Genomic DNA, 72,089 nt, shown 5'->3' on the forward strand with positions numbered 1-72,089 from the left:
AAAGAATTAACTTGCCCAACATAGTAGTGCTGAGGTTGAAAAATCCTTGCTTAGTAGATGAGAAGCAACTCGAGTCATAGTAAGCACTCAGTAAATATTAGATACCACTACCACCAGCACCTAAGTGCACTAGGATCTCTTATGTCTCCACACCTCTGCCCAGAATGCCCGTTCCCCCTTTACATGGGGGACGAATAGCTACCTATCCTCCAGAGCCTACCAGTAAATGACTTCTTTGGGAAAGCCTTCTCTGACTGCTGCCACCCTTGTTCTGCAACACACTCAACCAGGCAGTGGAAAGAATGTTGAAGTCACATGCACAGGCCTCGCCTAAAATTTAGGATTGTTTCTTATATCTGAGTGACTTTGGGTAAATGACTTCTGTCTGTGCTTCAGTGTCCTTATCTATGACATCAGGGCGGCCTTGAGGTTGAAATGGGCCAGCACTGGGTAAGTGTTGGGACTCCCTTTGTGGAATATGTTAGTCAATAAAATCTGAATGCTTGGTGTTGGTTTAGGTTGGAGGAAATTTTTTGGAAATATGTTTGTTAAGACTTGCTGTGGAGAGAATAGGAACTTGCAAATTTTTCTTTATCACTAGAAGTGTTAAAAAGAAAAAAGATATTATGTGCTATTTACATGAGACCCATATTTAATGAAGAAGGACTCAGAGAAGTATGAAAGTAAACATATGGGAAAACATACGAGGAAAATAACCGGAAGGAATCTGAGTGTACCTATGTAAAGCACCAGATAAAATATATTTCGAGTCAAAAAGCACTGTGAATAATAAAAGTGTCATCACAAATGAAAAAGATAACCAGGATGATAAAACAATTTTAAACTTGAAGATACCTAACAACATAGCTTCAAAAGAAATAAAGCCAAGTTAACAGGATGACAAGAAGAAATAGGCACATTCCAGAAGCACTGTGACATTTTAACATATCTCAGTAATTGACCAAGCTGACAAAAACTATACAGCTATGGAAAATTTAAACAAGACCACTAACAAGTTGAACTAATGGACATAAATGTAACCCTGCAACCAATGATTTGGCAATACATGTGTTTTCTAGACACACATGGGTTGTATGTAGATAGATGTTCTAAGCATGACTGTCCGATAAGGTACCCATTTGGCCATATGTGGCCACTGGACACTTGAACTATGGCTAGTCTGAATTGAGCTGTGTGATAAATGTAAAATATATACCAGATTAGAAGACTTTATGTGAAAAAGATAATGTATAATATCTTACTAATTGTGTGTGTGTGTGTGTGTGTGTGTGTGTGTGTGTAGAGAGAGAGAGAGAGGGAGGGAAGGAGGGAGGGAGAGAGAGTGTGTGTGCGTGTATGTGTGTGTGTAGGAGTCTCACTCTGTTTCCCAGGCTGGAGTACAGTGGCATGATCACGGCTCACTGCATCCTCAACCTCATGAACTCAGGCGATCCTTCCACCTCAGCTCCTGAGTAGTTGAGACTACAGGCGTGCACCACCATGCTCAGCTAAGTTTTTGATTCCTTGTAGAGACAAGGTCTCTTTATGTTACCTAGGCTGGTCTTAAACTCTTGGGCTCGAGCAATTCTCCTGCCTTGGCCTTCCCAAAGTGCTGGGATTATAGGCATGACCACCATGTCCAGCCCTCAATAATACATTTTTATGTTGATTACATGTTTAAATGGTAATTTTGATATCTTGGGTTAATTGTAATATTAAAGTCATATCTTATTTTTATTTTTAAATGTAAAATTTACTAGAAAATTTAAAATCACACCTATGACTTGCATTTCTGTTGTTCAGCACCACTCCAGACCACAAGTAAGTCTCGACAGTTAGCAGTCACTTGGACTCACTCCTAAGGACGAGAGACTTTGACAAAGAAGTGTAATAAGCATACTTCTGATCCAGTAATTTATCAGCCCCTGTTTTATGACTTAGAAAATTATAAAAGCAATTGTTCACAAACGTTGAAACTAGCTCAAACACGAGGGGTTGGGGTGTGTGTGTGTTTGTGTGTGTGTGTGTGTGTGTGTGTGTGTGTGTGTATTATAGTCATCCTAAGACACTTTTGCTTGGGAAACTGCAAAATAATTTTGAAAAACTTTGTACTACCATCTCACTTATTTCAGTTGACATCTGAAATTTTTCAGCATTAAGTAAGGTTTTTGTTGTTGTTACTTGGAAGTAGAAAGCATTATACATTTTATAAGGTGTCTTGAGATGAGGATTGCCTATTAATAAATATTTCATGACATGACTCAATTAAACAGGTTTAATGACCTTAGGGAGTGATGCATACAGATTCTAACAGATCATTAATTTTTACCTATTTTATCTAGTGTAATTTATTTAAAATGTGTCCCTGAAAGCACTGCAATTAATTTTTTTATTTTAAAATTAGGTTCACTAATCATAATGCTTCAGTTGTTTTGAACACAGAGCATCTCAACATAAGCCAAGCTTTACCTTCACTGGAATGTATAAAATAAGAATACACAAAGTCATGCAGAAGTCCTCAGATGCTTGTGTACATACCCCACTTTGAAGCCATCTTCTTTGTTACATAAACCAATTTTACATCCTGAAAGACATTTCTTACCTCCTAGAAGGTCAAGAAGTTTAGGGAGTGACACAGATCAGCTGTCTCAGAGGAAAAGACCAATCTGATTTAGAGCTTGTATTTCTGAACCAACATCCAAAGAAAGATATATTTTCCTGAAGAAAAAAAAAGACTATTCCATTCCTAAGAAAGAAACTCACATTTCTAATGTTACATTTTCTTTGGAAAGTGTGTTTGGTCTGCACACTTTTCCTATTTTCTGCTATATGCTTTCTGGATAGTGTGGGTTTTGAAGAGTCTATATTGTGTTACTTAGGTCAGCCAAAGGCCCTCTCTACCTTAACCTCTTCTTTTTCATTGAACAGAGGAGCCTGATAAGCCTGGGTTGGATCAGAGCGAGCTCTGGGCATTCTCATCCTCTAACCAATGTCTCCCTCAATCTGACTCAGAAAACAGAGCTGGGGCCAGGGCATATGCTAAGGACCTGTTGAGGAGGAAGGACCTACTTCCAAAGGGGAACCAGGGAGTTCGGACCCATTGAGGAAGATCTCCCAGCTCACAGTAGGTTCTTGAGGGATGTATGAGAACACCATGGTGGCCAGAGAGAGCTTGTTTTCCACAAATGAAATTACGTAAGTATTAAACATATCACATCACTTGGAAAATGTGGATTACACTCTACTAATTAGAATCATGCGACATGCATGAGAGTTGCTGCTAGTTTAAAGTATTTTTGTCTTGAATCTTATGTAACTTTGGGGGAAATTTTTAAAAAGCCATTAATTTCATCATACTTGCTTCACCTTTCCACAATAGTGAAATGGAATCTTTAGTCACATGGTAATGCTTGCCAAATTCTGTTTTAAAGAATTGTTTAGAATTAAATTTTCATCATCAAGAACTCCAAATACAGTAGCACTATGTGTTAAGTCATGATCCCTATCATTGCAATAGGAACTACAAAACAAGGAATAAGAAAATAATATTTATTAAAACCAACAGAACTCCAAAGTTCTAAAATGTCTCTCTTGGCCGGGCATGATGGCTCATGCCTGAATCTCAGCACTTTGGGAGGATGGCCTGAGCCTAGGAGTTGGGCAACATAGTGAGACCTCATCACTACAAACAGTCAAAGAATTAGCAAGGTGTGGTACATGCACCTGTAGTCCCAGCTACTCAGGAGGCTGAGGTGGAAGGATCACCTGAGCCCAGGAGGTTGAGGCTGTGGTGAGGCTGACTCCAAAAGATGAAAATAAAATGCCTCTCTCAAGTTTCCTGTGCAGTTGGAGTTGTTTTTACTCAGTTCTATACTTTCAATAGCAGCAGCCCTCCCTGTGCCAGAACCAGAAGGAGGAAGTCTGGCAATGTGAGTCTGGGCATCCTCACGGTGGATGACATGAAATCAACACACTTGCTGTGAAGGTGGCTCCACAGAAATGCCAGATGCTTCTGATGCCTGCGGGTAGCATCATGCTCTGAAACCACACACACCACTTAAGATACGCCACTCCTTTAAGCTCATCGGTGCCCAGGCGGAGGAAAGGGAGATAGAGTCATTAGTGAGGTCTTGTTGGCTCCTCCTGTTGCAGAACAGCTAAACACCAACCAATGTGGTGTGGCTTAGGCACGGCCACTTGTACAGCATCCATGGCTGGGAAATAAAAATTATCATGAGCCCCGCTACTTTCATCCCAGCAAACATGAGCATAAGTTGATGTTGGGCCAACTCTACCAGGCTATTCCAAAGAATGGTTTTGGTCCTTCCAAAATAGCATTAAATCTAGCTGAAGTTTGTGAGGTGTGAGTCATTTGGGTGGGCTTGGCCAAGGAAGCAGCCCACCTGGTATGACTGATGGGCCCATCTTGACTGATGGTCATCTTTGTGTGAGTGGGGTGTACTTCCATCTTATCGTGAAGTCAACATAGTTTCTTCTTCTTGTTTTGCTTAAAGGAGGAGAGTCTGGATCTGGGAGTGTCACTCAAAGTCTGGATGGCATTCCATAAAACAACATCCCTTAGTAAGCTGTCTTTCCAGTTGAAAAGCTGGGAAAAATTCGACCAGCAGACTGACACTGGATTCTTGTTTTCTCAGTGCTCCAAAACGGAAGAATTTCCTATCCCTGCCCCACAATAAAGATTTTGATCCCTGGGCCTGTTTCTTCAATGAGACAGTTTTCTGATTCATCTAAAAATGTACTTGCTGACTTAGTGTGTAGCCTGTGTATAACTTCTCAGTGCCTTTTGGTGAGCTCATTGAAGCATCTATTCATTTCCTTCAGCTTTGGCTTCAGAATGACACATGGGACCAGTGTGGGGAACACACATACTACAAATCTATTCCTGGGGCCTATTTGCTTCCAGCTCAAAGGCATCCCCTGGGGTGAACCTGGAGAGCAAAGAATCCATCCAGTTCCCTGCCATCATTCCTCAAGATTGCCAGTTTCCATTGTAAATGCAGCACCCTTCTCTCCTAGCATAAATTCAAACAAGGTATCAGCTAGGAGACCTCAAAGCACAGGCAAATATCCCAGGATTCTTTCTTTACCCTACAGCCAAAGGGAGGCGCTCGGGTTCATGAACCAGTCCTTGTCTTCCATGAGTCTATAAAAGAGCAGAAATTCTGAACTCTCCCTGACCCTTTTTATGGAGAAAAGTTGATACCGCTTCAAGCAGGAGTTTGGAGAGGAAGATGATGGGATGGGGGTGGGGGAGAGGAGAGAGGAAGAGGGAGAGGAGAGAGTGGGTAAAGGAGGGGAGGGGGGAGAGGAGAAGGGAGTAGAGGCAAGGGGTAGGGAGAAAAAGAAGGGAAGGGAGTGTAGGAAGGAGAGAGAAAGAAGAGTGAGGGAGGGGAAGAGAGGGAGAGGGAGATGAAAGAAGGGAACAGGGAAGGAGGGCAAGAACGAAGGAATGAGAGGAGCTGAATGAGAGGAACGACAGGATAAAGGAGGGGGAGAAGGAGATGAAGGGAGAGCGAAGGAGGAGAGAGAAGAGAGAAGAGGGAGAGGAAAGAAGAGCAGAGGGAAGGAGAGAGTGGGGAGAAAGTCGGGATGGGGGATGGAGAGAAGCGGGGAGAGAAAAAGGAAGATGAATGGAGGGATGGAGGGAGGAGGGAGAGAAAGGGAGGGGGAGGAAGAGGAAGGGATATGGAGAGGGAAACAAAGACAGAGACGTCCTTCCCTCCTAGGTCATCCTCCACTGGTGAAGAACATACCACACCGCCTAGAGTCGAGTATCTCAGCCTCAGTTCTGCTAATATTTTTTGGTGGGTAAGGTGGGACTTTCTTGTGTACTGTAGGATGTTGAGCAGCAGCCCTGGCTTCTACCCACCCACAGGCAGCAGCACCTCACTCCCAAGTCATGACAATCGGAGATGTTTCTAGCCATTGCCAAATGCCCCCTGGAGGTCAAAATCTCCCCCACTGAGAACCACTGCTCTGGAACAATCTTTAAATATGTGCGAGTCAGATCATATCCACCTCCAGCTCTGGTCGCCACTCTGACCTTGTTTCTTACCACTCTTTCCAGCACACTTCCCTTCCCACCGCAGGGCCTTTGCACTTGCCGTTTCCTCTGCCAGAAGCACTTCCGGTGGTTGCCTCCTTCTCATCTTCCAGGTCTCAGATTAAACGTCACCTCCTCAGCCACCCTTGCAGAAATAACCTCCTTCTAATCTCTGTGCTATTCACCTTTTTAGATTTTTCTCTCTCTGAAATGATCTTCCTCACCAGAATGTAGGTTTCATGGAGGCAGAGGTTCTGTAGATTTTTTTTTTAGATTGGAAAACATAGTTTATGTAGAAAGTAAATTAGAGAGAGAGAGGAGGTTCACCTCCCCGAGATAGGGTGGAGGGCCAAAGCCAGGAAACATGGCAGCCATAGCTCAAAGAGCCACATGGACATACCAGAGTCTAACAAAGCAATGGTTGGTTTTGTTGATTTTGTTTGTGATTGTATCTTTGATTCCTACAATAATGCTCAGCACAAAATGGGTACTGAGTAGACACAGAGGAAGACATACATAAGTGCTGAGCCTTTGTGCTGAGGGTGCTGAGGACCCAGACGCGAGTCATGCTTGAGCCCTTCCCTCACAGGGCTCCCAGTCTGCAGAAGGAGAGAGACCTGGACAGGGATCATTCCCGTTCTGCTGACCAGGACTGTGACGAACAAGACACCAGGAAAGGCTGAACAAGGTGAGGATGGAGAGAGAGTGAAAGGCTTGGAGAACACTCCCTCGACCAAGAGCACTTGCGATGGCTCTGAAATAGCCGTAGATAGAAGCACATCTGCACACACGCCTTCATTCATTCATCTAGTTTCTGGGGCCTCCTGTGGTGGACTCAGGGTCCACCCTGAACCCTGCCCTCAGTAAGCTCCCAGTCATGAATAAGGAGGCTGGCATGCACAGTCACAATCCAGGATAATTAGATTGCGGTGGATGCAGACACTGAGGCCGTGGAAGCCACTAGAGGCTACTTGGCATTTGGGGTAGGCAGAAGGGGTTTAGGGCTCTTTCTGTATAGGGCGCTGGGGACTAGAGAGAACCTGGTTCAGTCCTGGAATAATGTGGGACCCAGGTGACGCCCTGACCTATGCACACTACATGTCTCAGCAAAACAGCCCTATAAGGCAGATCCAGCCATAAACCCCACTCTATAGACAAGGACATTGAGGCTTAGGAATTTTGAGTTTCTTGGGCAAGGAAGCAGCCCACCTGGTATCTGGTGTGGCCAGAAGGTTTGGAAGGGGCCAGGCTGGAAGAGATGAGGCTGGGCACAAGGTGGTCGCGTTCTTCACACAAGTGGTGTGAAATTGAGTGGTCTTGGGCCAGTCTCTCTTGGGTCTCTCCTCTGTGAAGTCTGCAAAGCCATCAGGGAAGGCTGCGTGCAGGAGCCTGGGACTGAATCATGTGAGGCTGTGGGTAAAAGTAAGGGCTTGCAGAATGGGAAGAATGACTTTCTGTTTCCTTTCCCAGAGTGGAACAGCAGAGGGGCCTCCTGTTATTGCTCTTGGGGGTGCAACTGCTGCTTGTGGGGACATTCCTCTATCAAAACCACCACTACCGTGATTTGGCCTCCTTCTTGAGCTTCCTGATACAAGACAGGCCAGCGGTAAGAAAAGAGCTGCCCTTTCTGGCCCAGGTCTCTTCTCTGGGAATCCCTCACCAGGACGTCTACTCCAACCTCAGCCACATCCACCCTGCAGACATCAGTGAGGAGGATCTGCCCAACTGTCCTATCATCTCACCCTACATCAGTAAGCCTTGGGCTGGGCCTTCTACACACCAATCCCACCTTGGGCCCTGGAGGAGTGGGACAGTCCTTGGAGGCAGAAGGTAGTGAGTGGGCTTTGTGCCTGCAGATGAGGGAAAGAGTTCTAGTTATCAATATCTACATCACAATAAATCATTCCAAAATTTAGTGTCTTTAAACATTCATTAACCCTCAAAGTTTATGTGGGTCAGGAATTTAGGGAAGGGCTCAGTTAGGTGGTTGTAGTCCAGGTTCTTCATGCAGTTACAGTGAGGTGTGGGTATAGCTGGAAAGAAGGAAGTTGGAATACTGGGAGCTGGGTGGGCTTCTTGCTGTATGTCAGCTCAGAGTCTCTCCATATGGATAGTTGAACATCCTCACAGTATGGTGGCCTCAGAGTGAATAGACTGCTTACATGGTAGCTGAAGGCTTCAGGAAGCAAGAATTCACATCAATACAGCAGAATCTATGTGGTTTTTATTTTATTTTTTGAGTCAGGGTTTCACTCTGGCACCCAGGCTGGAGTGCAGTGGCATCACTGTTCACCACAACCTCAGCCTCCTGAGCTCAGGTAATCCTCCCGCCTCAGCCTCCCAAGTAGCTGGGACTACAGGTGCCCAGCTAACTTTTTGATTTTTTGCAAAGATGAGGTCTCACTGTGTTGCCTAGGCTGGTCTCAAATTCCTGGGCTCAAGTGATCCTCCCACCTTGGCATCCCAGATTGCTGGGGTTACAGGCATGAGCCACCATGTCCAACTCCATTATTACTTTTTATGATCTAGCTACAAAAGCCACATGATAACACTTCTGCCATATTCCATTCATGAAAGTAATCAGAAAAGCCCACCCAAATTTGCAGAGTTGGGGACACAGACTCACCTCTCTATAGGATAAGTGTCAACTTTCATTGTAGGAAGAGTGTGCTGAATGAGATACTGTTGTGGCTGTCTTTGGAGAAAAATATGAGCTGGTGCATATAGGGAAAAGGCATAGTTAGGGGTCCTTAGTGGGGGAAGGAAATGAGAGAAACTACCCTTATGGGAAGGAGGGTGGTCTGAGATGTAGTGAGAGCAGGCATCCTGAGAACCATCTAGGGAGACATCTGGGAGGGAGGTTTGGGATGGAGCTCAGGAGGCAGATTAAGAACCATTGGAAGGAAAACAACAGAAAGCGATGAACTGAGAGAAGAATGAGAAACATGGGGACCAGGATGCAGTTCAGAGCACCATTTGTAATCTCTGGGAAGATGAGGTAAGAAGGAGAGAAGGAGGTATTGAGACGTGGAGGGAACACCAGAAGGGTAGGGCATTCTTGGGTCAACATGGGCAACCCACAGCCCCCTGCACTGGCATATTGGTTTCCATAGCAGTACCACAATCTAGGTGGATTAAAACAACAAAAACGGATTCTCTCACAATTCTGAGGGCCAGAAATCCAAGATCATGGTATTGGCAAGGGTTGGTTCCCTCTAGAAGCTCTGAGGCAGGAACCACCCTGTGCCTTCCTCCTAGCTTTTGGTGGTTGCTGGCAGTCCTTGGCATTTGGGGCTCTAATCTCTGCCTTCATAGTTTTTCCTTTCTAGGTTTTCACATGGGCTTCTTATATAAGAACTCTAGTCACTGGATTTAGGGCCCACCCTAATCCAGTATGACTGCATCTTAACAAATTATGTCTACAAATACCCTATTTTCAATAAGGTCACCTTCTTTTGTTTTTGTTTTAGTTGGAGTCTCACTCTGTCACCCAGGTTGGAATGCAGTGGCACACTCACAGCAACCACAGCCTTTACCTGTTGGGCTCAGGCGATCCTTCTGCTTTAGACTTCCAAGTAGCTGGAACTACAGGCATGGGCCACCATGCCTGGCCAGTTTTTTGATGAACTGTAGAGACAAGATCTCACCAAGTTGCACAGGCTGGTCTCGAACCTATGGGTTCTCAGGCAATCCTCTTGCCTCAACCTCCCAAAGTGCTGGGATTGCAGGCGTGAGTCCGGCTAAGGTCACCTTCTGAGGTAGACATGAATTTTGGGTAGACACTACATCTGAGTTGTGGAATATGTCCCTGACCATTTGGGGCTTCTGCCCTTCTCAGATGGCCCCTTGAAGGTGAGGATCCCAGACAACCTGACAATGGAGAAGGTGGTGAAGAACCCACTGGTGGAGATGGGAGGCCAATACTGGCCACCTGACTGCTGGACATGGCACCACACAGCGGTAGTGGTGCCTACTATGGGCAAGACCAGCACCTGAAGCACCTGCTCTTCCACCTGCATCCCTTCCTGCAGCGCCAACAGCTGCACTATGCCATCTATGTGGTGAACCAGGTGAACCAAATGAAGATGGTCGTGGTAGTCATGATGATGCTGGTGAGAACGGTGATGATGGTAGTTACAGTAATGACGGCAGTGATGTGATGAAGGTAACAGAGATGACTGACATGATGACAATGATAATAATGTTAGTGATGATGATGATGAAGGTGAGGTGATTCTGTTGATGGTGTTGATGGCAGGAATAGGAGGGGCAGGGGCAAAACGGCAGAAGGGTCTGAGTGTGGGCTTTGAGAGTCAGCACTGATGGTGAGGGGGGCACTGAGCATCTGTGTCCACCCCAGGTTAACAACACTGCCTTCAACCAGGGCAAACTACACAATGTGGGGTTCTGAGAGGCCATGCAGGAGGAAGACTGGGACTGGGACTGTGTCTTCTTCCACGATGTGAACCTACTCCCAGGGGATGACTGCAACCTCTATACCTGCGACATCTTCCCTGCCCATGTGTCTGTGACTATCACCAAGTACAACTATTTGAACAACTTGAGAGTGGTCTGGACCGGAGGGTATCTGGGGCTGAGTTTGCGAGCCATGAAGAACTTGAATGAGGGGACTCGAGCCAAGAGCTATAGGTATGGTTAGATGTGCCAACTCTGGGATCAGCTTGAATGGCTGGCTGAGACAAGGGTTCAGTTCCAGTGAATCTGGAGCTCTTTGAGACCAGGGCTGGCCAGGTTTACTAAGAGGTAAATTAAAGCATTGGCTTTATGACCAGTTATGTGGTTGTTTGAATCCCAGCACTGCCAGTTATTAGCTGTGTAGTCTGAGTGTGGAATCATTCATTCATTCATTCAACACACTGTAACTAAGTATACAGTTGGGGAATGTATGCACTATGCCATAGTTTTCTCATTCATTATAGAAATGATAATAAGCACCTCCACCACTGGGTTGTGGGAAGGATCCATTGAGTTAATCACTATAAAGCAGTTAGGCCAATGCCTCACACATAGTAGGTGCTCAATGAGTGACAACAATGATGGTGATTATGATGGTGAGGATGAGGATGGGGACAGTGATTATTCTGATAATGATGATGACGTTGCTGCTGATGATGGTGGTGGGGATGGTGGTGTTACTGAAGACAATCGTGGTGGCGGTGATATTGTTGGTAATAATGGTGATGACAGTAGTCATGGTGATGATGGTAGTCATGATGATGAAGACAATAGTGATGACGGAAGTGATGGCGATGATAATGTTGGTAATGACAATGACAGATGTGAGGTGGTTATGTTGATGGTGTTGAAGAGCATGAAGGTAGTGACGGTGATGGTGGTGATGATGCTGGTAATAATTATGTGGTGATGAGAAGAGGATAATGATCATGGAAAAAGAGGAGAGGCAACCCCCACAGTGGGTTCTGGGCCTGAGACCCAGTCTTTGTCTCATAGAAGTGGAAACAGAGACACAGATGATTCCTTATGGCCCTTAACTTCTGTCTCCATTGGGTGGTTCCTTGGATGTGATGATTCCTCAGGGACCTTGATATGGCCAGAGGAGGGAAAGCTGAGATGCTGAAGTTATGGGTGCTGACTGGGATGGGAATGGGGAATCCAAGAAAAGTTTCCCAGGGCAGTAACCTTTGCACTGCATCCTCCTGGACAAGTATGGGTTTTCCAACTCCACAGTAAGAAGGAGAAGGTATTTGAGGTGGGGAAAAGACACTTGAGAAGGAGAGGACTGGCCTGGTAGGGGTAGGAGACACTGCTGACAGTGAGGGCAGCACTGAGCATCTGTGTCCACCCCAGGTTAATAACACTGCCTTCAATCGGGGCAAGTTATGCAATGTGGGGTTCTGGGAGGCCATGCAGGAGGAGGACTGGGACTGTGTCTTCTTCCACGATGTGAACCTACACCCAGAGGATGACCGCAACCTTTACACCTGCGACATCTTCCCTGCCCATGTGTCCATGGCCATCAATAAATTTAACTACAAGTATGTGGAGGGGAGGGACTCTCCTGTGGAGCACTGTTGGCCAGGCCTTGCCTTTCCCATGTCTATCTGTGCAGTGGGGTCAAGGTCAAGAGTCCAGGTCTTGGATACGGGTTGAGGAATGGAGTCGGTAATGGGACCCTTCCTCTTGGATGTGGGTGTCAAGTTGGAGTGAGGGTAGTTGTCATGGGGGAGAGGGTCAGAAGATGTATTCAATAAAGTGGTGAGCAGAGAGAGATGTTACGGAGGTCAGGGGGGTATGCACAAGGGGACGGCCTAACTAGAGGTGACCAAGGGGCTATTCTTTTTTTTTTTTTTTGAGTTGGAGTCTCACTCTGTCACCCAGGCTAGAGTGCAGTGGCACACTCACGGCCACCCCAGCGTCAACCTGCTGGGCTCCGGCGATCCTTCCATCTCAGTCTTCCAAGTAGCTGGAACTATAGGCGTACGCTACCACACCTAGCTATTTTTTTCTTTTTGGTTTATTGTAGAGATGAGGTCTCACCATGTTGCCCAAGCTGGTCTCGAATCCACGGGCTCAGGCAATCCTCTCACCTCGGCCTCCAAAAAGCTGGGATTACAGGCTTGAGCCACTGTGCCCATCTAAAGGAGCTGTTCTAGGGGTCTGGGGGAAAGGGACCATCAATGGGGTCACAAGATGGGCCTGCCAGATGACTCAGGAGATGAGACATCCTAAGGGTCAGGTGAGGGGCCATCCCAAGGGTCAGGTAAGGAGTTATCTCAAGGGTCAAGGGAGGGACTATCACAAAGATCAGGGATAAGTTATCCCAGAGGTAAGTGGAAAAGGCCCAACCCAGAAATGAACCTTGGAGATCCTGGCCAGAAATAGGCCATGGTCTCTGTTGCCTGAAACTCCATGTGCTTCCAACTCTCTTTGCCTCCCAAGGCTGCCCTATCCAGGATTCCTTGGAGGTGTGTTTTCCTTGTGCCCCATTCACTACCTGAGGATGAATGGATTCTCTAACATGTACAGTGGCTGGGATGATGAAGGTGACAACATTGCTGCCAGGTGGGTGCCCTGTTCTGTGAAGCCAAGCAGAAAGGACTTCAGGTCCCAACATGGTGAGGGGGATACATATTACCCTGGACTGAGGGGGACACAGGCCGTGCAGTACTGAAAAGGATATGGGCCAGGTTGGACTAAGGAGGGCATAGGTTGTCCTGGACTGAGGGGAGCTACCCTGGACTGGAAGGCTGGTATGGGGACCCTCTCAGAGACAGGGATCTGGCCTCCCCGCTCTTTCCCATGTCTCTGGAAGGGCAAAACTGAGCGGGATGCTCCTCTCACGGCCCCACCTGCTCTTTGGCCGCTACCACATGCTGGAGGAAGGGGAGGACTCCAGCCACAAGTACAGCCCCCAGAGGTGAGCCAGTGATGGAGGCAGGGTGGCTGCTCCTGGGTCCTCCCTGAGGCCTAGGCTTACACAGTTGCCTTCCCCACTCCCCAGGCCTGGCCTGGCCTGGATCCACCGAAGGTGGTGGCACGATGGCATCAACTTGCTGAGCTACAGGCTGCTCTCCAAGGAGCGGCGAGCCCTCTACACCAACCTCACTGTGGACTCAACTTCCAAGCCCCAGGAGACCCAGTGACAAGCTGAGGGGTCTGGAGGCTGGAACAGAGTCCCTGAGACCAGGGTTACAGGATAGTCCCCCAGCCACCCCACCTAGTTTCTTATTAAAGGAGTGTTTATTTTACTCAGTTCTCCTCTCTGACATTCCTTATTTCATTTATCCATCCATCCATTTCCTTCCTTCTTTCCTCTTCCCCCAACCCTACCCTCCTCCTCCTCCTCCTCCTTCTGTTTCTTCTTCTGTCTCTCTGTGTTGGTCTGCCTCTCATTTAACTAAGTTCAGAAAGTATTTCTTAACAGACATTCATTAGTACAAGGGAAAAGTCCCTTCAAGTGAATGCACTTAAAATAGGGATCACAATTTTGTGGTAAATAGTGTTTGGGAAGGGGGTCTTGACTGGGACTTCACATTGAATAACAGAATTTGATTTCTCAGAATACCTTTATTTCAAACTTAGTGAAATTCCATGATTGTTGAGTCATGGGAACAAGCATTTGTGTACATCTCAAGATGGCCAGCTACCATTCTAATATTGGACTTCATATTAGTGCATGTCACCTGCAAAGGAGCCCACGGCATAAAAACTATTGCTACTACTACTGTGCAGCTGGAAAAAATTAAGTCAGAGAGGTTAAGTCACTTGCCATCAAACTAGAGCTGGAATGTGGAGCATTCAGTTAGGCTGGCTCCAGAGCTCATGAGCCTTACTGCTGCTGTGCCCAAGCCTTGTGCTAATTCTTACAACAAAAGATAGATCAAGTACTGACTTTCAGGAGGGAGGGATGGGCATTAGGGGCAGTATGTTTTCTAGTCAAATCATGACGGTACAACATCCTTCACCATGGCTTTCACTGCCCAATAATAAAGGTCGTGGGGAGATAGAAGTACAGTGATTAAGATGTTGGCATCAGACAGCCTGGTTCAAATCCAGGCTTCTCTCAGTGCTAGGTTTTTGGTCTTTGGGCAGATTTATATCAAATTCTCTAAACCTCAGTTTCTACATCTCTAAAACGGGATCATGGGGTTAGATTACCTCCTATAAAGGTTGTGAGGAAAACATGAGTTAATTCAAACTGCCCAGAACATTAGCTTCTCCCTCTGGAAATTCAATTTAGACTCTTGACCCCTCATCTTCCTGTGAGGTCCTTGCACTAACAGTTATTTATCTTAGTTCTCTGAGCTGACAGGTTTTTCCAGAGATCTAAGAACATGCCCTCATGTGACTGAAAACTTCAGATGGCTCCCTGGGACCCCTCAACTCCAAAGCTAATCACTCCATCAATCTTCAAATTCTTCAGTCTATGATCCAACAGGCATTGAGTACTGACTGACTTGTCCCAAGAAATGGTACTGAGAGGAAAGAAAAACTAATGAAATGAGCATTCTGGGAGTTAGGGGAACGAAGGGAACAAGAATTATGAACAACAGACCCAGTAGGAGGTCTGAAGTCAGAGGTGTGAAGTGGTCAGGAAAGGAACAGCTTTCTCCAAGGGGGAAGTTCACCAGAGGATGGAAGTGTGAGGAGGGGAGGGGAGGGAGGACCATGTGAAGAGTGAACACGGAACTGGAGATAATGTCCCAAGAGTGGTCCCTCTATGTGATGATTAGGGATAGGGAAAGCCTACATCAGAAAAGGCACATTCTGAGAGGTCCTGGAAACATCTAACCAGTGTGTCTACACTATGGGCATGAGGTATTTTGGGGTTTTTTTGTTTACTTGTTTTTACCATCCTATGGTCACCCCTACTTCTTCCCCAAAACTGGATAAGGTGCCACCCCCAGGACTTAGATGAACACTACTTTCCCCCACACCATACAAAACCCCTCACCACCATAGAGAGGCCTCTGAAGCCTTCCTACCTCACTCGGATCAGGGCAAAAGCCAGGCCTTGTGCCTGACTTCCCCAGGTGAGTCCTGGTTTTCCTCTTTTCTCTGGAGGTAAGATAGATAAGCCCCCACTCCAGATAGGGAGAGACCAATGAGACAGACAAAACATGTTTGCTCTCCAGAGCCCAGTACTTCTCCTGCATGCAAAGTCTCCTCATTCCAGACATATTCTCAGGCCTATGCCAGCTCCTGACCAGCCTGTTGGCCCTCATCATCTTTGAAGGGGTCCAGAAACAGGCTCTGGGTGCCTACCTCCAATACCCTTGCACATCTGGAAAGACCCCCAATGGACTAAAGTCTCCCACCTCAGCTCCATGCCCAGCTGACAGAAACCCAGGCAGGTTCATGGAGACAGGGTCCCACTAATATTCACCAAGCACATGGTCTCCCTACACAGTTCCAAGGGCTTCACACACAATCACCTGCTTACCTCTCACACTAAACTCATGGGGTAGGGTACTATTGTAATCTTCCTTTTGTAGATGAGAAAACCAGAACAGATGAGTCCAATAACTTGCTCAGCAGATGAAGAAAAGACCTAGGAATCTAATCCAGGAAACTGGCTCATGAGCCTGTCTACGGAAAGATTAAGCCGTTCTGCTTCTCATAAGTGATATTAGCCCCTCCTCCACCCAACCTTTTTAAATAAAAAGTGGGGATGAGGGGAATAAGTAATAAAAAATGTGAGAATGGCTAAACAAGTTATAGGTCAGTCCCATGGAATACCATGCAGCCAATCAAAAGATACACTGTAGGCATGCACACACATGTATGACAGGATCTGAGTTTTATGTAAAAAAGGAAAGGGTCCTTAAATAGGTATACAATTATGAACACAGTAATGTGTGTGTGTATCACGTGTTGACGGTCACCTTCTGTAAAAATACCCAGGCAGTAAGTATTTCATCTTGGGGGCCATACAGTCTCTGCCACAACTACTCAAGTCTGCCAATGGAGTATAAAAGCAGCCCTTGACAACATATATCCAAATGAACATAGCTGTGTCCCAATAAAACTTTATTTTTTAAAAAAGGTAGTAGGCCAGATTTGGTCAATGGCCACAGTTTGCTGACTCCTGGTGTATACCATCAGGAACCTATATAAAAAACAGGAATGAGCCCAGACTAAATGGTTGGCATTGATTATCTATGCAGTCTCACGATAGATGGTGGAGGTGGAAAGGAAAGGGAGGGTACAGCTAAGCTAATCATAAAAGACCAGCGTACATTACAGAATCTTATTTATCCATTTTTTAAAAAATGTGCATTCATGTGTTTATTTAATAAGGAAATTAATAATTATTGATGGCAAAACCTCATGGTATAAATCTTCAATTGGGAATCAATTTGATAAACATAATTACATTAGATTATTTACAAAATATAACTGTACTCTACCTACACCTCCTGTAATATGATTTCTGCAGCAAACTTTACTGAGGGCACACACACATATATACATATATACACATATATGTATGCTGACCAGACCATATACATATGTGCCGGGAGCCACAATCACTAGTAAAAGGTAAAAGGGACCTGAAAACAGGAAAAACACCAGCTGGGAGCAAGGCCTCAATAAAACGCGGCCATGACGGAGGTAAAGCCCCATGGATCCTGTTGACGGACCTTCCCTAACTTTGAAGGATTGCATGCATAGGCTTGAGAATGTTCCCTCTTTAATTGAGATAATAGATGTGCAAATGGATAATGGCATTTGACAGCAAAAATTATACCTAGGCATAATGGAGGTAAGATTGCAGCAAAAAGGGTGCCCCTTAGGGTGTGTAAGGATGTTTTTCAGTAACAGCAGGAGGCCGAGAAAAATGAGTTGGCCACTTCCTCATAAACAACAGACCCCAGCTGAGAGCTGGTGGAAAACAACCGTTTGAGATAAAAAATAGGTTAAGATATTTTAGGATTAAATAAGTAGTTTAATGAAGATAGAATTTAGCATATTAATAATAAGATAGTAAGATAAGATAAACTAGTGAGATAAGAGATATTTAATAGTATAAGTGATAGTTAAGAAAATATAGAGACATAAGGATAGAAATAAGATTAATAGAAATAAATATATAGTAGTAAGTAAATTAAATAAGACTTAGGGTTAAGGTTTAGCTTTATAGGGTAAGGATATTATAGGCCTATAATAGTAAATGGTTATAAGAAAGTTAGGAAGAAAACCAGGATGTTCATAAATGTTTGACTTAAGAAAAACACCACCTGTGGTTGAAATTGTTAAAGGTCAACCTTATTGTGAGTGTAAAAAGGATGTATATGGGCGTTTGGTTAGCAACATAAGATACATCTGTGGGTACAGGGCTGAGTGGAAAACCTATATAAGCTTGTGAAAAATAAATAAAAATTGGCAGAGTCTTGAGCTCTCCCCAGGAAGAGGATTCCTGTCGTTTTTGTCTTTTCTTTTTTGCCGCTTCCCAATTCCCCTCTCAAGCCTTGACTCTCTCCTGGAGCTGGACTCTGGCAAGTGGCGCCTGAATAGGGACTTGAGCAGGCAAGCATAATTTTCATGTCGTTCATCGTTTCGGGAACAGATTTTGTCCTGAGGGTGACGCAGACCCCCTGTGAGTGAGTGCAGGAAGGGATAGGACAAATAGCCAGAACTTTTGAGATGTTATTGTGCCTCTTTAGGATGTTGAGAAGTAATCATGTCAGAACTTTTGAGATGTTATTGTGCCTCTTTAAGATATTGAGAAATAATCGTGTCTGAACTTTTGAGATGTTGTAGTGCCTCTTTAAAAAGAAGTTGAGAAGTTGCGTGTCTCTTTTTACGAGTATTTCAGAATTTGAGAAGTTGTTGTGCCTCTTTAAAAGTGTTGTGTCTCTTTAAGAGTATTTCAGAATTTGAGAAGTTGTTGTGCCTCTTTAAAATAAGTAATTTTGGGTCATTCAGGTTCTAAAGAAAGGAAAGCATATTTGAGAATAATAGGAAAAACGTTGCAACACAAAGGTATTAAGGTTAGTAAAGATATGCTTAATTCATTTTTAGATTTTGTGCAGAAAGTAAGTCCTTGGTTTCCTGATGAGGGAACCTTGGATTTGAAAACTTGGGATCGGGTTGGAAAAAATATTAAAAAATGGTATTCTACTAATGGAGGGACTCAGATGCCTGAGGATGCTTATTCTTTGTGGAATGTTTTGAGACAGGCGCTTGTGACTACTCCTTGCTATGGTACCTTTTCCCAACCTGAGTCAACTGTCACCCCGTTGCTTAGTAGAACATCCTCTTGTCCTCCATTTGCCCTTCTGAAGCGTGCTGTGATCCGGCTGGGACAAGCCCCGAGAGGTGAGGGCAGCCTTGGGCTGCGGTCTCCGCCTGCACCTCTTCCCACATTTCTCTTCCATGTCCTCCCGCTCCGTGGCTGTCTCAGGGATGCCTTCCTCGCCGCGGCAGCCTTGGTGGGTGCCCTGGCTGCTGTGGCCCATCCTGCTGGTTGGCACCGTGGCTGCTTCCCAGAATCAAGAACGGCTATGTGCATTTAAGGACCAATATCAGCAAGACCTTGGGATAGGTGAGAGTCGAATCTCTCATGAAAATGGGACAATATTATGCTCAAAAGGTAGCATCTGCTATGGCCTTTGGGAGAAATCAAAAGGGGACATAAATCTTGTAAAACAAGGATGTTGGTCTCACATTGGAGATCCCCAAGAGTGTCACTATGGAGAATGTGTAGTAACTACCACTCCTCCCTCAATTCAGAATGGGACATACTGTTTCTGCTGTTGTAGCACAGATTTATGTAATGTCAACTTTACTGAGAATTTTCCACCTCCTGACACGACACCACTCAGTCCACCTCATTCATTTAACCGAGATGAAACAATAATCATTGCTTTGGCTTCAGTCTCTGTATTAGCTGTTTTGATAGTTGCCTTATACTTTGGACACAGAATTTTGACAGGAGACCATAAACAAGGTCTTCACAGTATGAACATGATGGAGGCAGCAGCATCAGAACTTTCTCTTGATTTAGATAATCTGAAACTGTTGGAGCTGATTGGCCAGGGTCGATATGGAGCAGTATATAAAGGCTCCTTGGATGAGCGTCCAGTTGCTGTAAAAGTGTTTTCCTTTACAAACCGTCAGAATTTTATCAATGAGAAGAACATTTACAGAGTGCCTTTGATGGAACATGACAATATTGCTCACTTTATAGTTGGAGATGAGAGAGTCACTGCCGATGGACGCATGGAATATTTGCTGACGGAGTACTATCCCAATGGATCTGTATGCAAGTATTTGAGTCTCCATACAAGTGACTGGGTAAGCTCATGCCGTCTGGCTCATTCTGTGACTAGGGGACTGGCTTATCTTCACACAGAATTACGAGGAGATCATTATAAACCTGCAATTTCCCACCAAGATTTAAATAGCAGAAATGTCTTGGTGAAAAACAATGGAACCTGTGTTATTAGTGACTTTGGGCTGTCCATGAGGCTGACTGGAAATAGACTGGTGTGCCCAGGGGAAAAAGATAATGCAGCCATAAGTGAGGTTGGCACAATCAGATATATGGCACCAGAAGTGATTGAAGGAGCAGTGAACCTCAGGGACTATGAATCAGCTTTGAAACAAGTAGACATGTATGCACTTGGGCTAATCTATTGGGAGATATTTATGAGATGTACAGATCTCTTCCCAGGGGAATCTGTGCCAGAATACCAGATGGCCTTTCAGACAGAAGTTGGAAACCACCCCACTTTTGAGGATATGCAGGTTCTTGTGTCTAGGGAAAAACAGAGACCCAAGTTCCCAGAAGCCTGGAAGGAAAATAGCCCGGCAGTGAGATCACTCAAGGAGACAATTGAAGACTGTTGGGACCAGGATGCAGAGGCTCAGCTTACTGCACAGTGTGCTGAGGAGAGGATGGCTGAACTTATGATGATATGGGAAAGAAACAAGTCCATGAGTCCAACAATTAACTCCTGAGGCATTGGAAGCATTGAATAAGGTTCAGCAAAAGCTTGCTGCACAGCAGGTAAAATACACTAAGCCTTGGTCCTTACTCGTTTCATCTATTGAATATACTCCTACAGGATGGCTACATTTACCTGTTTTGGTAGTGTATCCAACATATTCTGCTCATCTCATAAGTAAAGGTCAAACCAGGAGTAAAGAACTTTTCGGAAGTGATGTGTCAGAAATTATTATACCATATACTAAAGTACAATTAGATACATTAATAGCTGAGGATGTCGACTGGGCTTTGGCATTATTAGGATTTGTTGGAGTTATTTCTTTCCATTGACCTGCGAATCCTCTATTGCAATTTCTAAGTCGAAAGGCAATTATTTTTCCGAGTTGCTGCTCAGCTCAACCGTTGCCGCCTCTGGCAGAGCTGGTCTTTACTGATGGGTCGTCTACAGGGCACACAGACTATGTGGTTAATAATCAACCTTATGCTTTAAGACTACAGATAAATCTGCCCAGAGTCGAAATGTGCGCAGTTATAGCCGTTTTCGAGAAATTTTCAGTGCCAACTTTTTAATTTGTACTCTGATTCCAAATACATAGTTGCTTTATTTCCTCATATAGAGACTGCACCTATGTCAAAAAATTCTTCCATTTTCTCGTTATTGCAAAAATTACAGGTATTAATTCAAGCTCAAAGTGTCCCATTTTTTATTGGACACATACGAGCGCATTCTATGTTACCTGGTCCTATACATGAGGGGAATGCATTGGCAGACTTCCATACTAAGGCGGTGTTAACAGCCATTGAGGAAGTGATAGAAAATCATAATTTACATCACCAAAATGCTACGGCTATGAGATTACAATTTTATATACCTTGAGAAACTGCCAGAGTGATCGTTCTAAATTGTAAAATATGCCCTTCTCCCCCTGCTCCACCAGAAGGAGTAAATCCATGGGGCTTGAGATCTAATGATTTATGGCAGATGGACATGACTCATTGGAAGACGTTTGGCAAAACTTCTTATGTACATGTTTGTGTAGACACATATTCCCATGTCATATGGGCTACGGCCAGGACTGGGGAAGTCTTTAAGCATGTTGAACAACATTTATTTGCATGTTTTGCTGTCTTGGGGATGCCTCGGGCATTAAAAACAGACAACGCTCCTGCCTATACCTCTAAGGCATTTTAGGATTTTTGTACAACATTTAGAATATCTCATTCCACAGGAATTCCTTATAACCCTCAAGGGCAAGCTATTGTGGAATGAGCCCATCAAACCTTAAAACATCAGCTTACTAAATTACAAGAAGGAGATTATAAATGTTTCTCAACACGTTTTAAGTCATGCTTTATTTGTAATTAATCATTTAAATGTTAATTACGAAGGAGAGTCAGCCTTTTCATGGCATGTTACCATAAACAAAAAACAAACCTTCCCATTGGTCAGGTGGAAGGACTTGCTCACTGGAGAGTGGTGAGGTCCTGATATTTTACTAACATCCGGATGAGGATTTGCTTGTGTCTTTCCCCAGAATGCTGGTTCGTCTGTGTGGGTATCTGATCGACTCATCCGTCACCACCATGAGCTACCCGTCCGTCCAGCCCATGCCGCCGAAGCGGACCAAACGAAAAGTGCCTCCCCCGCTTCCCTCTCCACCACACTGGAAAGTGACTGAATATTTTAGTCCCTCCAACAGTGAAGAGGGAACTTCTGTACCGGTTTGAAAAACGCCGTACCCGCTTTCTTCATGATCTCCTGATTCTCCAGTAGATCTTTCTCCAGCCAGCTCAACATCCACATTGGCTCCTGCTGAACCGCCAGTCGCTCCTCCTGCAGTTCTTACATGGTTCTCCAGGCTGTCCTTGAGATCTCACAGACACCGGCGCTCCAGACGAACTAGGACTTCTAGACCACCTACTTGGGGCCAGCTGAAGACCCTGGCAGAAGAGGCAGAGGAACTGGTCGCATCCCAAGGACATACCATCAACTCAAGAACTTTGTTTGTGGCCATGCTCGCAGTCATAACTGCTCAGGTATTGTCCCCAACCAGGTGTCATGCTGCCACTATGTTAAAAGATGATTCCCCAAGCTATTGGGCTTATGTACCTGATCCACCCTTTTTCCATCTGGTAACTTGGAACAAAACTACCATTAAGGTTTTTACTAATAACAGCAAGTTAATGGGAGGCGAAAGTTCTTCATTTATGTCCACCAGAATGGTCACTAATATAAAGTATACAGGCGTAACAGGGACTCCTCCTATTTACTTTTCCCCTAGTTTTTCCTGGTCTGGGTGTGTACTTTTAAAACGGAGATCTATATTAACAGACTCCCCCTCCAGGCGTCTTAACAATATATGGGGGCTCTCCTTTTTTCATCCTGCAGATAATTTTAGTAGTAATGGAAGATATACAGAGGGCCCATACATACCTAATAATTTTACTTCCTGCAAGGACCATACTTATGTCATGCATAATTGGAATAATGTAGGTATTAATTCAGGTTTTCCAAAGTGGAGATTATGTGTATTTGATAAAATGGTATTTTACGATTTATTCAAGCCATCTAATCAGATTCCCCTTCAAGCGTATTCTTTTGACAAGGTATATGATTGGTCAGTTTCTCATCTGGTGTCATCTGGAATTATTGACACTCCAGGTCTATCTTTTTGAGAATTTTTAAAAAGTGAAAATGGACAGTTTAAATATGCTTGGAACATTACTCATCCACCAATACCTCTCCCAGCACTATTAGATACATGGTCAGCTTATGGATGGGTTACTCCGATTTTTCAAAGCTCTTTGCCAAATAACTCTTATCAGACTTATCTATTTCATTTATTTGCTGCAACAGGACTTGTTACCTTACATAGACCCAGAACAAATGTTAATTTTGTGTTACAAGCTTGTGTAGATTCTCCTTATGTTTTATTAATTGCTGGACAACATTCTACTTATTCTGTTAAGTACATTCTTGGTCATTTCGAAATTACTTGTGAAAATTGTTCTTTATCTAATTGTATTATTAAAAACCCTGTAGAGATATTTTTGTTAAAACACCCATCGTATGTATTTGTACCTGATAAATTGTCTGTGCCTTGGTATGCCACCCCTGGAACATATATCTTGGAACAAGTGACTTCTTTAGCTAGATCACATAGATTTGTGGTCACCCTTATATTGGGAATTACGGCTCTGATTACTATAATGGGGTCCATAGCAACCTCTGCAGCGGCCTTAGTACAGGAAATGCATATTGCGGAGCATGTGAACGAACTGTTTCAGAATGTTAGTTTAGCTTTATTTACCCAAGAACAGATAGATAAAGGTATTATTGATAGGTTAAATGCTTTAGAATCAGCGTTATTATATATAGGCAATCAGATACAGCATATTAAAGTGCGGATGTCTGTTGCTTGTCATGCAGAATTTAAATGGATTTGTGTTATTCTCATGCCTTATAATGGGCAAAATATTAGTTGGGCTGATGTCCAAAAACATTTACAGGGAGTTTGGTATTCTATCAATTCGACTTTAAATCTCCAGCAGTTATGTAGCCAAATTACAGCTATTTCCCAGGCTCATTTATCTCCAACATCTTTTTCTCAGGCAGTGTCTAATTTTGCAAATTCTCTCACTCGGTTTGTTTCCTCTAACTCTCTTTGGAATTTGATATATAATTTCATAACAATTGGATCAATTGTTCTCTTTTTGCTGTTTATTTTACCAATCATTATCCAAAGAGTAAGAAAAGCTGTCCGACGAAATGCCGACACTATCCACTTTGCCATTTTAAAAAATAAAAAAGGGGGAGATGCCGGGAGACACAATCATTAGTAAAAGTAAGGTAAAAGGGACCTGAAAACAGGAAAAATGCTAGCTGGGAGCAAGGCCCCAGTAAAATGCAGCCATGACGGAGGTAAAGCCCCATGGATCCTGTTGACGGACCTTCCCTAACTTTGAAGGATTGCATGCATAGGCTTGAGAATGTTCCCTCTTTAATTGAGACAATAGATGTGCAAACTGATGATGGCATTTGACAGCAAAAATTATACCTAGGCATAATGGAGGTAAGATTGCAGCAAAAAGGGTGCCCCTTAGGGTGTGTAAGGATGTTTTTCAGTAACAGCAGGAGGCCGAGAAAAATGAGTTGGCCACTTCCTCATAAACAACAGACCCCAGCTAAGCGCTGGTGGAAAACAACCGTTTGAGATAAAAAATAGGTTAAGATATTTTAGGATTAAATAAGTAGTTTAATGAAGATCGCATTTAGCATATTAATAATAAGATAGTAAGATAAGATAAACTGGTGAGATAAGAGATATTTAATAGTATAAGTGATAGTTAAGAAAATATAGGGATATAAGGATAGAAATAAGAATAATAGAAATAAATATATAGTAGTAAGTAAATTAAATAAGACTTAGGGCTAAGGTTTAGCTTTATAGGGTAAGGATATTATAGGCCTATAATAGTAAATGGTTATAAGAAAGTTAGGAAGAAAACCAGGATGTTCATAAATGTTTGACTTAAGAAAAACACCATCTGTGGTTGAAATTGTTAAAGGTCAACCTTATTGTGAGTGTAAAAAGGATGTATGTGGGCATTTGGTTAGCAACATAAGATACATCTGTGGGTACAGGGCTGAGTGGAAAACCTATATAAGCTTGTGAAAAATAAATAAAAATTGGCAGAGTCTTGAGCTCTCCCCAGGAAGAGGATTCCTGTCGTTTTCATCTTTTCTTTTTCGCCACTTCCCGATTCCCCCATCTCAAGCCCTGACTCCCTCCTGGAGCTGGACTCCAGCACATATGTATCTGTATGTACATATACACAGATGTGTAAATATACATACATATAGGTCAAATATCCCTAATCCAAAATTCCAAAATTTGAAACTTCTTGAGTTTCATGATGCTCAAAAATATGCTCATTTGAATTTTCAGATTAGAGATGCTCAGCCAATAAGTATAATGCAAATATTCAAAGTCTAAATATATCTGAAATCCAAAACACTTCTGGTTCTAAGCATCAGACAAGGGATACTCAACCTGTATATAATATATGTACATATATACATAAGACATGATCACCTATGCATAAATAATATTATCCTATTGTTACTTTGCTGGCACTTTAGAAAGATTTATATCCCACAATAAATAGGTTGATATATAATTTCCCACAAACTCTTAATAAATAATATGTTTTGTACAATTTTCTACAGAAAGGATTTTCTCACCAGGATGAAGTTTATACCTAACAAGGCTAGCATAAATAAGGACATTTCTACTTATTCTTAAAAGTTATCTCCTGGTTGGGCTCAGTGGCTCAGCCTGTAATCCCAGCACTTTGGGAGGTCAAGGTCAGTGTACTGCCTGAGCCTGTGGGTTCGAGACCAGCCCGGGCAACTTAATAAGACCTCGTCTCTACAATAAATAAAAAAATTTGCTGGACGTGTTAGCACACGCCTGTAGCTCTGGCTACATGGAAGGCTGAGGCAGAAGGATCACCAGAGCCCACCAGGTTGACACTGGGGTGGCCGTCAGTATGCCACTGTACCCCAGCCTGGGTGACAGGGTGAGACTTCAACTCAAAAAAAAAAAAGTTACCTCCTGAATAATTTCCCTCACATAAAATAACATGTGACTATGTGTTTACACATGCAAAGCATGGCTAGAGTTTTTGTGAAAGATTAATTCTATCACATACAATTACATCTGACTCTCGTGAGAAATTTTCTCTTTTTCAAGAAACTCAGGAAGTATATTTCACTTATGAATATGCTGATGCACTAGGAAATGATTTCTTGGTAAAGCCTCTCATGAATAACTGTGTTTGTAAGATTTGTCTCTGGTATGAGCTGTTTGGTGTTTATTAAAATTTGACCTGTTGTTGAAGGCCTTCCCACATTCAGAACACATGTAAGGTCTCTCACCTGTATGAATTCGCTGATGTACCTTGAGTTGTGGTTTCTTACTGAATAATTTCCCACATTCACAGCATTCATAAGGTTTCTCTCCAATGTGAGTTCTTTGATGGGTAATCAACTCTGATTTCTGGATGAAAGCCTTTCCACATTTGTAACAGACAAAAGGTCTCTCTCTAGTATGAGTTATCTGATGTTTATGAAAATTTGACCTACCATTGAAGGCCTTCCCACATTCAACACACACATACGGTTTCTCACCCGTGTGAATTCGCTGATGCTCTTTGAATTGAGACTTAGAAGTGAAGGCCTTCCCACAGTCACTGCATTTGTAAGGCTTCTCTCCTGTATGAATTCTTTGATGCATGCTGAGTATTGACTTTTGGTTGAAGGCTTTCCCACATTCACTGCATACATGGTGTTTTTCTCCAGTATGAATTTTCTGGTGTATATTGAGGTGTGACTTTTGGGTGAAGGTTTTTCCACAATCACCACATTCGTAAGGTTTCTCTCCTGTATGAATTCGATGATGTATGTCAAGTTGTGACTTGGAAATGAAGGATTTCCCACAGTTGTGGCACCGATAAGGTTTCTCGCCTGTGTGACTTCTCTGATGTACAATCAGGTGTGCCTTCTGGATGAAGGCCTGCCCACATTCAATACACACATAGGACTTCTGCCCTGAATGGATTCTCTGGTGCAAGCCGAGTGTTGACTTCTGGGTGAAGGCTTTTCCACATTCGCTGCATGCATACTGCCTCTCACCAGTATGAATTTTCTGATGTATAATAAGGGTCGAGTTCTGGGAGAAGCCTTTGCCACACTCACTACATTCATAGAGTTTTTCTCTACTGTGAGTTCTCTGATGTCTGAAGAGTGATAGCATCTGGAAAAAGGCTTTTCCACATTCATGGCATTCATAGGGCTTATTTCTAGTGTGTGTTTTCTGGTGTGTAATCAGTTCTGATCTCTGAATAAAGACCTTCCCACATTCTTTACATATATAGGGTATGTTACCTGTATGATCTGGCAGACATACACTGAGTTTTGCTTGTGGGGTGAAGGTTTTTCCACATTTGCTGCATTCATGGAGGTGTTCTACACGATGGGGTCTCTGTTGTGTAAAGTGGTGTGAATTTTGAGTGAAGTCCCTCCCACATTCAGTACATTCATCTGGTTTCTCCTGAATATGAATTTGGTGTTGAGTGAGTGACTGCTTATGGCTGCAAATTTTTCTACAATGCTTGTTTTTGCAGAAACTTTCTCCTGTTTGAATATTCTTGCTGCAAATATTGGAAGAGCTATGAGTGAATAGCTGGCTAGACTCAATGCTGTCATCAAGCTGTTTTGTGGTGTTGCTTCGATTTTGACTGTTCACTTCTAGGTTAGGCTTCAAACTTTTTGTAAATGAGCAACATTTTTGAAATCTTTTATGTGAAGAAATAGTATGGGGCCTCATGTGAATGATTTTCCCAGGGTCCTTATATTCACAATTGCTCTTTGTGTTCAATGTTTTGTTGCTGAAGATGGTATTATGGTTCTTGAGTTGAATTTGATTTTGTTGATCTCTCTCTGTATGGTCAGCATCTTTCCTCAGTTCTTCTAAAATGGAATACCATGAACCATCTCTTATGTCCTCACCTGTCCTATTTTCTTGAAATGAAGCTGTCTCAGAAATTTCCTGTTGTGGAGTTTCAAGCCCAAACTTCCCTTCTAGAAGGAGAAAGAAAGAATGAAACAGACACAATGCACACGATAGAAGAGAAAGAATATGAAGCTGACACTGAACACAGGGAAACCGCTGAGTCATGTAATCATGGTGCTGATGATGGAGCCAATGAGCAGAAATACCCACACAGCTCTTACTATCTATATAGCACTTAGTTCATGCCAGTTGTCTAAGAGTTGCACACATAAACTCTTGTAATCCTCATAATAACCTCAGGAGACAGCTTCTATCAGTGTTCCTGTTTTACTAACAAGGAAAGGGAAGCACATAATGATCACATAATTGGTCAAGATCACTTTGTTGCTTGGGAAGATCAGATTTGACAAGGGCAACCTAGTTCCACCTGCACTGGCAGTCTGGACATCTAGATCTAGTAGAATGAGTAGAGGATAAAACAGATTAGTGTGTTACAGAGCAGCATGGGTAGATAGCCAAGACTTTAAGCGGGAGCTCAGGACAGACGTCTTCATTAACATTCAGAGCTACATCCTCATCAATCTCCTGCTTTCTCTGACTTGTTACAAACACTGCAAAACCCATCAGCCTTCTATATCCTCTGGAAACTATTAAAGCTTCTCCTGTCGCGACATGGTCACATAGTGAAAGAACGCCTATGTCTCAACTCCCAAACTCTCCATGAAGCTGCAGTGTTTTGTTTTCTTGAACCTAGGAATATACCCATATCCCCAGAAAGGTATGCTGGAATACTGAACAAAAAGTTGTTCCCTAGAACTTGCCCCATCCTTCTTTCATAGAAGTTAGTTGTTAAAGTTTTCAGCTTTATGCTACAGGTTATACATTTATTTGTTTATTGCCAAGAACGGGAGTCCCTAGTCATCTAATTTATCAGTATAGTGCACAAAACACAGCAGATTCTCAATCAAAATAATATTACTAAATTTTACTATTACTTTTTTTTCTGCCAGATTGAAATTCTAAGTATGATCTGGGTCATCATATCTAGTTTTTCTCTTTCAGTCACTTAGATAAAACTGTTTCCCAGACTCTTGTCCTTTCCAAAAACCTCAATTATCTTTCACTTTTTAAAAAAATGCAAAGATTTAATCTTTATTGTTAACTTTTTCTTATTGTGGTGCAAAATGCCTAATAGCAAATTTACCATTTTTTTAGTGTATAGTTCATTAGCATTATGTTATATTCACACTGTTATGCAACAGAGCTCCAGAAAGTTGACATCTAGCAAAACGGAAATGTTATACCCATTAAACAACTTCCCATTTTCTCTTCTCCTTCAGTCTTTGGCAACTACCATTCTATTTTCTGTCTCTATGAATTGACTATCTTAGGTACCTCATATAAGTAGAAAATTTGCCCTGTTTTGTCTGGCTTATTTCACTTAGCATGTCTTTAAGATTTATCCATGTTGTAGAATATGCCATAATTCCCTTCGTTTTAGAGCCTGAGTAGGATTATTTTGTATGTAAATACCACATTTTGACAATGCATATGTCGATGGACAATGCCACATCTTGGCTATTGTAAACAGTGCTACTATGAACATGGGTGTACAAACATATCTATTAGAGTTCCTGCTTTCAATTCTTTTGGACATCTACCCAGAAGTAGAATTGTTGGCAATTCTATGCTTAATTTTTGAGGAATTGCTATACTGTATCCACAGTGGCTGTGGCTGTACCATTTCACATTTCCATCAGCAGAGCACAAGGTTCCAGTTTCTCCACATCCTTTCCAACATCTGTTATTCTGGTTTTGTTTGCTTAATTTTTTTTTGTTTTTTGAGTCAGATTCCCATTCTGTCACCCAGGCAGGAATGCAGTGGAACAATCATGGTTCACTGCAACCTTGACCTCCTAGGTTCAGACAATCCTTCTGCCTCAGCCTCTCGAGTAGCTGGGACTACAGGAGTGTGTCACCATCCCAGCTAATTTTTTTTTCTTTAAAGATGAGGTTTCACTATGTTGCCTAGGCTGGTGTCAAACTCCTGGGCTCAAGCAATCCTCTTCCTCGGCCTTCCACAGGGCTGGGTTTACAGATGTGAGCCACCACACCTGGCCTATTCCGCTTTTTAATAGTAGCATTCTGATGGGTCTTAAGTGATCTCATACTGTGATTTTGACTTGCAATTTCCACATGATTAGTGGAATGATGTTGAGTATCTTTTCCTATGCTTACTGGCTATTTGTATATCATCTTTGAAGAAATGTCTGCTCAAGCCATTTTTACATTTATTAATCAGGTTGTTTTCTGTTTCATTTTTCACTCTTTTTTTTTGAGTTGGAGTCTTACTCTGTCACCCAGACTGGAGTGCAGTGGCCACTCCTGGCCACCACAGCCTCGACCTGCTGGACTCCAGCGATCCTTCCACCTCAGCCTTCCAAGTAGTTGGAACTACAGGTGTGCACTACCATGCCCAGCTAATTTTCTTTTTTATTTATTGCAGAGATGAGGTCTCACCAAGTTGCCCAGGCGGGTCTCAAACCCGCAGGCTCTGGCAATCCACTCATCTCAGCCTCCCAAAGCGCGGGATTATAGGCTGAGCCACCAAGCCCGGCTCATTTTTCACTCTTAAATATCAGTTTTACCCATACACTGGCTTTCATTTATTCTGGGGATCTTATACTTTGTGTCCCCAGGCATAGATTTGAAACATTTTTAATTTTTCACCTCATTTAGATCAAAAAAATCTTGCTGAATCTGGTAATATTTCAATTATTACCAAAATGTACAATGTAAACTATCAGAACTGTGCTGAAAAGCTTTTTCATCTTTCCAACACAGCCTAACAAGGTTGACACACAAAAAAAGTCCAATTTATTTCCAAATCCAAGCACATTTTCATGACCTCTACTCCCATTAAGCTTGCTTTGTTTGCTCCAATTCAAAATGGCTACATGAAGCATTACTGGTACTGTGCCCTTAAAAATTAACTCACAGTGTCACTTCACCTCTAGGCTGACACCATTTTCTTTGAAATTCACAAGAAGTTCCATTTTTATACTTTCTGAGTAGTCTTCCATGGAAACAGACAGGATTAACGCATAAAATCTAATACTTTTAACATTTCATGCCATTGTCCTCTTCTTCCAAATACATTATCTGTTTTTCTGAGTTTACCTCAGTAGTATTTAAAGTATTATTCTAAAATAGTAGAAAATATTCTTTTCTGCCTATCTTCAGAAATTCAATAGTTTTTGTATACTAAATGGTTTCCTCAAGCTAAATAGTGACATAATAAAGATTAAATAGGAAAACTACAAAATAATCAACAGGCCATATGCAAAGTGGATAATTCAATATAGGAGACATTAAGCAAAACATGAAAACAATGGAATAGAACACAAATGATAAAATCTATTCAGATATATTTTTAAATTGGAAATATGTGGCCATGATGGCAGTGCCACTGAAAAAGAGTTTGTTAATCCTATGTAGCAAGAAATAATTGCATGTTTACATCACATCTACTGAGAAAAAAAAGAAACAAAATAGCCATGTTTGGAGTGATAAAATCTGTTAGCAGCCTCTTGACTAAACTAATGAAAAACTGGAATCCATAAATCATAATCTAAATGTGAGAAAATAGGGAGCTGGTTTTAGTGATACTATTAAGACTTTTTTAAAAGTCACCTAAATCGTATATTCAAAAATAAAAATTGGTAGGAATTCTAAAATAATAAAGAACTGAGAAGGAAGAGTTCAGAGACACAGATGAATCTGACAAAATTTGTCAGGTGAGAAGAATGAATGATGATTCCAATTTCTGATCTCTCAAAACTAAGGAAGATAATTCCTCATGGGAATTATCCTCCACATTGCTATGTAAGGTAGTAAAATACAGTTGAAGCACGGGACTGGAGGTGTTGAAATAGGAATCATCAGAATACAAATATGAGGGCTAAATGTTCAGAATGGGTGGGTTCTTTAAGTCAATTCCTATATGAAGAGATAACCAGAGAAAATATAAGGCCTCAAGCTAGAACCACCACAATCAGGAAAAAAAGAAGAGGATCCACTAAAGAAAACAGAATAAATAAAGTTAAGGGCAAATAGTCAGGGAAAAAGGGGTGCAAGGGAAGAAGATGGCGGCAGACCCAGTTGGACTATGAGTGAGTGAGTATATTGAAAATTTGGCATACGTGTCTGTGAGTAAGTGGGCATGTGAAAGGCTGACTGAGTGGGGACCTGGGAGCAAGTGGCCTGGACTCTCCCGGTAAAGCAACTGGTGCTGCAGTTGTTCTGCTTGGTCCCTAGCACTTCCCTGGACACAGAAGTCGAGTGCCATTTTTTGTTGTTTTTTTTTTTAATTCAACAAAGCCCTTCTAGGAAAAAGCTGCTGGAAGAGACTGCCAACTCCAGGCTCTGCTTCACTATTGCAGTGCCTGGTTGGAAACTGGCAACAAGGGCTATGGATGGAGCACAGCCTGGGAGCCCAGAGGCAGAGCCCCACTGACGAAGATAAAGACGAAAGAGGCAGCCTGCCACCATCTTGAAAATAGGGCAGGAAAGTGCTCCAGATTACTCACCACAGAGTGGTCTTTGTGACCCGTGTATTAACTACTCAGGGGTTGATTGCGACCCAGAGGGAATATCCTGAAAGCACAAACTCCAGAGGGACAGGACGAGTGCTGAGTCTCAGGCACCCCACCCCCTACCCTGATTCAGCCATGGGACAAAGGATGTGGCCAGAAAAGGATGAGGAAGACCTCCAAAGAGATCAGTGGCTGACCCAAGCCCTTCCTCCCCAGCAATCCTCTGAACATCAGACCCACACAGCTGGGACACAACTGAGAGGAATGAACCCAGGTGGAGCCTGGATGTCAGCCATGATAGGAGGACTCTAAGATAAGCCTGGTTGGAGAGTCCCCTACCCCCATCAGTATATGGGGAGGAGACAATGCCACATCTCCCCAATGGAGGGGATCTTCCTGATCATACAAAAGTGGAAGGGGAGGACTGAAGTCTCACCCACCCTCACCACCCCCTCCTCCTTCCTAGGGCTGGACACTGGGGAGATTGTGAATGATTGTCAGCTCTGCAGGAGACAGCTGGGTGGCTGATCTATGAGCAGCTGAAAAGAACAATTATAGAATCTGCCACAAGAGGGCAGGTTTTTGGTTTGTATTTTAATTTTTAAAAATTTTTCCTTTGTGCATGAATGTGTATGTGAAGGTTTGATCTGCACCCCCACCACCCTTTTTTTTTCCTTCTTTCATTTTTTTGTTTTCAGTTTATGTGTGTATGTGAATGAGTGTTCATCTTTCAGTTTTGTTTGTTCATTTTTTTGTTCCTTTCTTTTTTTAGTTTAATGTGTGTGTGTAAATATATGTGTGAGGGTTTGATTTGAATTTTTTTTTTCTTTTTCTCCTCCTTTCATTCTGTGTTAGGTGTATGTGCGTGTATGTGTTTGGTTTTCCTGTGGGGTGTTTTTTTTTTTTGCTATTTTTTGTTTTGCTTTGCTTAGTTGTTTTTCCAGTTTGTTTTGGTGTGTGTGTGTGTGTGTGTGTGTGTGTGTGTGTGTGTGTGTGTGTGTTTAATTGTTCTTTGCTTTGGTTTCAGCTTTTGTTGTTCTGTGTTTTTTAATTTTTTTATTGTTTTCAAATGTATGTCATCTTATTTCATTCTACTTTTCTCTGTTCTCTTGTTGCTGTTACTGTATCTTGGACTCAGAGGGTACACACATGTTCCTATTGCATCATCATATAGGGTGGTGGTGGGAAGTAAGTCTCAGGGAACCCATATGACAATCCCTGAATATTGTGATTTGCATGTAGTTTCTGTACCCTAGCTCCCCATCCTCCACCTTATTCGATTCTCAAGAGACAGCAAAGCTTCTAACCCACAGCCCTGTTTCAAAATAGAACAAATTCAGAACTCAGATTAGTAAAGAATAGAGGGCTGAGCCAACATCAGAAGTGAAAGCCTCTCCCACTGCCACTGAATAATGAAACTAAAGAGAAAAGAAAGAGATCTGTAGCAATGAGGGAAAAAAAAATCAATGGACAAACAGATAATTCCCAGTGTTACAAAGAGAAAAAGACTGAAAAATCAGACCTCAGAACCCAAACAATGGAAGACATCAGCAACTGACCCTATAATACAAAAGAGATTAGGGAATGGATGGAAAGAGTAGATAAGACTCAAGAAAGACAAGATGTAACACTGAAAGAACTTGTAACAGAGATTTTGTCCATAAAAAATTTCACTGAGGAAATAAATAGCAAGATGATAAGCATGAAAAGCAGAATTAATCAAGCAGAAGAATCTCAGAACCTGAGGACCAAAACATGGAATTAACCTGATCTGTAAAAAACATAGAAAGAAAACTCAGAAAGAAAGAACGAAGCCTCCAAGAAATGTACAATTATATCAACAGACTCAACCTACACTTGATTGGTATCCCATAAGAAGAAGGGAAATGGAAAACATCTTGGAGCAAGTATTCCAAGAGGTTATCCAAGAAAACTTTCCCCAACTCACCACAGATGTGACTATCCAAACATAGAGATACAGAGAACCCCTGCAAGACATCAAATGAGAAGACCAACCCCTAGACACACAGTAATTCACCTACACAAAGTAGGCACAAAAGAAGAAAAATCCTAAAGGAAGCAAGAGAGAAAGGTCAGACTACCTACAGGGAGAAAACAATCAGAATAGCAGCAGAACATTCGGCAGAAACACTACAAGCTAGAAGGGACTAGAGTCCAATATTACAAGTCCTCAAAGAAAAACAATTTCAATGAAGAATTTCCTACCCAATCAAGCTCAGATTCATCAGCAATGGAGAATTAAAGTCCTTCCCAGACATCCAATCCCTAAGTGATTATGCAGCTTCCAGACCAATTCTACAGGAGACACTTAAAAGGGTATTAAGCACAGAAGAAAGAAAAAAAAGAGAATAACCACACACTTCCCAAAAGAACAGCAGAACACAGAATCAACAGAGAATTCATCATGACTGCAAACTTGAAAATGCACACATACAAAACACAAAAGCTAAAAGAAAACAAAGAAAAAACTTTATAAGAACTTCATGATGGGGATAAACAATCACATTTCAATAACCAGCCTGTATGTGAATGGACTAAATGTAACACTAAAAAGACACAGAATGGAAAACTGGATAAAAAACCATGACCCAATTATTTGCTGCATCCAGGATATTCATCTCACCACAAGGGATGCACACAGACTAAAAATTAGAGGATGGAAAACGAGTTTCCAGGCAAATGGATCACAATAGAAGGCAGGAATTGTGATTTTAATACCAGTAAAACAACCTTTAAGCTATCAAAAATTTAAAAAGATACAGAAAGACACTACATAATGATACACAACAAGAAATATCCATCCTAAACATATATGCACCCAACACAGGAGCACTAGCATTTATAAAGCAACTACTAAGTAACCTAAAAAAAGTTAATGACTCTAACACTATCATAGCTGGAGTCTTACATATCCCACTAGCAACCCTAGATAGATCATTGAGGCAAAAAAATTAACAAAAACATTCAGAACCTCAACTTGACACTTGACCAAATGGACTTTATAATAGATACCTACAGAATACGCCATCCAACAACCGCAGAATATACATTCTATTCATCACCAAATGGAATGCACTCCAAGATCAATCACATTCTTGGCCATAAATCAAGCATCAACAAATTTCATAAGATTGAAATACTACCATGCACCTTCTCAACCACAGTGGTATAAAAATAAATATCAACACCAACAAAACTCCCCCACAACCCACAAAGACATGGACACTAAATAGCATGATGCTTACAACTCTTGGGTCAACAAAGAAATCAAAACAGAAATTGAAAGATTCCTGGAAGCAAATGAAAATGAAGAAATATCTTACCTCTGGGGAGCCATGAAAATAGTTCTCAGAGGGGAATTTATATCTCTATGAACACACATCAAGAAAATGGAAAGATCACAAGTTAACAGCCTAACAAATCACCTACGGGAGCTGGAAAGATAAGACCACTAAAACCCTAAATTAGTAGAAGAATCCAGATCACCAAAGTAAGAGCCCAAATAGAGGACATAGAAGACAAAACTATCAGCCAGGCTTGGTGGCTCAGCCTGAAATCCCAGCACTTTGGGAGGCCAAGGTGAGTGGATTGCCTGAGCCCATGGGTTTGAGACCAGCCTGGGCAACTTGGTGAGACCTCATCTCTAGCTGGGCATGCACCTGTAGCGTGCACCTGTAGTTCTGGCTACCTGGAAGGATGAGCTGGAAGGATTGCCTGAGCCCAGCAGGTCGACGCTGGGGTGGCCATGAGTGTGCCACTGCACTCCAGCCTGGCTGATGGAGTGAGACTCCAACTAAAGAAAAAAGAAAAAGAAAAAGAAGACAAAAATATCATAGAAAAAAATCAACAAAACAAAAAATTGCTTCTTTGAAAGAATAAACAAGATTGATGGACCCCTAGCTAGAATGACCAAGAAGAAATAAAGCACAAATAAATACTATCAGAAATGCAAAAGATCAAATTACAACTGACCCCAAAGACATACAAAAGAATATGAGAGATTACAACGCACACCTATACGGAAACAAACTTGATAACCTAAATGAAATGGAGGACTTTCTGATATCATACAACCTCCTAAGGTTGAAACAAGAAGATACTGAGACACTAAATAGACCAGTAACAACCCAGGAAACTGACTCCATCATTAGAAAATTGCCTACAAAAAAAAGCTCTGTACAAGATGGTTTTCCAGCAGAATTCTACAAAACGTACAAAGAGGAGCTGACACCAATGTTATTGAATGTATTCCATGCAAAATGAGAAAGATAGAATTCCCCCAATTCATTTTACAAAGATATCGTCACACTGATATCCAAACTGGGTAAAGATCCAACAAAAAAAAAGAACTACAGGTCAATATCCCTAATGAACATAGATGGAAAAATTTTCAGCAAGATTCTAACAAATTGGATCCAACAACACATCTCAAAAATCATCCAACATGACCAAGTCGGCTTCAACCTCAGGATGCAGGGGCGGTTCAACATCTGCAAGACCATAAATGTAATTAAATACATCAACAGATGTAAAAACAGAACCACATGATTGTATCATTAGATGCAGAAAAAGCTTTTGATAAAATCCAGCATCCCTTCTTGATAAAAACCCTCAAACACCTAGGTATAGAAGGAACATACCTCAAAATAGTAAGCATCATCTACAATAAACACACAGTCAGCATATTGCTAAACAGACAGAAACTGGAAATATTTCCTCTGAAAACCGGAACAAGACAAGGCTGCCCACTCTTACCCCTCTTGTCAACATTGTGTTGGAAGTCCTCGCTACGGCACCTAGACAAGAGAAGGAAATCAGGGGTAACCAAACAGGAAAAGAGGAAGTCAAGTTATCCCTCTTTGCTGACGATATGATCCTATACCTTGAAAATCCAAGAGAATCTGTCAAAAACCTGCTTGCACTGATAAAAGACTTTGGCAAAGTCTCAGGGTACAAAATAAATGTGCAAAAGACAACTGCACTCCTTTACACCAACAATAAGCAGGCAGAGATAAAATAAAAAGCATAATCCCATTCACAATAGCCACAAAAAATGAAATACCTAGTTATCTTCCTAACCAGAGAAGTGAAAAAACTTTACAATGAAAACTACAAAACACTGCTCAAAGAAATCCAAGAAGACACAAACAAATGGAAAAATATTCCATGCTCATGGACAAGAAGAATCAAAAGTGTTAAGATAAGCATCCTACTAAAGGCAATCTACAGATTCAAAGCAATACACATTAAATTATCAACATCATTCTTCTCTGTCCTGGAAAAAGCTTTTGACAATATAGAAATCATTCTTCTCAGACCTGGAAAAAGCTTCTGACAATATAGAAATTCATATAAAAACATCAATAACCACAAATAGCCAAAACAATCCTAGGCAAAAGAAATGAACTGGGAGGTATCACACTTCCAGATTTTAAACTTTACTGTAAGGCTGCAATAATCAAAACAGCCTGATATTGGTACAAGAATAGCATATGAACCAATAGAACAGGATAGAGATTCTGAAAGCAAAACCTCAATTTCTCAACTAACTCACCTTCAACAAAGCCTCCACCAACAACCACTGGGGAGAGGAGAACTTATTCAGTAAATGGTGCTGGGAAAACTGGCTGACCACAAGATTGAAACAGGACCCCTACCTATCCCCATACACAAAAATCACCTCTAAATGGATCAAAGACCTGAATGTAAAATCTCAAACTATAAGAACCTTAGAAAAATGCATGAGACATCCTTATGGAAATTGGAACTGGCAACCAATTCCTGATCAAAACTCCATTGCCCATGCCATAAGAGATAAGATAGAAAAGTGGGACCTCATCAAACTGTATAGTTTCTGAAAAGCAAAAGAAACCATCAAGAGAGCGGGGAATCAGCTCACTGAACAGGAAAAAATGTATGCCAATTGTATATCTGACAAAGGCCTGACATCCAGGATCTACAAGGAACTCAAACATGTCAAAAGAAAAAAACCAAAAAGCCCCACTAAAAAGTGGAAAAAAGACAAGAATAGACACTTCTCAAAAGAAGATATATGGGCAACCAACAGACACTTGAGAAAGTGCTTGGCCTCACTAATCAGCAGAGAAATGGAAATCAAAACCACACCGAGATATCACCTAACCCCAGTAAGAATGGCCATCATTAATAAAACAAACAACAGACGCTGGTGAGGATGTGGAGAAAAAGGAACGCTTCTACAGTGCTGGCAGAATGCAAACTAGTGCAACCTCTTTGGAAAACAGTGTGGCAATTTTTAAAAAAACTAGAAATTGACCTTCCATGTGATCCGGCAGTCCCCCTATTGGGAGGGAACTCAAATCATTCTACAAAACGACACCAGCACATGCATGTTTACTGCATCACTATTCACAATAGCAAAAACATGGAATCAACCATGCTGCCCATCAAAACTGAACTGGATAAAAAAAATGTGGTACATATATACAATGGAATATTATGCAGCCACAAAGAAGGACAAACATGAACTTCACAGCAATTTGGATGGATTTAGGGTCTATCAAACTCAGTAATCTATCACAGAAACAAAGAACAGAGTACCGCATGTTTTCACTCATAAGCGGACCCTAAACATTTACCATAATACTATAAGAAAGAGATTGGAAGTAGTGGGATACTGTCAGGGTGGGGGTTGGGGGGGACATAACATCAATAAGGGTACCTGATCTCAAACCAGGCAAAGTGGGGACCAAAAGGAGGCCCAAACTTTACCAGTACAATGACCACTTATATACCTAATCATGATCTATATTCCACATCTTTAAAATAAAATTTAAAAAATTTTTTTAAAAAGGCAGAAAACCACATGGCCAACAAAGGACAAAATAATACATAAAAGCAAGCTACAGACAGAAAACCCAGTAAGAGATATGATGAGATGCTCTATTTAGTTATTAAAAAATAACACTGTCAGTGAAACAACACTTTCACCCAGCAAATGTCTACACATTAACCAAACTGGTTAATACCAAATGTTAGCAAGTAAGATGTACAAAGTCCTTGTGTACAACTAACAGGAGTATAAATCGGTACAGCCCATCAGAAAAGCAATATGGTTGACTTAGTCAAATTAAGTATATTTAGCTCCATAACCAGGCAATACCACTCTTGAGCACTCAACTCTGAGAAATTGTTATGCCAGACCCAATAGGATATTTATAAGATAATTTAATCCAGCATTTGTTATAGGAACTGGGAGTAGGAGGCAACCTATGTGTTCACCAACAGGGGAATGGAAGGAATGGATAAGTGTGTAGGCGGATAATGGCCCCCCAGAGATACATACATCTGCCTGCATACAAGTCACTTACCTTGATACCTTTGATGTGGGAGTTCAGCCTCCTTTCCTTTTACCAACCTGAAGATGACTTCTGGGTTGGGAATGTGATACCCTGATAATTAGAAAGGATATTAGATTTGAGTATAGCTTTTTGGGTTTCAGAGACCATTCAATGAAGCTTTACGCCGGCTCATGAGAAAAGTCAACATTTTCCACTAGGCACAAAATAATACCAAATAGAATGAACAAGCATGGACAAACTAAGGAAACAGCCATGAAATACTTGGATATCCCATTGTATTCTATAAGGAGGAGGAAGGAAATCTCTTCAACAGGACCCATCCAAGACTCCCAGGCCAGTTGTGCTCACCCACTGAGAAGAGGTGGCTGTAAATCTCCAGCATTACATCCTGGTACAGGTGTCTCTGGGCAGAATCCAGTTGCTGCCATTCCTCCCTGCTGAAGTCCATAGTCACATCCTCGAATGATACTGATCCCTGTAACAATGTACCCCAGCTCACTTGAATTGCTCACATTGGTGAATAAGGCAGTTATATATAAGGACATAATTGTCATGATTTTTACTCTGATGTATTATATAGGCTTCTTGCCAAATACTTATTTCACATTTGTAGGAATTTAAAAAATTTAGAGAAATATTCTGCCATCCTTTGTATACTACATTCATTTGTCTTTTTTTTTTTTTTTTTTAACAAGGAATGAGGCCAGAAATGGGTTCTCTCTAAATCCTCTCGCCAATTTAGGAATAACCAGCATGTTGTTTATGAAGTGACTACATGCCAGGTGTACTCGTGCTGAGTACTGTGGGCTCAGGGTAGAATTACATAAGCTTCTATTCTTTCAGCAACTCAGAGACTTGAAAAACATGTAAATATTCAACTACTCAGCTCAACTATGGGATTATAATGGGAACATGGTAGAAAATGATGTCAAGTACACTGTTGGAAAGGGACAAATTAGTGAAAAGCAAATACTACCTGGGAAAAAATGTCATGCTACTTAGAGCTGGAAAAGCTTAAATTGGAAGAAGTTTGATGCAGAATGTATGGAGGATATCAATTTCCAGAAAAGAGCTGAGTAAAAGTAGAAAAGCAGGAAAATAATGAATTGAGGGAACAGCAAATAGTTGTGGGCAAGAACAGAGTTGACTGGGTGGTTATCATCCAAGGTCCAAGAAAGTAGGCTGGAGTCTGATCATGTAATGGGCAGAGTTTTTTTTTTATTGTAATTAATGGAATGCCATTTAAAAATTTTAAGTACAAGGAAGGGATAGGATCATATTAATATTTCAAAAAGATGATCTTCCCTATAAGAACCAATATTCAGTTAATGAAAGAATTGATGATGGAAAGATCTGCATTACAAAAGAATCACTGTAGTTCTGGCTACTTGGAAGGGTGAGGCAGAATGATTGCCTAAGGCCTGCAGGTTGATGCTGGGGTGGCCATGAGCATGCCACTGCACTCCAGCCTGGGCGATGGAGTGAGACTCCAACTCAAAAATAATAATAAAAAAAAAGAATAGCAGTTGACAAATGCAGCTGGAAGGAAAGAACTAGAACATCATCACTTTTACTGATCACCAATGACTGCCAAAACTATACTGGTTTAAGACTGACAGGTAGTTAAATTTGCATTTCCCAGATGACTTTATTAGTCGAACATCTTCCCTTGTTTACTGGCCTATCAAGCAAGTCTCTTCCTCACCTTTCCACTGGGTTCAAACACTTTTCCTCAACATTTTATAGGAGCCTTTTGTCAGTTTTATCGATAACAAGAATCTTTTCCCATTCTGTGGCTTCTCATTTTTGTAAATGAAGCAATTAACATAAAAGGCAAGTGATTACCTCTGGAAGGAGGAGGTAGTTTGGAACATGGTAAAGGGGAGTGCCTAACCTTAATTAACTGTGTTAAAGGAACAAATGGACAAATCAGGAACAAAAGCAAGAGGGTGATTTTGTACAAAATAACTTTTCATGTTGTTTTAATGTTTGAACTCTGTGTATTACATTTTAAAATATCTTAAATATCCTTAGAGAGGTAAGACAGTTCAACTATGAAACAAAAACATCATGCCATTCAAAGGAATACTCAAATCAAAAAGAAACTCTTAAAAATAAAAGGTGGGGGGCAGTAATGATTACTAGAGAGTTAAAAGATATAGTTGAGAAATTCTTCCAGAAAAAATAACAAAAATCAAAGAAATAGAAAGTGATACAGGTAGGAAAACCCTTTTAAACGGAGGAATAACATCTGAAAAATAGGAGTTTCGGGAAGTGAGATATTTGAGTGTGTGTTTGGTGGTGGAGTGCTTTAGGAAGATAAAAATGATTTCTAACCTATGATTTGAACTCAGGCAAAGATCAATTTAGCATGAGGGTAAAATAATGTCATTTTCCATGACATCATTAAACTTACACACATAAAGATCTTGATAGATTACTATATATTAAATATATAAATAGTTGATTGCTTTTTGGCATTTTCAGATATGCAAGTTCTCATAGGATTTACCACGATGCACCCATCTCCAAGGATCTCCTAGAGGATGCAGTTCCATAGAATGAGAGTGATAGTAAACAGTGGAAGAGAAGGCCAAAGGATTCAGGACACAGGGAACTGGACACTTGACAGAGAAGAGAATTCCCAGGTGATGGTGAAGGGAGTTGCCATGAGAAGACAGCATCAGGTGCCAAGAGAGCAGGTCCAATCACATCAAGTCAAAGAAGCAACAGGAAAGGTTTCCTCAAGGAGATGGAACGGTCAGCCCAACTCTCAAACTGCCCAGCTTTAATCTCAGGTTGGCAGTTTGCTGACAATGTAAACTTGGGCCACTTACTTAATTCTGGACCCCAGTCTTCTAATCCATAAAGTGGGGATAATAGGAGCATCTGCCTCACAAAGTCGTTAGGATTAAAACTGTTCCTGAAACAGTGAGCATTTGGAATTACTGCTAATATTACCTAGTAACAAATTCAAGTTATAAAGAGAATATTTAACACTTGAAGAATACTGTGTAATACATTAACATGTATATAGAAAAGTAAATAATCCACAAAATTGTGAACTCTAGGGAGAAACAAAAAGTTTTGCAGAAGACGAGTCAATGTAGTAATCTACTGGCAGTTCTAAATACAGTTTACAGAGTCATAAAAATAAACAAAGAATGTTGAACTGATCAGAATTTGACCCAATTCTTAGTGAAGGATGGGCAAGGAAAGCAAGCATGTAAATGCTGGGGGGTAAAAATATGGGGAGGTAGGCTAAATTGAATCTTCTAATGACATGCTTCTAAATTAGTTAATATGTTGTTAACTAACAACCTAAGAGGCAGCAATATAAGTATGCCACTAAAGATTAAGAGGTATATCCCAAACTATTTTGCTAAAATGTAAAAAGAGACTGCCTCTGAGGAGCTGGAATTTGGGAGAAAACATAGCAAGCAGTGGCCCTTTGTAGGTACAAGCTGCACAAAGCCATCTGTCCCTCTTTTCTATATTCATATAAAACTCAAAGCAACTTGCAAAGCACAAAGTAGCAAAAAATATTTGCAAACATATTCGACAAGGACAACAGGTTATTACTAGAAATAAAGCCTCTTTAAAAATCGAGAGGCTAAGACAAACAAAACATAAAGCAAAAGACAAGTTACTCACTGAAGAAAAGTAATTGACCAATAAAATTATTTTTAAAATTATTGTTTGTGAATAAAGAAAATTTAAATAACATACATCTTTTTTCATTAGATTAGCAAAGATAAAAATTACAAAATAAAACAATCCAGTATTGTTCAGAGTAGAGGACAATATATACCACAAAGAAAAGACAATGCGATATCGGGAAATATTCTTACATGAATTCAGAAACTGATAGAAAATCTGAATTAGCAAAGCAGTTGCAAATGACAAAATGAAAATTAGGTCAAGCAGAAAAAATATTCTCACTGTCAAAAAGGAAATAAGCTTATATTGAGAATATGTATCCTAGAACACTACAGTTGAAGATATTCTGAACATGACCTTACAATCTGACCAACATCAATGCAAATGAAAGAAAATTTTCTGCATTTGCAGTGATGTCACAAAGATTTAGACAATTTCAGTTTTCTACTTGTATGTTATAAATTTTCTTTTAAGAATGACTTTTAAATATAGAATATTTTGGATATTATTTTTCAATTTTTACAAAGGTTTCTGTGTGCAATTTATTTTGTATTAATGTTCCCTTGTTTCAAATGTTTTCTATCATCAAACGTCTCTGTCAGGTTGAGATGCTTTTAACATGTGATTGAACTATACAATCTTCTCACAATATACTGGTTCACAATGATAACAAAATCTATTTATTATACTTTTTAAACAGAACATCTCTGAGTAAAAATCTATCACAAAACAAAAGTGTACTGTTTATTATATAGTCAAGTATTATTATTTAAAGACATGCAAATAAAGTCATGAAATATACAGACTAACTTAGAATTTCAGGAAACCTTAACTATACCCAAGAATTCTGATTTCTTGTTACTAAATCTTGAATATTTATGTCTGTGGGCAATCTGGAAACACCATTTTTCAGCATTTTTATTCATTTCCAAAAACAGGCAAAAAACTACATAGTTCTTAAAAGTATGTTCTTTTTCTACCTCCTGTAACTATATAAACTACAAAGAAAGGAGATTTTTGTGCACCTTACGAGAACAGAGAAGAAACAAGTCACTCCCCATAGACCAGGCAAGGAGTCTGGTGGGATCAGCTGAGCATCTGCAAACACCTGATGGCAGATAAACGGGCTGACCCAGTGCTGAGCAGGAAGGAGCTAGCATTTCCCTGCATGCAGCTGGGTTTCCCATCCAGGCCAGGGACTACATTTTCTCCTTCCTTTGCCGCAGGGCCAGCCCTGTTCCCCAACAGATTCTTCCTGATCAGCCAGTTCACAGTTTCCTTCAGAACACAGCTTGCGGATATGGGGACATCAGCCCTTTGTGGCCCTCACTTAGCAGGAGAACAAAGATTGGCTCAGGAACAGGGAATCTAGAATCTGCTGCACCCTGTGTCTGCCCTGATGTTCTGGAGAACTGTCCCTGGGCTGCTTCTGCTTACCTCACACAACCCATCATGCTCCTCTGGACCCAGGACCTGGGGCATTTGGAATAAATTCACGTCAGCAGGCATGTCCTTCTGGGTGTCTTCTCTTGGTTCCTTTTGCTGATAACTCCACTCTCCCCAGGAGCCAGAAGCTGGGTAGGTGTCTGAATGCTCCAGTCAGGGCCACTGGGGAGAGGTGGGCTAGGCTGTGAAGGGAGGTCTTGCAGCCTCAACAATGTGGCCTGACATGGGGGTTCTGAAGAGATGCCAGGAAGTCCTGGAAAGACAATGACCACATGGTCACTCATCCAACATTTGCTCCAAAAATATTTCCTGATGGCCCTGAGGTGAAGGTCACTGTGTGACACATCATAGAGGAGACAAAGTTCAGAAAAATTCAACTCTAGTTATTAGTCAGGTTTCAGAAAAAAAGACTATGAGTTTAGACTAAACTTGATGAAGGATTCACTGCAGCTGTCCTACCTTTTAACTGTGAGAATATAAAGATATTACTTTGGTTGTAGTTTTCAAAGTGAAGATAAAGGTATTTTTCATAGGTATTGAGAAGCTTGAGGCTTGTCAAGCCCTCAACACCTCCCTGGCAAGTGGTAAATGTGTATAAAAACCTATACGTTGTCCATTTAATTTCACACAACCCTGTCAGCTAAATATCACAAGCATTATTATACTCATTTTATGGATGAGGATAATATAGCTACATACTGAAACATAATTAGCTGAAAGAGTATTCAGTCTGCAAATGGAAGAACAAGGAATTAGCCACACATGTGCCTTGTTCTAAACTGTACACTGTTGCCACCATCCCATGTACTCCTACATGCCCAGCTTCCAGAAACATCATATCTATTTCTTGCTGCCTTCAGAGAGCTCAGGCTGAGAGTTGCCTGTATCTGGTGTGCCCATTCTAGGCTTCTAGACATTTCAGTGCCCATCCATGACATGCCACACAGCCCGGCCTCTTCTGACAAAGCTAAAACTTAAAATCACTGTACCCATCCCCTACTTTGACCCAGAAAGTCTAAAGAACCACATCAGGACCTCCAATCTCTGATAATTTCTTGCCTGTCCATAATGAATAACCCTGTCTCACCCAAATACAGTCATTGACAACCCAGAGTAGATTATAGGACTGCCAGTTTACAAAATGTCCTCATATCTAAAATAAAATAAAATAATAAAAAATAATAAATTAAATTAATAAAATAAAATGTCGCCCAGTCACTGACATGGCCCAGGCTCCAGAAATCAAGACTACCTTGAGAGCCAATAAACATTTTCCAGGGAGGGCAATTTACTTATTTCCACAGGATGCCAAATAATCCCCAACAAAAAATAAAACACCTCAGTAGGAAGCCATCATCAATCTGCTTAGCTGCCAATACACTGATCCTTACTATGTCTTCAGGGACTCAAGGAGAGGCCAACACTGACCCATCCATCCATCCCCAAAGAACACCAGCACTCACTGCCCAGAAAATAATGCAGTCACCCTCGCAAACCCCCATCACTGACCCTCCAGGCTTCTACTCAACTGGCTTCTACATTACCTTTAGCGCCCCTCATCACTCACCCCAAGATAACTCTCCCCCTCAGTGTGCTACAAAGTGACCCTCACAGTCCTCCAATCCCTGAATCACTGACTCCTCAATCACTGACTCTTCTAGTCCCCCCTCAGTGAATTGTTTCCCTGAATGTCCTCCAGCACCACCTACTAAAGTGCTCTTAGGATGCATGTTAACTGTCCTCAAATGAGCAGGTTTCATGGACAACAATATAAAATCTGACATTACAGAACACACGGAATTTAGGTTATAAAAATGTGCATCTACTAACAGAAAATATGCAAGAAAAGGGGGGGATATTAACTAGTCGATTATCCAACTTAAAATTGGCAAACCATACTTACCCCACAGTTCCCAGAACTCACCCCAGAAATCCCCTGTCACTCAGCCAGTACAGCTCCTTCACTCACTAGGGCTGACTGGCCCTCATTTACCTCACCGATCCACCTTCACTCACCCTGTAAACCCCCATCACTCAGCCAAAACACCCCCATCAATCACCCCAGAAACCCCGTCACTCACTTAAGCCAAAACTGCCTCCATTACTCATCTCAGAAACCCCATCACTCACTTCAGACAAAACAGCCCCCATCACTCACCCCGGGAGACCCCGTCACTCACTTGGGCCAAGACAGTCCCCATCTCTCACCCCAAACACCTAGTCATTTATTTGAATCATAACAGCTCCCTTCACTCACCCTAGAGACCCCACCACTCACTTGGGCCAAAACAGTCCCCACTGCTCAACCCCAAAACCCCATCACTCACTTGGGCCAAGACAATCCCCATCACTCATCATTCACCCCAGAAACCCTGTCATTCGCTTGGGCCAAGACAGTCCCCATCGCTCACCCCAAAAACCCCATCACTCACTTCAGCCAAACCAGTCCCCACTGCGCACCCCAGAGACCCTGGAACTCACTTGGGCCAAAACAGTCTCCCTCACTCACCCCCAAAATCCCATCACTCACTTGGGCCAAGACAGTCCCCATCACTCAACAGACTGACCCACCCCAATCACCTCACAGACCTGTCTTCACTCGTCTCAGAAACCTACTAACACACCTGGGCCGAGACAGTCCCCATCACTCACCCCAGCAAGCCCGTCACTCACCCCAGAAACCCAGTCATTTACTTGAATCATGACAACCCCATCACTCACCCCAGAAATTCCATCACTTACTTGGGCCGAGGCAGACCCTATCAGACACCCCAGACACTGCATCATTCACCTGGGTCAAGACAGTCCCCATCACTCACCCCAGAAACTCCATCACTCACTTGAGCCAAGACAGCCCCCATCACTCACCCCAGAAACTCCGTCATTCACCTGGGCCAAGAGAGCCCCCATCTCACCCCAAAGACCCCGCCATTCACCTGGGCCGAGACAGCCCCCATCACTCACCTCAAAGATCCCATTACTCACTTGGCCCAAGGCAGTCCCCATCGCTCACCCCAGAGCCCTCATCACTCACCCCAAAGTCTCCGTTACTCACCTGGGCCAAGAAAGCCCCCATCACTCACCCCAAAGACTCCTTCACTCACCTGGGCCAGGGCAGTCCCCATCACTCACCCCTAAGACCCTGTCACTCCAGCCAAGACAACACCCATCGCTCACCCGACGGACCCTCCCCCACTCACCTGACAGGCCCGTCTTCACTCACCTCATAAACCCGCCCATCATGCTCCCCATAAACCCCTCATCACTCACCCCAAGCCGACCTCCCCTCATTGTCCCGTCACTGACCCTACCGCGTCCCCATTGCTAATCCTCCAAGTCACTTCAGCGTCCCGCAAGCCACACAGACTCAACGCCACTGAACAACATAAGTGAAATGGCCGCTCCGGGCCACTTCCGGTTTGGGTTATCGTTCCGGCACTTCCTTGACCGGGCCCGGGTCATGCGCATGCCCACTAATACTTTTGAAGCTACGCCCTGCCAATAGTTATCATGGCGTACAACGACGTATCTCTAGCCTGTGTGGTTCGTTTTCCACCGGGAACTTTGTTAGAAGGACTGCATGGCCGCGCCCAAACAGATGACAACTAGAAGCCGCCATCTTTAAAGAATTTTTATTCCGTACAGGCAAGGAAGGCACGTGGAATGTCACAGAGTAAAAATTTTGGAAATATTTTCCACAGGGGTAGAAGACCTAGTCAGTATTGTGTGTATATATATTTTTTTCTAGGAGAAACTGACAGTGTATATTCTGAAAAATGCCTTTTCTCTGCATTTCGTACTGATTTAAAGCTCCTCACCCCAAATTATTTAATAATTAACTGTCTTTAACGGTGCTTTCGTCTTTCTGAGAAATTTTATTTTTGCTATCCTTGCATGGTTGCTCTCTGTACCTGGATGAAGCTATTGATAAAATTCTCTGTTAAGGGACAACCTAAAGAAAGAATTTAGGTCCCTTGGGGCACTTACTTCATTTAAAGGGGAGAATGCAAAAAATACAATCAAGTTAAAGAATAAAAACACAATTACTGAGGACAATTCAAGTCAGCTAAACTGGGTTGAATTTTCAGGAAGAAGTTTTTCAATCAAATAGGCAGAAATATATACTAGAAGCTGGGCAGTAGTGACTATAAAATAAAAAATTGCACTGGCTATTGGGAAATAGGAAGTAGTGCTAAGTGAGGATTTGAAGGTGAAGATCTGAAAGGGGTATTGTTAACATGATAACTTGGAAGCATTTCATAGTCACCAAAAGGACAAAGTTAGAAAGAAATGGGAAGGAACAGAAATATCCCTTAGAGTGATATTGAAATAAATTATGTATACAAATGCCTGATTACATGAGGAAACATACTTAAGACTAAGAGAATGAGTTAAAACACATTAAGACTAAGGGGAAATGGACCAAGAACAACAACTACAAAAAGGCTAAATTGAATCTGAAGACTGGCAAGAGAGTCATACACACGGATTAATATCCTCATCCATTCATCCATCTATCCACCCATCTCCCTATCTGTCTGTCCATCTGTCCGTCCGTCCATCCATCCATCCATCCATCCAACCATCCATCCCACCTGTCTTTCCTTGTGTCCATCCATCTATCCTTATCAGTTGTTTCAATTGCCAAAATAGAAATGATACTAATTTTTAGAACAACTAAAATGTAACCCAAATAATTGATTACACATTTCGTGGAAAAGATAGAAAATTAAATATGGTCAATGAAGCAACTAAGAAAGGAACCATTTCAGAAGAACATCTTGACAACAAGGCAAGAGGCAGTACACTAGAGCCCAGGATCAGGAGCACCCAGAAGAAAATTAAACCACAGTAGTCTTTCTTCTTGGGTATTAGAGGGAATGCAACCACTACCAGACATTTTGTAGATTATAAAGAAAAGAAGACGAATAAGCATATTGGTTTCCATATTTATTTCTTCTGTTTTAATCTCCAACATATTTTCTCATTAACTAAGCTCAAAGAAAAGTCAGTGGATAAAGTTGCCTGGAAAATTCAGCCTAGGGTTGTAATGATTTCAGGAGCCTGGGTCATGCCAGTGACTGGGAGGCATTTTATAACCTTCTAGCAGTCCTGTGGTCCACTCGGGGTTGTCAATGACCTCACTTGGGTGTGGCAGGGCAACTCATTATGGACAGGCAAGAAATAATCAGGCAAGAAATAGTCAGTGATTAGAGGTCCTACAAAATTTGATGCATGCCTACAGATTTTCAAGATCAAGGTTGGGATTGGGTATGGTGATTTTAAATTTTAGCTTTGTCAAAAGAAGCTGGGCTGTGTAGTGTGTCATAAATGGACAATGAAACTTCCAGAAGCCCAGAACAGGCATATCACACACAAGCAACTCCCAACCTGAGCTCTGTCAAGACAGCAGGAGATGGAAATGGTGCTTCTGGAAGTTGGACATGTAGGGATATATGAGATAGTGGGGATTGTGTGCAGAACAAGGTAGACATGGGGCTGATTTTCTGTTCTTCCATTTCCAGACTAAACAGGTTTCAGGTAAATCATATAACAGCAAGCAGCTTCATTTTTCTCACCTGCAAAGTGGGTATAGTAATGTTCATGATATTCAGCTCACAGGGTTGTGTGAAATTAAATTGACAACTTTCTGAGTTTTATTCATATTTACTACTTTCCAATGTTACAGAGTAGTGTCAGAGAAGGATCAGGAAATGGTCTGAGCATATCAGCCACTGTCAAGCTCATCCATCCATCCACCCACCCATCCATCTCTTCACCCACACATCCTCTCCCACCACTACAGTTTGGGGAGGCCAGACATGAAACTGGACAGAGGTTATTTCTGGGTGGGCCAAGTAAGAAAGTGCCTCCATGATGCTCAGAGGTGGGCTTCAGTGAAAGAGATGCCTTAAAGACTTAATCGAAAATTACAATTTTATACACGTCACCTTTGCAGCTTGAAATCAGTCATAAAAGTGTTTATACTGAAGAAATTGGCTAACACTATCCCTCAAGACTCGATTTATAATTTTGTTGATTGTCTAGTCTTAATAAAGTCATAGAGAAAATGTTCATAATGCAATTTAAACTTGCAAGTTTTTCACATCTATAGTCATTACATTGTAATAGCACACACACAAAAAATAGGAAATATTCTTCTAGTACTGGTTTTGAAAATCTCTTTCTGATTCAACAAAGAGTTTGCTCTTGTCATTGACAAATGAGTAAAGTCTGACCATGCATCTCAGCATTTAACTTGTGCCTTACTTCTTAATGTAAATGAAGATATCAAACAACTTTCATAGCATAACTACATGGTTCACCAATTGCAAGTATAGATTAGCTAAGGTTACAAAAGTTCAGAAAAATCAGCAAAAGCATTCTGTGAGAATCACTTGGCCATGTGGAATTTACAATAAAAAGTACAGTGTATTTCATTGTCATTTCAAAGTTGTGTGCTACACAGACTTGACACCTGTAACATACATAAATATATAAATATTTTGGAGAGCTAGTTGTTAAATAGGTACCAGCACATGAATGTCCCAATTCCATGTCTCTCTTGGATAAAGATAAGAATGGCCGTCATGGGCTGGGCATGGTGGCTCAGCCTGTAATCCCAGCATTTTGGGAGGCCAACGTGAGTGGATTGCCTGATCCCACGGGTTTGAGACCAGCCCGGGTAAATTAGTGAGACCTTGTCTCTACAATAAATAAAAAATTAGCCTGGCGTGGTAGCACACACCGGTAGTTCCAGCTACTTGGAAGGCTGAGGTGGAAGGACTCCCGGAGCCTAGCAGGTTGATGCTGGGGTGGCTGTGAGTATGCCACTGCATTCCAGCCTGGGCGACAGAGTGAGACTCCAACTCAACAAGAAAAAGTGGCCTTCATGGGTTGTGGTGGAGAGAAGAGGGAGGAGAAAAACAGTTCCACTGAGGTCTTTCTCACTTATTCCTACACCAGGTATTCTCTACCAACATAGATTGAGGGGTGTTCTTGGGAACATCAGCTTCATGGTCCTGCTTATCTGCCCCTAGGTCAGTTGAGTGTGGAATGCCAGCTTGCACATGTTCATGGAAAAATTAATTGTGATGTGTGGGAATAGTAAGTGTCAAGATGATATGGGCGGAGCGTTGACATTTTCTATAGTTTATTTTATTTTTTTGACATCCTAAGTCCCAGACATCAGAGGTGCTAGTCAGACTCCCCAGGGGATAGGGAAGGAGCATAAACCTTTATCTTAGGGCCACCTCTTTTACTGGATCCTGTTATAACAACTCCCAAGTCCCTTTATCAACTCTCCTCCTAGAAACCATAGGTCCGTTGCCACGAGTAGCATTAATTCTATCTGATGTTCAATGTTTTGGTTGAAAAGGAGGGATTTTGATTTATGGTCATTTTTCTTTACCCCAGCGTCATTTCTGGGGCAGGTCAAAGGTGCTCAATATCCGTTTAATGGGTGGATAGTTGATGTCCAGGCTCATGTAGAAGAAGGCAAATGAAGGCGATAGGTTGGAACTCATTTAGGATCAAACTAAACATCACATCCTTTGGTCCAGGGGGATCATATTCTCATAACCGGAAGTAGACTCTGTGTTGTCATGTCACCACAAGCCAGGTGGTTTTCAGGAAGGCATCTCAGCAGGACCAGACATCTACAGGAAGGTAGGATGAAGAAGGCAGATGTCATGGTGTCAGTAGGAGGGGGAGAGATGAGGAACTGGATGAAACACGAAAAGGGGGCCTCTTCAGAACCTACTTCAAGAACCTGCAAAGAGAAGAGAAAGAAGAAATCTGAGTTGGAGGGCAGGGCAGGGGCTCAGGGCAGTGAAAACAACCAATGGTCATACTTTCTGGGTTCTTTCTGGAAGAAGAATGTCAATGTCAAAGGCAGAGCTCATGAGGAAACTTGAGGAAGGTCGGTGAGGCAGGCCCAGGCTTCTCCCTGAATCCAAACAGGCACAAGAAAAGAAACTAACATTCCATCCAAGTCAAGGGCTGCATCCATGGCTCCCAGGCCTCAGCCTTTAGCTTCTGCCCCCTGGTCTCCCTTCTCAGAGGACTTCAAAGAGTTCAGTTGGAGCTTCCTATGCACCCAGGTCAGGGCTGAGGGTAATGAAGATTCAGTTCCAGGTAGGTCCCACCTTCCAGCTTCTCCTTCCCTGATTGGTGGGAGAATGACCCCAAATCCTCAGTTCTTCTGAGAGAAGATGAATAGTAATCTTCATGGGGCAGAATCTGTGGTCTGAGTGGAGCAGTGAAAGGAACAGAGTTCCCAGCTGGGGTTTCTCTGGCCCTGCGGTGAATTGGGCTCAAGCTTCACTTCCCCAGCAGTGGTTTTGAGTCTTTCTGTTGGAGGGAGGGTTTGAGGCAAAACCCCAAAATAGATGCCAGATGTCTCCTGGGAGGGACTCTTCAGATGGTGTGAAGGGATTCTGACTAGCCCCTTCAATCTCAGAGATGTCGCCCCTGCTACTACTGGTGTTCCTGCTGTGGGGAGGTGAGTGGGCTCAGGCAGAGGTGGATGGTGACAGCAGAAGCTAAATGTCACAGTGCTAAATGTTGGGCTCTCCACAGGGTCCCTTGAGGAGCACACAGGGTATGAGCTTCAGATTCCTGAGTCAGTGACGGTGCAGGAGGGCCTGTGCGTCCTTGTACCCTGCTCCTTCTCCTACCCCAGGAATGGATGGAATCACTCGGACCCACTCTACATCTTCTGGTTCCAGGAAGGGGACAATGAACACCAGGATCCTCCTGTGGCCACAAACAAACCCAGTCAGAAGCTACAAGAGAGAATCCAGGGCCGCTTCCGTTTCCTTGGGAACCTCCAGACCAACAACTGTTCCCTGAACATCATAGATGCCAGGAAGAAAGATGGAAGAGTGTATTTCTTTCGGTTGGAAAGGGGACCCATCGTGAAATTCAGTTTCAAGCATAAGAAATTGTCTCTAAAAGTGACAGGTAGCACAGAGTATCCTGCTTCAAGTCTGTGGTGGGCATCAGAGTGAAGGTGCCTATGTTTGTGAACCTGGGACTGAGAGTGGAGTAGCCATCTCTGGGGTTGGAACAGAGGCCACTTCCAGGTTCACACCCCAGAGTCCTTTCTCTGTATGCTAAGTCTCTCCTTCTCTCTTTCCCAGCCCTCACACAGAAACCTGACATCCAAGTCCCAGCAACTCTGAAAGCTGGCCATCCCGTGAACCTGACCTGCTCCCTGCCAGCATTCTGCCAGAGGTGGAAGCCCCTCCTCTTCTCTTGGACATGGGGAATCCTCATCTCCTTGGGCCCTGGGACACCTCACTTCTCAGAGGTCACCATCATCCCACAGCCCTGGAGCCACAGCACTAATATCACCTGCCAAGTGACCTTCCCAAGATCCCATGTAACCACAGAGACAACCATCCTGCTCAATGTTTCCTGTGAGTCTGGGTTATTTCAGGTGGTGGCCACAGAAGAAGAATCAGTCAGGGCATGGGGTGCTTGGAGCTGGGCCTTGGATTCTGGGCAGGGGAGAGAACCAAGTTGACACTAAACTCCCTTAGCCTTCAGAACTGAAGAGGAAAACCTTGTCTTTTGAATTCAGATGCTCCACAGAACCTGACCATCAGAGTCTTCCCTGGAAACAACACAGGTAGGAGAGAAGCCCTCCTTGCCAAGGCTGCAATTGAAGTTGGGAGGACATCTCAGAACAGAGTCCAAGCTTCAAAGTTTGAATGACAGAAGGGCTGAGATCAGGAATGCCAGTGCAGGCCCTAGAAGCCCTCCTAAATCCTCTGCCTCTTCTTAGCTCCACTGAGCACTCCCAAATCTCACTACCATAACAAAGGTGTTCTTAGTATTAAAACCCATGGGCACCTTCCACCCTCACTCCCCTGAACCTTTTAGAGTAATCTTTTACTTTGACAGCTAACTTCTTCTTGAACTTCTCAGATCTCTCCCTAGCACTAACAGAGCTAAATACGAGAATCAGATGTTGCCCTTGAAGACCCGTTGTGATTCTTTTTCTTCATCCAAACTCTCTTCTCTATTTTTCAAAAACTTTGTTATTATTTTTGCTTTTTAGAGACTGGGTCTCACTCTGTCACCCAGGTTGAAGTGCAGTGGTAGATTCATAGTTTACTGCAGACTCAAACTCCTAGGCAATCTTCCCATCTCAGCCTCCCAAAGTGCTGGGATTATAGGCATGAGCCACAGTGCCTGGCTGGAACAAGCTTTATAACACACACACACACACACACACACACACACACACACACACACACACACACACACACACACACACCCTCTCTACACCATTGTGCACCTTATTTCTTTAAGTTAACAATAATTCTTGGAGATCTTTCCATGTCAGTAAATAAAAAAACTTTATTCTTTTTTACAACTAAAAAGTATGCCATTGAATACAGTGTCATGATGTCTTTAAATAATCACTTACTAATGGAAAAAAGCATTTGCTGCTTACAAGTACTGCTACAAAAAATAATATTATACATGTATTTTGTAAGCATGCTAATATGTCAGTATGAATCTAAGTTCCTTGGCCAAAGGGCACACGTATCACCAGTATTGACAGCGGTGGCCAACTGGTTTTCCGAGTGGTTGTACCATTTTTCATTCCCTGCCTCCTCCCCAGTTCCTGGAAGTGTGTTAGTCTCTGCCACACTCTAACCTCAACAACCAAATGCATTAATTTTCTTAAGAATTTGGATAAGATAGTTTTATATTAGGAAATACAATCAGCAGTTCATAATATAATTGCAAATATTTTTTCCAAAATTTTTGTCATTTATCAAAAAAAGTTTCAAGTTTGTCATTGTCTTGTGTGTTAGTTTAGCTTGAGTGTGTTTTGTTTTATGTAATTCAGTTTATAAGCCTTTGCTTATAATTTTTTGCTTATCATTTTGGAATTCCCAGTTCTGAAATTATACATCATGTATATGAGAGGGGACCCCAAAGTTCTGGAATTATATCTTAGAGGGCAGGCCCCTTGTCATACAGGATTCCTCTGTTAGATAAGTGTTCCAGGAACCCATTGGCATCAGTGTACCAGCTAGTGTCATTGTGAGAGGCTTCATTCAGCTTCAGTGAAGGGGTTTTGTGGCAGGGGTGGGGGAATTCTTTCAATGCATTTACCTGTTTCATGATGAATGATTTACGAGCATACCTGCCCATACCGCACTGAGTGTTCAGTAATGGCATAACCCCTGTACCCTACCCTTCCTATTCACCTGATCTCACCTGAGCGACTTTTTGTTGTTGTTTCCCTGGATGGGAAAAATAAGTCCTCAAAGGAAAATATTTTGCCCATGTGGAAGAGGTGAAACAAAAAATGGCAAAAGCACTAAAAGGCATCAAAATTGACATCAAAAACTGTTTTGAGCAGTGGAAAAAGTGTCTCAATAAATGTATTGCATCAAACGGAGAGTATTTCGAAGGTGAATGAATTTTAAACACGTAAGAATATATACATTTTTAATGTTATACATTATGTATATGTTTATACCACATTTATATTTATGTTTATATTCACACATAACCCCTCCGAGTTTTTCTTTCTTTACCTCTGTTCTCCACTCTTCCATTCACACACCTTTCCTCTTGCCTTGAAGGATTAATTTCCATTCCCTGAAACTCCAAGATGATTTCTATCCACACTTACCTTTGAACTGCTCTTCATTTCTCCCAGTGTGCTTTTCTGCCCCAGTATCATCCACTGTTGTTTCTACTTGTCCATTTTGCTCTGCTTAAGCCCCCCTCCCAAGGGAGACCTCCCTGACTGTCACATCGAGTTGCTCATCCTCCAGACAATCCTTCACCCAAGTCACTCCTTCACAACACCCATCATGTTACAGGGTAAAGAGATAGTCCTGGGTCTCTTGTCCCCACTAGACTGAGTCCCTCGGTACTGATATACTCTCAGCAGCCCTCATTTAGACAGGGAGCAGTAAATGGCTACAGATTGGATATATAAATAACTAGACTCTGGGAGAATTAGGAAAGTAAACCAACAAATATAACAGAAGAGGAGACATGGGAACTAGGGTGTAGCCAGGAGAAATTGACTGGAATGCTCATCAAGGACAAAGACCCTCCCTCTATTCCTGTACTTCAAGGGGTCTGAGTCTAGACTGACAGAATCAGCTGAGAAGTTGAAGACACTAAACTACATCACAAAAGGGAGAGGAGACTCTTCCGTATATCTGATCACTAGGACTGTATGTGTCTCTTCTTGTATCTATCTCTCTGATATCCTTTTCTCCCCTCTATTCCCAGCCCCTGCAGTCTTGGAGAATGGCTCCTCCCTGTCAGTTCCAATGAGTCAATCCCTGCGTCTTGTTTGTGTGACTGACAGCAACCCCCCTGCCATGCTGAGCTGGACCCGGGAAGGCCAAGTCCTGAGTCTCTCCCAGTCCTCAGAGCCTGCTGTCCTGGAACTGTCCCAGATGGAGTCTGGTGATGAAGGGGAATTTGTTTGCCAAGCTCAGCACACTTTGGGCTCCCAGCACATCTCCATTAGCCTCTATGTGCAGAGTGAGTCTTCAGAAAGAAGAGCACCTGGATTCTAGGGTGGAGGTGTGGCAGAATGAGGTCGGGGAGAAAACTTTTACTCCTCTCCTCCCTTTAGGTGACTCTATCATCTCTCTAGAACATGGTGGTTTACAGTTCCTGGGTTTTATGTTGCTTAGGAGTATCCTCATGGGGACCAGCTTTGTAGTCACCTATAAACTCACCTGGATCTACTACACTAGGTGAGCAGCCCCTTCCTCAGATGACCCAGTACTTGAGCCCTCAAACCCATAGAAGAGTGTCCTTGCCTGTCTTCCCCAGGATAATACCTCCCCTTACATTTTCCCACAGGATCAGAGGGTCCCAGAGGAACATGGCTTGGAGGGCAGACTGAACTGCTCTCTCTCCTCTGGACAGTGGAAGGATGGACATAGGAGTCCAGAGGAACAGACTTCCTGTCTCCTAGGCATATCACTCACTGAAGCCCACCTCTTAGCATCATGGAAGCACTTGTTGACTTGGCCCTCCCAGAAATAAACTCTGTACAGTTGTATATTGGGTCTCTTGAACTGTACTAGTGGGAGAGGATGAGTGAATGGATGGATGTAGGAATGGGTAGATGTATGTAAGGATGAATGGATGAACCAGTCCATGGCTGATGTGCTCTAGACCCTTTCATTGACCCCTCTCACCCGCACTGTTCCACACTATGGAGTGTCATATAACAAGAGATCTAACAATGAGCTGCTGCTGACTTTGAACCCAGAGGACATTTCCATGGGTACAAAAGGAGAAGCAAGGAGAGACACAGAGGGAAACCCAGCCTCCAGACTAGAGGGCTGACCCCTTCTTGATTTCCTCCCCCCAGTCAGGCCCAGTCCCTCTGACTCAGCTGCCATCTTGGATAAAAGTTGAGCTCCCATCTAGTTAGACTCCTCTGCACAATCCAGTTATTCCTAAACCCAGGACTCAATCCACTTCAGCACCAAGGGCAGCGTTAGCCCTGATACCTGGGACTTGCTTAGGACCACAGGGTTTCTGGGCTGGAATGGACAGACCCTATAGCAAGACTTGGGAACAGATGGAGCAGGATATGAAAATCTCTCAGTCTCTGTCTGTCTTTGTCATGCCTAGGAGATAGAGCCTTACATCAGTCAGAGAGGGTCTTTTCACATACCCTTTGCTTCTTGCCTCTCAGGGAAGACTCCACCCCCAGTGCCTTCAAGAATCTCTCTAATTGTGATAAACCCCCATCTCCTCCTGTCTCCCCTTTCCTCGCTCTCTCTCCCCACTCTCTCTTTCTCTACCTCATGTCTCTCTGTTTCTGTCTCTCTGTCTCTTTCTCCCCTTTCTTCTCTCACTGTCTAAATTTGTTTCTCTTTTCTCTCCCCCTTCTTCTCCTCTCCCTCCCCTTCTCCCTCTCTACCTCTCCTTTTCCCACTTCTGTCTCTGCCTGGTACACAAATGGAACTCTGGGGAACAGAGGACATGACTAATAGTCTTTTTCAGTCTCTAGTTCTGTGCCCAACATTGGAAGATTTAAAAACATATATGCCTCAACATCTGTCAGATAAATGAAGAAAAGGAATAACAGGAGGCTACTGAGACGTTGTCTTTGAAAGTGATGAAAGGCAGTCAAATTGTTTGGGCACATGAAGAACTTATTTTAAGTTGGGGAAAGAGTTCTGTGAGCTCAGAGATGGGGAGCTATCAGTGGAAGATCTAGAGGGCTGTATATTACAAGAAGGAGACAGGTCAGGAGAGGGAAAGTAGATGATCATCCCATGGTGGAGAAAATTTGTGGAAGCTGGAGAAACTATGAAGAAATCAAAGGAGAGGGATTCTGTTACATGCATGATCACAGGAAATGAGAGGAGGGTCAAAGACCCAGGACAAATTCTGTCTGCTTTACCCTGAACCCAGAGAGTTCACCCAAGCCAGGCTGTTTCACACTCTGTTTATAGGGTTTCTCCATGCAAATGAATTTAGGGGTTTACCCAAGGCTTCCTGGCATTTCTGGCCCTGGGGTAGGTTAAAGACAGAGAGGATTCGGTGGGTCTCTGAAGAGTCTTGGTCTCTCACTCTTGTAGGCCCATGAGAAGGATTTCAAGAAAATCATCTGGAAAAAATAGACCCCCAAACTTCACATCTCTCTTGAGGGGAGTGGTAGTTGGTCTTCAGGTGGTGAGAGGCAAAGTCTGAGGGAGAGAAGGAAGGAAGGGCCCACCCTACTGCAGTCTAGGACAGAGAAGTGTTCAGTTTTCACTTCCCCTGCAGTGGTCTGAGGGCAAAGGGAGAAACTTGAAGCAGAAACCATGCATTGCAATCCAGGAAGAGGACTTGTCATCCCACGATTGTATTCACTTCCAAGTGGGAGAGATTAATTCCATGGTGTCAGGGGAATCTAGAACATCCTTTTCTGCTGCTGCTGCTGCCACCATCCAAACTGTGAGGGGAGTCTGAGGAAGAAGATTCTGGGTGGGGCTACAGTCACAGCTTGTTCCCTCCATGGTCCCTGGAAGATCATGTGGCTACGCTATGACCTTCAGTCAATGATGGTGAAGAGGGGCCCAAGCATCCTGTGCCCTGCCCTGCCCTCTAGTCCAATTCACAGGTTTGTTGGATGGACTTTGACCCACTTCTCCCTAAGGGGTGGCCCACAGACACCACAATGCCCCTGTGGCCACAGATAGGCCCTGGAAAAACCTAGAAGAGAAAACCTGGGGCTGAGTCAACCTCTTCAGAGACCCAAGGGCCCATGATTGCCCTTTGAGCATCAGATTCTCCAAGATGCAAGAATGTGCAAATATTTATGTAGATCAGATATATTATGTAAAAAATGACCCCAAATAAATGACACTGTAGCAGGGTTCCCAGGAGAGATCCACAGAGACAAGAACACATCCATTCCTTATCTGCTCTTCTCTCTAGCATGTACCAGTTACAGTTACCCCAAATGTAGTCCTTTAACCTAAAGTCCACCCATCTTGGGGTCTAAACAGCACCATACCAGGAGCTTACAAAGGAAGAAGTTCCTCTCCTCCCAGGGCCCCAAATTTCTCCAGTCCTCAGTGCTCACCCATATCCCAAGATCATGGCACCAGGCCTCCATGTTGGTTAACCTTCCTAGGAAGCAGCGGGTCCATGAATAGAACCACCTGAGGAGTGTAGTGCATGGTTAAAAACCTAGATGTCAGGGAGACAGCAGTGGCTCACACCTGCAATCCCAGCACTTTGGGAGGCCGAGGCAGGAGGATCACTTCAGCCTAGGAGTTCGAGACCAGCTTAGACAGCATAGCGAGACTTTGTCTCTATAAAAAATTAACCAGGTGTGGTAGTGCATGTCTGTAGTCCCAGACACTCAGGAAGCTGAGGCAGGAGGGTCTCCTGAGTCTAGGAGGTCGAGGATGGGTGAGCTGTGAACATGCCACTGCACTCCATCCTGGTCCACATAATGATGAGACCACTCCCGTCCCCCCCAACAAAAAGCTAAATGTGGTTTTTCAGGCCCAACCATGGGGAATTACAAAACCTTTAGGAAGTCCTCACAGGGAACGCCACCCTCCCCACATCCTGCTGGGAGCGCAGCCCCTGTATTGTGGTCTCTGTGGGGCACTGTATTCAAGGACTCGGTTCCTCTGGAACATCATGCACCTCACGTATTTGCATGTCTAACCCAGGCACATTCATCCCTAGGCCTCTTAATCTGAGGCTATGGGCAGATGTCTTCCTCAGATGCCTCTGCTGAGACCTCCTTACAGGTGTGGGAGGAGAAACCTTGAAGACACGTTTCCCGACTCTGACTTGGCACAGTTACTCAGTTTTTTCATCATTCCTAGCCCCCACTCTCCCTCTTCCTCCGACTCCATGGTTCATAGAACTTCCAGGTTCTTCTGTTTGGGGTGCCCTTGACCTCTTCATCTGTGCTAATACATGACCCATCTGAACTTCAGTTCATGTGCTCCATTCCATGAAGGAAGTGGAGAGATGGAGCAAGGAGCCGTAGCGTTCATTCTCTGGTTTAACCTTTTGCTTCTGTCATTGCAGTAGGTGGCTAAAGGTTTAAACTCATCATGGCTGTAATCAGCCATTGTGACACTTGGCAACTCAGATCTCTCTCTCTCTCTCTCTCTCTCTCTCTCTCTCTCTCTCTCTCTCTCTCTCAGCTTGGCCAAGCTCCTCATGCCACCAGGCTCAGCGTCTCTCATGGGTGTGATTGGAACATCTGGGTTTCTGGGGGCCACATGGATACAAGAGGACTTGATGCCTGGCCAGGAGCTTGACTTGGGAAGGAAGAAGAAATCATGGCAGTCTCCACTTCACCACACTTCTGTAAACTCAGTAAAAGGCTCAGGGGAATCACTCTTATATCTGTATATGATGCTGCCTTTTTCCTGCACAAATTCCTTCTATGGCTCCCTGGTGCCCTTGGAAAAAGCACAGTCTTGTCGGTCTTCTCCCATTGCTTGAGCTGGTTGAGGGTCAGGACTGATTTAAATCTATTTACTTTAGTTCAAGAATGAATGCACTCTTGAAACAAGTGAAGAGTTACTTCTTTTATCTCATTTGGACCCTCTTATACCTCTGGTGTCCAGAGAGGCCATTCCAAGTCCCATCCTTAGACAGATGACCTCCATGAGGGTCCTGAGACTGTGGATATGGGGAATTGACCAGGTGGCATCTGCTCCTCCAGTACAGACAATTGTACCTGAACCCAGGGGCAGGACTTGGGGACTCCTGTCCTTCCTTTCTGCCTTACTTAAGGCAAGCCTCTTGAGCAACCTGCAGAAATGAAACTAAGCGATCTGGCAGGGTCATTTGCAAAAGACTGTGTGTGTCTGAAGTTCCCTCTTCTGGGTTGGTGGCCTCCTGTTCTTACCACAAGTTTCCTGTCTAAGCTTTCTCTGCCCTCTCAGGTCTGTGACTTTCTCTTCCCTTTTAGATGTGACAGATCCTGGCATGAGGTAGACATCCTGCTGCTGCTGCTCCTGCTGTGGGGAGGCAAGAAAGCTGTGGGGAGAGAAGTCCCCACCCAGAAGAGGTTCCAGAACTTGAGGCTCAGTTTCGCCCTCTCCCTGGAGTCCCTGACTCAGGTTCTGGGATTCCAGTTGGAACTACAGGAACCTGCGATGGTGCAAGAAAGCCTGTGTGTCCTCATGTTGTGCAAATTTCCCAACATCTGGACTTACTATTGAACCCTCCATATGTCTTGGAACCAGAAAAGGATGGGTTACCTGATCCTTGAATAGCCATGAACAGACCAGGACAAAACAGTACAAGAGGACCCAGGGCTGCTTTCTTCTCCTTGGAGACCTCATAAACAACACCTGCTCCCTAAGCATCAGAGATGCACACATGGAGGACAGTGGGACACATTTCTTTAGAAGGGATAAATCCTTCAGGAAATACTCATAATCTAGATAACATGTTCTCTCTGAATGTGACAGGTATGGTAGAAAGCAAAAATAGAACAACGAAGGTTCTGCTCCTTCTGGAGGTGGAGTGGCATGGGGACAGTCATGACAGGACTCTGGGGTGGACTGATACAAGCTGAGCTCCTATGTCTCCCTACCAGCCTGGACCCACAAGCCCTACATTCTTATTCCTGGGGCTCTAGAAACAGGCCAACCCAAGAATCTGACTTGTGCTGTGTCCTGGGCTGCCCTTACCTCCCTGGGTGCCAGGACCACTCTCTGGGGAGTGCTCACTATGCAATGGTGCAAGACCACTCTCTGGGGAGTGCTCTCTATGCTGTGGCCCCAGCACCAACCTCACCTGTCAGGTGAAGTTCCCCAGAGGTGGTGTGATCACAGAGAGACCCATCTAACTCAATATGTCCCGTAAGTGCTGAGCCAGCATACCTAGGTCCCAGAGGATGTGGGGGTACAAGAGACAAAGAGAGGGGACAGTTTGTCACTGTGTCCTGAAGTCTGACTGAGTAGAAAACCTAAAAGGACAGAAGCTGTGTTCCTTCTGCATTTCTGAGAATTCTGGGGTAGAGGAAGAGTGCCTACTCTTATCTTACCCCTACTCCAACTAAAGAGGGAAATTCTCTCTTGCAGTCCTAGATGTTCTGAAGAACATGATGACTGGTGTCTCCCTAAGGGATGGCACAGGTAGGATGGAGCCCCCTTCCTGGGTGGGGGAGTAGGGCCTTCAGCTCGGGGCAGGGCCCTTCCTCTTCCTGGACTTACCCGTGTCACCAGAGACCCCCTAGTGGGTAAACCCAGGGACTCTCCCTACCCTCAGCCCCCATGACCATTTAGGCATCTTCCCCCATCAACTCCCTACTCCTCTGGGACTCCTTCACCCATCCCCATTGGCCCACAACAAGGCCATGGTGATACTCATACAACAGGATCAGTCTCAAGGTATCTAATATTCATCCCATGGATGTATCTCCAGACATGTCTTTTTACTTTTACCAGTAGTTTAATGTACTTCTGGACAGGTGATAGAGCCACATGGGTAAAATATCAAAATGTACAGCATTTTGTCCCTAGATGCCCATCTTGGTGATCCTGTCCTTCCTTGATACCTTACTTAGGGCAAGCCTCTTGCCTTATCTGAGTGACATGCAGAATTGACCAGTATTGGCCAGTATTCCTCCAGGCTGCTCTGAGCCTTGGTGTGCTCACCTGAAGGATCTCAGATATCATTTAACATCAGTAGGATGGACTACCCTCACCTCCTTCAGCACCATGTGGTGTCCATTGAACAGGTGGATCCTGATTTTGTAGACATTTTCTACTCATGGAGAGCCTAGTATTAATTGTATTCTACCCACAGAAACATGGTAATGAATCATCTTTTATCTTCTTTCACAAGTGCACATCCAAGACTGTGAAATTAGTTCTTATATGCAAAATATCTAGGTCAAACTTTTTTTTTCAATTTTTAGAAATGTGGCCAAGTAGTTATTAATAAAGGGTAGACAAGCTGACATTCTCAACAGACAGAGGTGAATGTGCATGTTTTCACTTACCCAGTATGAAGCAAACCTTTTTCATCTTTGTGACAGGTGAAAATTGTTATCTCCCTATAGTGCCTTTTATTTGTATGCAAATATTTTTATTGAGATAAAATTCACATTACAATAAATTCAGCATTTAGCTATTGTCAAGTATACAGTGAAATGATGTTTAGTACATTTGCAATGTTGTACAACTATCACCACTATCTAACTTCAGAACAATTTCTTTACCCCAAAAAGAAAGCCTGTACCTACTACACAGTCATTCTTTATTTTCTTCTCCTCTGGCAAACACTAATTTGCTCATTTATCTCCATAGATTTGCCTATTCTGGACATTTCATATAAATGAACTCGTACAACATATGGCCTCTGTACCTGATATAATACCATCAAGTTTCATCCATGTAGTCTTCATGAGTCCTTCATTCCTTTTTGAACCTAAATAATACCCCATTGTGTGAAAAGATGACATTTTTTGCTCATCCATTCATCAATTGATGAACATTTGAACTGTTTCCGCTTCTTGGTTTGTATAAAGTAAATTGCTATGAATTTTGTGTGTGAATTTTTGTGTGCACACATATTTTCATTTCTCTTAGATATACACTTAGGAGCATATATTCTGTATTGGAATTTTTGAGGAAATGCTAGACTTTTTTCTACAGTGTAAGCACCATTTTACATTCCTACCGGCAATGTACAAGGATTCCAACTTATCCGCATTCTTGACAACATTGCCATACTGTATGTGTGTATATGTATATGCGCCCTAGTGGGGATGAAAGAGTATCTCATTGTGATTTTGTTTTGAGTTAATGTAATGACTAATGATGATAAGTATATTTTCAAATACTGATTGGTCATTATATATCTTCTTTGGAAAAGTTTTATTCAAGTCCTTTGCCAACTTTTAAAGATGCAATTGTTTATAATTTGAGTTGTAAGAACTCTATAAATGTGGACACGAATTCCTTATCAGATCTATGAATTGCAAATATGTTATCCCATAATGTGGGTTGTCATTCACTTTCTTGATAGTCTCAGTCGATGAACAAAAGTTTTAATTTTATAAAGTCCAGTTTATAATTTTTTCTCTTTCCAACTGCTGGACAGTCAGGGTGTGGTTTGAGGTGAGCCCCAGGCTCATGTGGTCCTATGTCTAGAAATGCAGGAGGGGTCTGGAGAACCCATGTCCAAGTCCTATTGGGAGAGGAAGGATACAGATGGTAGTTTAGAAGGTGAATCAGCTTTATCTCAATTTCCACAGGAAAATCAGAGCCCTTGGCAGAGGTTTTTCTAGTGGTTTTTCTAGTGACCATTGGGGAAGTGGCTGCCTCATCTTTCTCAAGTAAGTGCTGCCCCAGGGGATAAGAGGAGGCATAGAAAGGGCAGGGAAAATGATGCTGAATCCCACATTCCAGTGCTTGTTGGACTAGAGAAGACCAAGAGGACCTGGGGCCAGACAGGAGCCCAAGTTGGTGGTAAGAACTCCATACAGGCCAATTTTTCTTTGACCCCAACTCTGGTCAAGTGTCCAGAGTGTTGAAGTACCCAGTTTCATCAAGGATATCTTGGGACCAGATCTACTTCCATGTCAGTTCCCTCCAGTTCCCTAAAAGAGCACAAGGATCTGAGTCTGCTGACCTCTGCACCCTGATCTGGCCACATTGACAGACCCTGGTTTCTTCACTCAGAGTGAGGTCCTGCAGGAGGAAGATGGCATGGCAACAGTGGACATGGAGAATGAAAACAATGTCATAGATTAGTCTCCCAGGTAAGTATCACATGAGTCTCACCATCCAACATCTCACGGGACACCTCCTTCATGATGGCCTCCAGAAATACTCTACTCAACTTAGCCAAAGTTGAGCTATTTATCATCCTGCTAACATCCCCACCTCACTGATGGCTATAGAGTCTGTATAGTCAAAACCAGGATGTGATTCTCAACTTTGATCTCCCTCCCTCCTCTGCATCCCATAAATCACTGACTCTTATCCTCCCTTCTCCTAGGTACAGCTCATTTTGATGCCCTTTTCTTCATCCTGACCTGGTCATTGGAGATAATTTGACAATTTCATACATATTTAAACTTACAGACACCACCAACATAATTTGCAGAGACTACAGTATTGTACACACCCCAAATCAAAGTCAAACCACTCCACCCAACAAACAACGTAGATACCTTTTTAGGAAAATGGCCTCCCCTACGAAAGTAAATTTAAAAATAGGAAGAAGCAATTGTTACACTAGTAGCTCAGATATCAATGCAAAGTCACAGGAAGCATGAAAAAACAAGGAAAGAAACCCGTAATTCTCCAGCAATAGTTCTTAATCAAAAAGAAATTTTTGAAATCCCAGACAAAGAAGCCAAAATATTGATCTTAAAGAAGCCCAGTGAAATACAAGAAAATTGTGAGAAATGACACAATGAAATCAGGAAAGAATATGAATGAGAAATTTACCAAAGGGATAGATTTTTTTTTAAAGAACCCATTAGGAATCTGAAACCAAATAATTCACTGAAGGAATTGCAAAATGCATTTGAAACTTCAGCAGTAGATTAGATCAGACTAAAGAAAGAATCTCAGAACTTGAAGATAGGTCTTTTGAAATAATCCAGTCAGATAAAAATAAGAAGAATTTTAAAAAAATGAGCAATGCATTTGGGACAACATAAAGTGACCAAATTTACAAATTGTTGATTCTTCAAAGAAAGGATTAGAAAACAGATTTAACAAAATAATAGATGAAAACTTCTCAAACCTAGCAAGAGATTTAAGCATTCAGATACAAAAGGTTCAGTAATCCCCACGAATATACAATTCAAAAAGATCTTCTCCACAGCATATTATAATCAGACTGTCTAAAGTCAAAGTTAAATAGCATGAGAAAAGCATCTAGTCGCCTATGAAGGAAATCCCATCGGACTAACAGCAGATTTCTCCATAGAAACCTTATAGGCCAGATGAGAATGAACTAATATACTCACAGCGATTTGAAAAATTGCCACCAAAGAATACTATAGCTAGTAAAATTATCCTTTATAAATTTTGAGGGATTTTTTTTTACCACTAGGCATTTCTTACAAGAAATGCTCATGGGTATCCTGAACCTGGGAAGTGAAAGGATGATATTTACCATCACGAAAACACACAAATGTACAATACTCACTGGCAAAGCAATCATACAAAGAAGAAAGAGAAAGGACTCAAATTGTACCATGGCAGAAATCCATGAAATCATAAGGACAAAAAAGGATGAGAGAAAAGAAGTTACAAAGAGTAAATAAAACAGCTAGCAAAAATTAACAACAGCAACATGACAGGAACAAAGCCTCATACATATCAATCATAATCATGAATGTAAATAAATTAAATGATTTTCTTAAAAGACAGAATAGCTGAATGAATTAAAAAACAAAAACATGCCCCAACCATACAGAGCTTACTAGAAATTTACCTTGATAAGGTAAGTTTGGTTTGTCTGGGGACTTTATTTACTGATAGTAAAGATACATATAGAATAAAAGTAAAGGCATAAAAAAAGAATTTCCACAAAAATGAAAACCAAAAGCAACCAGAAGTAGTAATACTTATATCAGATAAAATAGACTTTAAGTCAAAAACAGTTAAAAAAAAAAAAAGAGAAGGTAATTATATAATGATAAAGGTGTCAGTCTAGGAGGAGGATATAACAATTCTAAATATATATGTACCCAACACTGGAGCACCCAGATTCATTAAACAAATATTACTAAATCTAAAGAAAGAGACAGAATGTGATACAATAATAGTGAGAGACTTTAACAGTATTCTCACCATTAGACCAATCACCTAGACAGGAAATCGACAAAGAAACATAATATTCAAACTAAACCATGGCTGGGTATGGTAGCTCATGCCTGTAATCCCAGCACTTTGAGAGGCTGAGGTAGGAGGATTGCTTGAACCCAGGGGTTCAAGACCAGTCTGGGCAACATAACTACAGAAATATAAAATACCTAGGAATAAACTTAACCAAGGAAGTGAAAGATCTATACAAGAAAACACTGCAAAACACTAATAATTAAGTTGAAGGTGACACAACCAAATGGAAAAATATCCCATGATCATGGATCAGAATAATTAATAATATTAAAATGATCATATTGCCCAAGGCAATCTACAGATTCTGTGCAATCCCTATCAAAATATTAATGTCTTTTTCACAGAATTAGAAAAAACAATATAAAAATTCAAATTCATATGGAACCAAGAAGAGCCCAAATAGTCAAAACAATCCCTGAGCAAAAAGAACAAAGCTAGAGGTATCACATTATCTAACTTCAAAATATACTATGAAGCAATAGCAAAAAAAAAAAAAAAAGCATGGTATTGGTATAAAAATAGAAACATAGACCAACACAATAGAGAACCAAGAAATAAGACACCATAATTACAGCCAATTGATCTTCGACAAAGATGACGAGAACTTAAATTGGGAAAAGGACACCTTCAACAATGGTGGTGGGAAAATTGAATAGCTATATGAATAATAATATGAAGAGTTCTCAAAAACTAAAAATAGAACTACAATTCAATGGAATAATCCTGCCACTGAATATCTACACAAAGGAAAATAAATCAGTGAATCAAAGGTCTGCACTCACATGTTTATTGCAGCACAAAATCAACTCAAAATGGATAAAAACTTAAATGAAGACCCAAAACCACAAAAAGACTAGAAGAAAACCTAGGGGAAACTCTTCAGGACATTGTTCTCACAAAGAATTTATTACTCAGGACTCAAAAGCACAAGCAACAAAAACAAAAATAGACAAAGGAACTTCATTAAACTAAAAACTTTCTACACAGCAAAAGAAATAATTTACAGAGTGAAGAGAAAACCTAGAGAATGGGTGACAGTATTTGCATAATATTCTTCTGACAGGGGACTAGGGAACTAATATCCAGAACATATGAGGAGCTCAAACAACTCAAAAGAAAAAAAAGCAAATAATCCCATTAAAAATGAGCAAAAGATATAAATAAATGTATCTCAAAAAAAGATGCACCAGTGGCCAACTGGTATGTAAAGTAAAGTTCACCATCATTAATCATAAGAGAAATGCAAATCCAAGCCACAATGAGATATCATCCTACCCCAGCCAGAATGGCTATCATTAAAAAGACAAAAAATAACAGATGTTGGCAAGGAAGCAGAGAAAGGCAACTCTTTTTTTTTGAGTTGGAGTCTCACTCTGTCGCCTAGACTGGAGTGCAGTGGCCGCTCCCGGCCACCGCAGCCTCGACCTGTTGGGCTCCAGCGATCCTTCCACCTCAAGCCTTCCGAGTAGCCAGAATTATAGGCGCACGCTACCACGCCCAGCTGATTTTTTGATTTATTGTAGAGATGAGGTCTCGCTGCCCAGGCGGGTCTCGAACCCGCGGGCTCAGGCAATCCACTCTCCTCAGCCTCCCATAGGCGCGGGATTACAGGCTGAGCCACCGAGCCCGGCTGGCAACTCTTATATACTGTAGGTGGTAAGGAATTGGGAGCGGACGTGATGTGGAGAGCAGACAAGTACTGTCACTGTAGCAGGCCTTGAGGAAAGGCCTAAGCTCATAGGCAAGGTCTCGTTTAATGACCCCAAGTTCACAGGCAAGGTCTCGCTTGGAAGCTCTGCATCTTAGCCAAAGGTATGCTGTGAGGGATGCAGACTGCTACCCGAAACGGTGTCTCAGATGTCCACACATCCGGGTGCACATAGTACAGATAAAGCCTTTGCTACAACAAGATAAGTGCGGAACAGTTTGCCTTTTAGGTAGCAACATAATTCAGCTATAGCTCCCTCGCAGACCTTGAATCACTTCCAACTTCCCTTGTGCTTGACTAGAAAATAAACATGCTGAGCTAGTTCAGGGCCACTTCTCCTCCATCAGAGGAAAGTGTCCCACCTGGCCACAGCTTTTCTTTATGTCTTTGTGTCTGTGTCTTTCTTAATCTCTTGCCACTCTCTCTTGGGACACTTAAGGCAGCTGCGGGCCATGGCAGTAAGGTAAACTAATATGGCCACTATGGAAAACAGTATGAAGAGTTCTCAAAAACTAAAAATAGAATTACAATTCAATGTAGTAATCCTGCCACTGGATATCTACACAGAGGAAAATAAATCAATGTATCAAAGGTCTGCACTCACAAGTTTATTGCAGCACTATTCATAACAGGAAAGATACAGAATCAACCTAATTCCCATAGTGGGTGAATGAATAAAGGAAACATGCTATATATGAGGGACCAAAAAAAAAAAAAACAACCCAGAATTATCTTTTGGAGGATGGGCCCCTTATAGTAACTCACACCAAATTGGTTCCTCTGGATCAAATGGTCAACCAAAGTTTTTATCTGGAAATTTTCAGAAGGCTGTGACACAATTTGCAGAAGAAACATCCAGAGTTGTGGCAAACAGGTGACTGATTCTTCCACCATGACAATGCACCTGCCCACATTGCACTGAGTGTTCAGCAGTTTTTGACCAAAAGCAGCATGACTCCCATGCCCCACCATCCCTATTTATCCTATCTCGCCCTGAATGACTAATTTTTGTTTGTTTCCCTGGATGAAAAAAATCCTCAAAGGGAAATGTTTCATCGATGTGGAAGAGGAGAAACAAAAAATGGCAGAATCACCAAAAGGCATCAAAATGGACAAGTTCAAAAATTGTTTTGAGCAGTGGGAAAAGCATCTCAATAGGTGTATTGCGTCAAACGGAGAGTACTTCAAAGGTGACTGAAGTTTAAATATGTAAGAATAAATGCACAATTTTTTATAAATAAATTCCATTTGTTTAGAGGGGTTTCCCCTCTTATATACAATGGAATACTACTCAGCCATGAAAAAGAATGAAATCATGTCATTTGCAGCAACATAGACGGAACTGGAGTTCATGATCTTAAATAAAAGAAGCCAGGAACAAAAAGAAAAATATTGCACATTCTCACTCGTGTGTGAGAGCTAAAAAATTTGATCACGTGAAGGAAGAGAATACAGAGATAGATACAAGAGACTGGGAAAGGTCAGTGGTGGGGAGGAGTGGGGATGAAGACAAGTGAGTTAAAAGATGCAAACATACAGTTAAGGAAAAGGAATAAATTCAGTGTTTGATAGCAGTGTGGGGCGACTATACTCAGCACACATGTATTATACTTGGGTGATGGACAGTTTAAATATCTCGCTTTGATCACTACACATTATACGCATATCACAAAGTTTCCCATGTACTTCATATATTTGTAGAATTTAAAAATTACAAACATGTGGTGGCAAATGATATTACCTTACATGTACTGAGGATTTGCCAGATGCATACCACACAGGGGGAGATAAAAACCATTTGATTAAACTAAAACTTTAATTTTGTCTGTATATTCTGTTCATAGTGTCTGGAAATATGATGTCTTTTGAGTCACATTTATCTGT

At 42.3% G+C, this 72,089-nt stretch overlaps 1 protein-coding gene, 1 long non-coding RNA gene and 1 pseudogene across 5 annotated transcripts; 2 read left to right on the forward strand and 1 right to left on the reverse strand.

Annotated features, from left to right (window-relative positions):
* Nucleotides 1–3,066: 3,066 nt before the first annotated feature.
* On the forward strand, nucleotides 3,067–4,713 carry LOC103258971. Its single transcript, XR_504209.1, has 2 exons — nucleotides 3,067–3,195; nucleotides 4,515–4,713. It is a non-coding gene; the product is annotated as an uncharacterized LOC103258971 (long non-coding RNA).
* Nucleotides 4,714–17,929: 13,216 nt separating this feature from the next.
* On the forward strand, nucleotides 17,930–21,354 carry LOC103258974 (annotated as a pseudogene).
* A 969-nt stretch (nucleotides 21,355–22,323) lies between these two features.
* On the reverse strand, nucleotides 22,324–48,526 carry ZNF175 (zinc finger protein 175). Of its 4 annotated transcripts, XM_021711641.1 has the most exons (6): nucleotides 48,447–48,526; nucleotides 45,132–45,393; nucleotides 40,383–40,509; nucleotides 40,044–40,124; nucleotides 26,443–28,146; nucleotides 22,324–22,442 (listed from the first exon to the last, which is right to left on the reverse strand). In XM_021711641.1, exons 2-6 carry the CDS (start codon nucleotides 45,201–45,203, stop codon nucleotides 22,420–22,422), a joined length of 2,007 nt encoding a protein of 668 aa, XP_021567316.1. In that variant the 5' UTR covers nucleotides 45,204–45,393; nucleotides 48,447–48,526; the 3' UTR covers nucleotides 22,324–22,419. The 4 variants fall into 4 exon arrangements, with proteins under 4 accessions (XP_021567316.1, XP_008054836.1, XP_021567315.1 ...); XM_008056645.2 differs by lacking the exon at nucleotides 22,324–22,442 and having other exon boundaries at nucleotides 26,087–28,146; XM_021711640.1 differs by lacking the exon at nucleotides 22,324–22,442 and having other exon boundaries at nucleotides 26,087–28,146; nucleotides 48,452–48,504.
* Between the last annotated feature and the right edge of the window lie 23,563 nt (nucleotides 48,527–72,089).

This window comes from Carlito syrichta, unplaced genomic scaffold (assembly GCF_000164805.1).
Source record: "Carlito syrichta isolate Samal-C Ts95f unplaced genomic scaffold, Tarsius_syrichta-2.0.1 Scaffold302428, whole genome shotgun sequence".
Taxonomy (NCBI): Eukaryota; Metazoa; Chordata; class Mammalia; order Primates; family Tarsiidae; genus Carlito; species Carlito syrichta.

What these genes read in the sequence shown, in the direction of transcription:
- ZNF175 (XM_008056645.2), bottom strand. Translation starts at nt 45,203, where the DNA reads ATGCCTGCTGACGTGAATTTATTCCAAATGCCCCAGGTCCTGGGTCCA. An exon ending in CAGCCACCTCTTCTCAGTGG is followed by an intron (nt 40,125 to 40,382) that starts GTGAGCACAACT and finishes TCTAATTATCAG; the next exon opens with GGTATCACATTCCCAACCCA. An exon ending in CCCACATCAAAGGTATCAAG is followed by an intron (nt 28,147 to 40,043) that starts GTAAGTGACTTG and finishes TTCTCCTTCTAG; the next exon opens with AAGGGAAGTTTGGGCTTGAA.